Below are 60,948 nucleotides of genomic sequence, written 5' to 3'. Positions count from 1 at the left end.
GCTTGGCATTTTGCAGGATGTACTCTGCATGTAATATAGATAAGCATGGTGACAACATACAGCCTTGATGTGCCTCTTTCCCAATTTTGAACCACTTTGTCATTCCATATCCAATTCTAACTGTTGCTTCTTGGCCTGCATACAGGTTTCTCAGGAGGCAGGTAAGGTGGTCTGGTATTGCCAACTCTTTAAGATGTACCACAGTTTGTTGTGATCAGTACTGTCAAAGGCATAAGCCTAGTCAATAAAGCAGAAGTAGACATTTTTCAGGAATTCTTTTGTGTTTTCTGTGATCCAGTGGATGTTGGCAATTTGATCTCTGGTTCCTCTGCCTTTTCCAAATCCAGCTTGTATATCTGGCAGTTCTCAGTTCACATGCTATTAAAGCTTAACTTGAAGGATTTTGACCATTACTTTGCTAGCATATGAGATGGGCACAATTATGTGGTAGTTTGAACATTATTTGGCACTGCTCTTCTTTGGGATTGGAGAGAAAACTGACTTTTTCCACTGCTGAGTTTCCCAAATTAGCTGCCATGTTGAGTGCAACACTTTAACAACATCATCCTTTAGGATTTGAAATAGCTTAGCTAGAAATCCTTCATCTCCAATAGCTTTGTTCATAGTAATGCTTCCTAAGGCCCACTTGACCCCACACTCCAAGATGTCTGGCTCTAGGTGAATGAACATACCACCCTGGTTATCCAGGTCATTAAAACCTTGTTTGCACAGTTTTTCTGTGTATTCTTGCCACTTTTTCTTAATCTTTTCTGCTTATGTTAGAGCCTTACAGTTTCTGTCCTTTCTGTGGTCATTTTCACATGAAATGTTCCCTTGGTGTCTCTAATTTTCTTGAAGAGATCTCTGGTCTTTCTCATTCTATAGTTTTAATCTTTCTCTTTGCATTGTTCACTTGTGAAGGTGTTCTTAATCTCTCTTTGTTCTTCTTCAGAGCTCTGCATTCAGTTGCCTATATATTTCCCTTTCTCTTTTGCCTTTCACTTCTCTTCTTTCCTCAGGTATTTGTAAGGCCTCCTCAGACAACCATTTTGTCTTCTTGCATTTCTTTTTCTTGGGGATGGTTTCAGTCACTGCCTACTGAACAATGTTATGAATCTCCATCCACAGTTCTTAAGGCACTGTGGATCAGATCTAATCTCTTGACTCTATTTGTCACTTTCATTGTATAATCATAAGGGATTTGATTTAGGTCATGCCTTAATGGCCTAGTAATTTTCCATACTACAGGGAGGAACCACAGTCCCATCCATTAACAGAAAATTGGGTAAAAGATTTACTGAACATGGCCCTGCCCAACAGAGCAAGACTCAGTTTCTCCCACAGCCAGTCCCGCCCATCAGGTAGCTTCAACAAGCCTCTTATCCTCATCCATCACTAGACAGACAGAAGGAGCAAGAATTTCAATCCCATGGCCTCCAAAATGAAAACCACAATCACAGAAAAGTAACCAAAATGATCACATGGGTCACAACCTTGTGTAACTCATGAAACTATGAGTCATGCCATAGATGGCCCCCAAGATGGATGAGTCATGGTGGAGAGTTCCAACAAAACGTGGCTCACTAGAGAAGGGAATAGCAAACCACTTAGAATTCTTGCCTTGAGAACCCCATGAACTGTAGGAAAAAGCAAAAAAAGATACAACCCTGAGAGATGACTCCGCCAAGACAGTAGGTGTCCAATATGTTATATGCTAGAGAAAAGTGGAGAAATACAACCTGAAAGAATGATGAGGCTGATCCAAAGCAGAAATGACACCCAGCTCTGGATGTGTCTGGTGGTAAAAGTAAAGTCTGATGCTTTAAAGAACAGTATTGCATAGGAACCTGGAACATTAGGTCCAAGAATCTAGGGAAGTTGGATTTGGTCAAACAGAAGATAGCAAGAGTGAATATGGATTTTTTGGGAATCAGTGAACTAAAATAGATGGGAATGGGTGAATTTAATTCAGATGATGATTATATCAACTACTCTAGGGAAGCATCCCATAGAAGAAATGGAGTAACCCTCATAGTCAACAAGAGTCCAAAATGCAGTACTTAGGTGCAACCTCAAAATGACAGAAGGTACCCGGTCCATTTCCAAGGTAAACCATTCAATATCACAGTAATCTAAGTCTATGCCCCAACCACAAATGCAGGAGAAGCTGAAGTTGAACGTTCTATGAGGACTTACAAGACCTTCTAGATCTACCACCAAAAAAAAGATGTCCTTTTCATCACAGGGGACCAGAATGCACATGTAGGAAGTCAAGAGATACCTGGAGTAACAGGCAAGTTTGGCCTTGGGGTACAAATGTAGCAGGGCAAAGGATAACAGAGTATTACCAATACAACACTGTGGTCTTAGCAAACACACTCTTCCAACAACCCAAGACCTGTTCTCTAGGAGTTGGATAAAGCAACAAAATGGATTTCCCCTACAAACTCCAGAAAAGACCACAAGCCTGCTGGCACTTTGCTTTCAGACCTCAGAACTGTATTTTGAATTTCTGACCTCCAGATATGTAAACGAATACCTTGGTGTTGTTTCAAAGCACAAAGTTTTTGGTCATTTGTTATAAGAGCAGCGTTAACTAAGACAGATGGGATTCAATTTAGCCCCACCTCCATCTGCAGCATCATGAGTTTTACTCTTTACTGGAATGTTCCTCTGACCTCAGAGACTGGTGGTCATCTCCCCAAACACAGGAACCTTGTCTCTTGATTCCACTTTCTTCCTTAGTGACTGACTAATTCCGTGGTCCTCATTACAACAAAGTCTTTGAAAACTGTGTATACTCAGTTCCACATTGGTCTCTTCACATCATTTCTTGAGCCAACTTTACTTAGGGTTTGCCTTCACTACTCTATCAAAGCTGCACTTGATCCTGCCAAGGTTAACTGCTGAGTCCAGTGGTCCATTTTCAGTCTTCTCTTACTTGACCCATTGAAAGCACCAGACTCTTTTCTCCTGCAAACACTTACTTCACATACCTTCTAAAACAGTCCCTCCTACCTCACTCCCTGATCCTTTTCTACCTCTTTTGATGGTTCCTTCAGGTTTTTTTTTTTTCCTTAAAGCAATTTCTTAATGCTTATTGCTCATGAAGCTTGACTTCCCTGTCCACACCACTCACTGCATAATGTAATATCTCTGACTGGTTAGTTTCATGGTTTTAAGAGACTATATGTTAAAAATTTCAGATATGAATATTTTGTCTAAACCTTTCCTCTAATTGACTTGCATGTCTAGCTCTATGTACGCATCTTCACTTGGATACCTAAAGGCATTTGAAAGATGCGTATCTATAACTGAACTCATGATCTTCCCACAAAAATGAGATTCCCCGAATTGTCTCCATCTGAGAAAATGGCATCTGCATTTCCTGTTACTTAAACACAAACACCTGGAGTCAACTTTGATTCCCCTTTACCTTTCACCATATGTCCAACATGTTAGCAGCCTAGTTAATGCTGACCCTAAAATAAGTTCCTATTCCAATACCTCTGGCCATCTTTACTGCTCCTTCTGTGGTTTCAGCCAACATTACCTCTCACCTAAATTCCTGTAGAGTCCTAAAAAGGGGCTCTTTCTCCTTTTTCTTCTAAACATAACAACCAGAGTGATTTTTTTGAAAACATGTCAGCTCATGTAACTACTGTGCTCAAAACCAAAATATCATTCTCTACTTCCCTCAGAGTAAAGACCTCTCATAAACCTACATGACACAGACCCCATGGCCCCACTGGCTCTCTGGCTTGTCTTTAACTCCTGTTTTCTTCCCTCACTAAACTCCACCCACATCAGCAGACTTACTGGCCCTCAAATGTTACATGAACACTCTTCCTTCCTGGACTTAACATTTTCTGTTCCAGAGAAATGCAAGGAGCCATTGTCTCTATGTTTCAAGGCTGTTTCTTGTACAAATGAAAAGTTATGTGGGATTAAGGGTAGTTGGTGTCTCTACTTAACAGATGGACAGAAATGTGAGAGATTGTGCAGGATTTTCTCAACGGACACCTACCCATTTCTAACAGCTAAATTCTCCTGATGACATTCGCTGTCCCATCCTCCACTAGACAATAAACTCAAGGATTTCTCATTTAGTTAATATTTATTGATAAAACAATGTCTTAAAAAAGAATGTTAAATAAAGTTTTGCTAAATGAATGAATGAATGACAACCAATGAAGGGATGGTAAAATATGTACATATTTATCAAAATGCTAAGCATGGGCAGACAATTAAGAATTTAAATAAATGAATAAGATGTGCTGCTTTACAGAAAGCAAAATATAATACTGGATTTTTTAAATCATATTTTAGCTTACCAAGATGATTATGCTAAGTTGAAAAGTATACAATCTGATTGAAGATTATTTGTCTTTGTAAATAATCATGCACGCAAATTTGTATAGGATTCTATAAGGAAAATATACCAAAGTATTATTTAATGGTGAATTACAGCTTATCTTTATTTTCTATCATTTCTCTTTTACTTTCCAAACTTCCTATAATTTTTTTTTAATTATCAGGGGAAAAAAGAGCATTCTTACTTTGAAGTTTTAATTGTTTCATAAACTGTTTATTTTTCCACACGGAAAGGCATTTTCAAAAGTTGAGACACTTCATTCAAGCACCTTCACCACTTACAAAAATCCTCTTCACAGCCCCAGAAGCAAGAAATTCTTAAAGAACCACAGTGAGACCCGAGAATCAATATTCTTCAAGAAATGGATATTCAGGGTGACTGACACCACTGAAAGAGAAGTAGGAGGATTCATTTACTAATTCTTTCATGTTGTCATAGAGAGCATTACTCTGTGAGTGCAGTCAGGATGAGCTAAAATTCAAAATCTACAAACACATCCCTCCTTCTCCCCCAGCAAACACACATCAGCTGTCTGCTACATGTGCACATGGCACCTGCACATCCAGTCCCAACATTGATGTGTAACCGTCACTCCACAGTGACAGGTAGTTGTCCCCAGGTTACAATTTTAAGAGGGCCCAAGACCTGGGGCTAACTCTGGAGATCATTTCAGCCCCTTCATGGAACTTCTGTCCCTAGACTATGAGAAGGATCATAGCGAACAAAGTAGCTACTCTTTTTTCACACATCCATCGGTAAGCAAATACTGAGCACTCCCCAAAATACAGACTGTCTCCATTAAGGAAATTCTACTCTATTGAAGAGATACCACACTCACCTGAATAATCATACAGCACAAAGTGGCAATGATATTTTCTTAATTTATGATGTATTAAAACATTGGTCTATGTTTCTGTCTTTGTGCCAGTACCATTCTGTCTTGATGACTGTGGCTTTGTAGTAGAGACTGAAGTCATGCAGGTTGATTCCTCCAGTTCCATTCTTCTTTCTCAAGATTGCTTTGGCTATTTGAGATTTTTTGATTTCCATACAAATTGTGAAATTATTTGTTCTAGCTCTGTCAAAAATACCGTTGGTAGCTCAATAGGGATTGCATTGAATCTATAGATTGCTTTGGGTAGTATACTCATGTTCACTATAGTGATTCTTCCGATTCGTGAAATTGGTATATTTCTCTATCTATTAATGTCCTCTTTGATTTCTTTCATCAGTGTTTTATAGTTTGCTATATATAGGTCTTTAGTTTCTTTAGGCAGATACATTCCTAAGTATTTTATTCATTTTGTTCCAATGGTGAATGGAATTGTTTCCTTAATTTTTCTTTCTGTTTTCTCATTATTAGTGTATAGGAATGCAAGGGATTTCTGTGTGTTGATGTTATATCCTGCAACTTTACTATATTCATTGATTAGTTCTAATAATTTTCTGGTGGAGTCTTTAGCGTTTTCTATGTAGAGGATCGTGTCATCTGCAAATAGTGAGAGTTTTATTTCTTCTTTTCCAATCTGGATTCATTTATTTCTTCTTCTACTCTGTTTGCTGTGGCCAACACTTCCAAAACTATGTTGAATAGTAGTGATGAGAGTGGGCAGCCTTGTCTTGTTCCTGACTTTAGGGGAAATGCTTTCAATTTTTCACCATTGAGGATAATGTTTGCTGTGGGTTTGTCATATGTAGCTTTTATTATGTTGAGGTATGTTCCTTCTATTCCTGCTCTCTGGAGAGTTTTTCTTTTTCTTTATCATAAATGGATGTTGAATTTTGTCCAAGGCTTTCTCTGCATCTACTGAGATAATCATACGGCTTTTATTTTTCAATTTGTTAATGTGGTGTATTGCTGCTGCTAAGTCACTTCAGTCATGTCCGACTCTGTGTGACCCCAGAGATGGCAGCCCACCAGGCTCCACTGTCCCTGGGATTCTCCAGGCGAGAACACTGGAGTAGGTATTACATTGATTGATTTGCAGATATTAAAGTATCCTTGCATCCCTGGGATAAAGCCCACTTGGTCATGGTGAATGATCTTTTTAATGTGTTGTTGGATTCTGATTGCTAGAATTTTGTTAAGGATTTTTGCATCTATGTTCACCAGTGATATTGGCCTGTAGTTTTCTTTTTTGTGGCATCTTTGTCAGGTTTTGATATTAGGGTGATGGTGGCCTCATAGAATGAGTTTGGAAGTTTACCTTCCTCTGCAATTTTCTGTAAGAGTTTGAGTAAGATAGATGTTAGCTCTTCTCTAAATTTTTGGTAGAATTCAATGGAACAAAATAGAAAGCCCAGAGATAAATCCACGCACCTATGGACACCTTATCTTTGACAAAGGCAGCAAGAATATACAATGGAGAAAAGACAATCTCTTTAACAACTGGTGCTGGGAAAACTAGTCAACCACTTGTAAAAGAATGAAACTAGTAACACTTTCTAACACCATACACGAAAATAAACTCAAAATGGATTAAAGATCTAAACGTAAGACCAGAAACTGTAAAACTCCTAGAGGAGAACATAGGCAAAATCCTCTCTTACATAAATCACAGCAGGATACTCTATGACCCACCTCCCAGAAATAAAAGCAAAAATAAATAAATGGGACCTAATTAAAGTTAAAAGCTTCTGCATAACAAAGGAAACTATAAGCAAGGTGAAAAGACAGCCTTCAGAATCCGAGAAAATAATAGCAATGAAGCAACTGGCAAATGCCTAATCTCAAAAATATACAAGCAACCCCTGCAGCTCAATTCCAGAAAAATAAACGACCCAATCAAAAAATGTGCCAAAGAACTAAATAGACATTTCTCCAAGAAGACATACAGATGGCTAACAAACACATGAAAAGATGCTCAACATCACTCATTATCAGAGAAATGCAAATCAAAACCACAATGAGGTACCATTTCACACCAGTCAGAATGGCTGCGATCCAAAAATCTGCAAGCAATAAATGCTGGAGAGGGTGTGGAGAAAAGGGAACCCTCTTACACTGTTGGTGGGAATGCAAACTAGTATAGCCACTGTGGAGAACAGTGTGGAGATTCCTTAAAAAACTGGAAATAGAACTGCCTTATGACCCAGCAATCCCACTGCTGGGCATACACACCAAGGAAACCAGAATTGAAAGAGACACGTGTACCCCAATGTTCATCACAGCACTGTTTATAATAGCCAGGGCATGGAAACAACCTAGATGTCCAACAGCAGATGAATGGATAAGAAAGCTGTGGTATATACACACAATGGAGTATTACTCAGCCATTAAAAAGAATACCTTTAAATCAATTCTAATGAGGTGGATGACCTGGAGCCTATTATACAGAGTGAAGTAAGGCAGAAAAAAAAAAAAAACACCAATACAGTATACTAACGCATATATATGGAATTTAGAAAGTAACGATGACCCTGTATGCGAGACAGCAAAAGAGACACAGATGTATACAACAGTTTTCTGGACTCTGTGTGAGAGGGAGAGGGTGGGATGATTTGGGAGAGTGGCATTGAAACATGTATAATATCATATATGAAACGAATCACCAGTCCAGGTTCGATGTATGATACTGAATGCTTGGGGTTGGTGCACTGAGACAACCCAGAGGGATGGTACGGGGAGGGAAGAGGGAGGGGGTTCAGGATGGGGAACACGTGTATACCTATGGCGGATTCATGTTGATATATGGCAAAACCAATACAATATTGTAAAGCAATTAACCTCCAATTTAAATAAATAAATTTATATTAAAAAAACATTGGTTACTCAGTAGTTAGTATAACTATTTTTTTTCTTTTTTCCATGTTTCTACTTTTCTTTCTAAACCTGTCCTTTTTAATTCAATTCATTAAAGAGTGCATTCTGAGCAATTCCAAGGGCCAGGAGCTGTGCTGTTGACCTGAGCCCACAAAGAGGAATAAGTCTAGCCATTCACAGCCTAATGAAGGAGAAGATAGAATTATACTTAAAAGTCTTTAAGGACAGAAAATTGAGTCTCCACCATTTTTTCATTTATCATGTATTTTATCAGAATTGTGATATAGTTTTACAAACAATAGGGAGAGTTTTGAGATCTTTCCCTTCAAACAAAATCTTCGCTGTACCAATAATTTGCGTTCCCTCCTCTCTAAACTCCCTTCCAAATTTCTCTTCTGTCTCTTCAATCATGACATTCTCCTGCAGTAATAAGGAGTCTGGAATCCTATGTTAGTGACTAAGTCAAAGGCAAGCAGGTGGGGGCTCCCCAGGGGATGGACTTCTGCTGGATAAAGGCTAAACTGCAGTGAGTCTTCACTCAAGAAACTAGAGAGACCCAGATGATCTTACCTGAGTGTGTCCTGTTAAGGACACAGCAGTCTCTCACTAGAGGGTCAGTTAAGCTCATGATCTACTGGTAATTCAGCTTGGTGAGATAACAAGGATGACGACATGGGAATTGTAATAGGGAAAAAAGATCAATGAAGGAAAAGATTAATTTGAAATAAATGGATTGTGTCTTGGAGAAGAAATGCCCATAAGGGAGAAAATCCACCAGACCTTTAGGAGATTGGGTGGAAGCAGGCCCATGTAACTTCTCAAAACTATTGCAGGTTGGCCTTTATGGGACCTTCCTCCATAAAAAAGTGTCAACAAGATGTTTTATCATTGTGTTAGGAATAACAAGAATGGGGGCTTCCCAGGTGGTCAGTGATAAAGGATCCACCTGCCAAGTAGGAGACATGTGTTCAGTGATTAACAAGACAACTTGGAGGAGAAAATGTCAACCCACTCTGGTATTCTTGCCTGGGAAATCCCATGGACCCTGGAGCCTAGCAGGCTACAGTCCGTGGGTCCAAAGTGTTGGACACAACTAAGCAACTCGCGCATGGATGTGAGAGTTGGACTGTGACGAAAGCTGAGCACTGAAGAATTGATGCTCTTGAACTGTGGTGTTGGAGAAGACTCTTGACAGTCCCTTGGACTGCAAGGAAATCCAACCAGTCCATTCTGAAGGAGAACAGCCCTGGGATTTCTTTGGAAAGAATGATGCTAAAACTGAAACTCCAGTACTTTGGCCACCTCATGTGAAGAATTGACTCTTTGGAAGAGACTCTGATGCTGGGAGGGATTGGGGGCAGGAGGAGAAGTGGACAACAGAGGATGAGATGGCTGGATGGCATCACTGACTCAATGGACATGAGTCTGAGTGAACTCCGGGAGTCGGTGATGGACAGGGAGGCCTGGTGTGCTGCGATTCACAGGGTCGCAAAGAGTCAGACACCACTGAGAGACTGAACTGACTGACTGAAGCACTAAAAAACAACAAAACACGAATGTAATCCAGAAAGGATTCATTATTATACAGTTTTTATTAATATAACCATTTTATCCTGATGTAAAAACAATAGTGGGCTGCTGGCACTGTGCCCTCTGTGTTTACTGGGTCCCTCGGCCCCGAGAGGAGGTGCACCAGGCACAGGGATTAGGGGCACAAAGTAGTGAAGTCATCATGATGTCAACTCTGAGGATTTTACTGATGGGCTGTCCTAGGTCCCAATCATTTCTGTTGGTCAGACACAGAGCCCAAGAGGAAACCTCTGCCTTGAGGCCTGCAGGAAGACTCTGGTTGGTTCCTATGCTGGAATCAGGACTGTCTTCCTAGAATCAAGTTTTTAAAAGCTTAGTTGCCCTACTGATCTGCCTGCTACAGAAAAAAAAAAATGTGTGTGAAACATCTGTAAGTCAATTATGGTAGAAATTCGTAATATCTTATGTTTCTATTGATGCCATTGGTTGCTTTCATGTCTTCTGGAGTCAGTTCAAAGTCAAGCACCTGGAAGGAAAGAAGAATCACATTACCTCTCCCCCAAGAAAACGACCTCCTCCTGGGGACTGGAGGACTTTCCAGCTGGATGGGGACAAGAAAAGGGGACAGGGAAGCCGTGTCTGTCCTCAGCTTCCAAGTGAACAAGCCTGGGACCCTCTGCTGAGTTCTCACCTCTCCTTCCCACACCTCCTTCTCTGTCCACCTCACAAACATTACAGTGCCTCAGTCCCTTATCTTTCTAAGTGAATCACTTCAGACAGAAAAGAAATGTACTAAAATACCCTTTTGTCTTTGGACACTCCTGCCTCAACACCTGAGCAAACATTAGACTGCTTCATGCTCCCCAACATACCCTAAGTGTGACAGCATTGCACTGATGGGCTGAGGACTGATGTGGGGAGGAGTCTTCCTTGCAAAAGCCTATCCAAGAATCTGATAGCAAACTTACTCTTTATGAATAAATCTAAAAGAAACTTTGTGTAAATGCCTTTGTAGATAAAGTTATGAAAAGTTTAAATATTAAAGAACACCTAAAATATTAAAAGTTCACATCATAATCATGAAATGGATAGCTCAGTTTTGTAAAGAAATTTGTTTTCTCTGAAATCATCTAGTGTTTCAATGCAACATGAACCAAAGACTGACATACACATTCTCTTGTGGAAGTCAGTAAGGTGATACCAAATTTTAAATAAAAGAACTAATAAAAAGCAGCCAAGACATTCTTCAGTTCAGTTTAGTTCTGTCACTCAGTCGTGTCCGACTCTTTGAGACCCCATGAACTGCAGCACACCAGGCCTCCCCGTCCATCACCAACTTCCAGAGTCCACCCAAACCCATGTCCACTGAGTCAGTGATGCCATCCAACCATCTCATCCTCTGTCGTCCCCTTCCCTCCTGTCCTCAATCTGTCCCAGCATCAGGGTCTTTTCAAACGAGTCAGCTCTTCGCCTCAGGTGGCCAAAGTATTGGAGTTTCAGCTTCAGCATCACTCCTTCCATTGAATATTCAGGACTGGTTGAAGAACTTACCATTCTGGAAATAAGACTTATTCTACAATTTAATAACACTGTACATAAAAATAAATAGTTAAATAGAAGAAAGAGGCCAGAAATGTACTTAAAGTCTCTCTCTATATATGACAGAGTTGACAATGAAAATCTGTGGAAAATATGGACACGTTGTTTTTATTCAGTTGCTAAGTCATATCCAATTGTTTGTGACACACTGGACTGTGGCAAGGTAGGCTTCCATGTTCATTATCAACTCAGAATTGCTCAAACTCATGTCAATTGAGTTGGTGATACCATCCAACCACCTCATCCTCTGTCTCCCCCTTCTCCTTCTGCCCTCAGTCTTTTCCAGCTTCAGGGGCTTTTCCAGTGAGTCAGCTCTTCGCATCAGGTGGCCAAAGTATGAGAGCTTCGGCTTCAACATCAGTCCTTCCAATGAATATTCAAGGTTGATTTCCTTTAGGCTAGATTGATTTGGTATCCTTGCTGTCTTAGATTTCCACTTAAAAAACAAACATATATGCAACCATTTTCATATTATATTGGAAAACCAATTCTAGGTGTATTGCAGGGCCAAATTAGAATGGAAACACAGAAGCAATTTTTTAGGGGACCATACACTTGACCTTGACTTAAATGGACCCTGTAACATTGGGCAGTGAACTTTGCCAGAATTGATGACTCAGTTCTGAGTCTAGAAATGAAGAGTTGTTTGTTTGTTTGTTTGTTTTCCCATTCACTGACTATGGATCATAGTACTGTGCTGATGTGATAACCAGGTTAATTGACCACAGTCTAGCCAAATATACATGTAAAACTACATGGAGAAGTGTGCAGGCTCCTCTGACAAGAGTCATATCCACCTGCTAAAGCAAAACTGCTGAGCTTCTCTGCACTGACCTGCAAATGCATGAGCGGGAGCAGTTAAGAGGACAGCAGCTGAGCTGAGTTCAGGCTGATTGTCAAAACACAGAATCAAGAGACACAGAAATGATCTCTGCATTAAATCCTGAAAATGGGGAGAGTTTCCTGTATAGCTGTGACTAAGGGTACAATAATGGTCTCCTACAAATAAATCAAAACAGAAACAACCTAGCTAAAGTGGACAAAGTCTTGAAAAGGAGCTTCACAAAGAGAAACTCAAGATCAAATGTATAAACATGAAAACCTATAATATTAAGGGAAAAGCAAAATAAAACCATGATGGTTTGGGGGTTAAAGATTGCTGCTATAATTTTTGTGCCCCCAAACTTCCAAATAGGAAAAGGAGTACATCAAGGCTGTATATTATCACCCTGCTTGTTTAACTTATATGCAGAGTACATCATGAGAAATGTCGGGCTGGAAGAAGCACAAGCTGGAATCAAGACTGCTGGGAGAAATATCAATAACCTCAGATATGCAGATGACATCACCCTTATGGCAGAAAGTTAAAAAGAATTAAAGAGCCTCTTTATGAAAGAGGAGAGTGAAAAAGTTGACTTACAGCTCAACATTCAGAAAACTAAGATTATGGCATCTGGTCCTATCATTTCATGGCAAATAGATGGGGAAACAGTGGAAACAGTGGCTGACTTTATTTCTTGGGCCCCAAAATCACTGCAGATGGTGACTGCAGCCATGAAATTAAAAGACACTTACTCCTTGAAAGGAAAGTTATAACCAACCTAGACAGCATATTAAAAAGCAGAGACATTACTTTGTCAACAAAGGTCTGTCTAGTCAAGGCTATGGTTTATCCAGTAGTTATGTATGGACGTGAGTTGCACTATAAAGAAAGCTGAGTGCCGATGAATTAATGCTTTTGAACTGTAGTGTTGGAGAAGACTCTTGAGACTCCCTTCGACTGCAAGGAGATTCAACCAGTCCATCCTAAAGGAGATCAGTCCTGGGTGTTCATTGGAAGGACTGATGTTGAAGCTGAAACTCCAATATTTTGGCCACCTGATGCAAAGAGCTGACTCATTTGAAAAGACCGTGATGCTGGGAAGGATTGAGGGCAGGAAGAGAAGGGGACGACAGAGGATAAGATGGCTGGATGGCATCACCTACTCAACGGACATCAATTTGGGTAAACTCTGGGAGTTGGTGATGGACAGGGAGGTATGGCATGCTGTGGTCCATGGGGTCACAAAGAGTCAGACACAACTAAGCGATTGAACTGAACTGAACTGAAATTTACGTTTTGATGTTGTTAGAAATGGAGTCATTGAAAGGTCATGATAGTGGAGCTCTCACGAATGAGATTTTAAAATAGCATATTCATATAAGAGACTTGGGAGAGTTCTGTTGCCCCCTCCATGATATTAAGATGCAAAGAGAAACCTGTGACCTGGATGAGGGCCTTCACCTGACCACACAGGAACCCTGACTCAGATCTCCAGCTTCAAAACTGTGAGAAATAAATTTCAATTTTTCTCAGCCACTCAATCTGTGATATTTTATTAGAGCAGTTCAAATAGTCTAAAAAAAATCACATACTGCAATTTCATCAACTGAGAACAAAGAAAATAAGATGTCATTTGGACAAGATGACAGAATAAATGCTGACATAACTCCGAAACCAAAATCTCTGTTTTCTGTCCAACCTGAACCCTCTCCAGCCATACTGCCTCTCCTGTTGCCATATCAGGAGGAGAAAATCACCAGGAACACACACAACACATTCATGCATGGGGAAGAACTGGTAACTTGTCTTGATTCAAGGAAAGTCTTGAGAGACAAAGAATGACCCTCGTGAAGGATGTTCCTTAGGACCCCTCTGGCTACAGCCCAACTCATCACCTGTATGTTCTCTTTGATCCGCTTCTTGTTGTAACTTTTGGCCAGAACCACAACCCCACGTTGTGTCTGGTAAAGAAGGGCAACCAGAGCTGGGGTCTGCTTGTGCTTTTTGGCAACGGGGCAAAGAACTGGGTCCTCCAAGAGAACGGGCAGGCCCAGGTTCACCCTGGAAGGAAATTCAAAAATGCTGAGGAGCTGAGACGAAGTACTCAGTTTGTGAGTAGTTTCACCAAATAAACCAAGTATGTCCACTCTATACCAGTGCTTCTCAAACTGTGATCCATGTAGTAAGAGCATCAGCATTACTGGGGATCTTGTTAGAAATACAAATTCCCAGCTTAAATGCAGACACACTGAATCAGAACCTCAATGGAGGCACCTCCTAATCTGTGTTTACAAAGTTCTCCAAGTCATTTGGATGCATGTTTGAGTGAGACCAGAGCTACCAAACTCGTGGATTTTTTTTCTTTTTTAATTCTCATTTGTTGTTTTTCTCCATTCATAGCTCTAAAGTTTGTTCAATGGCATGAAAAGAAACAGTGATGGAAAAAGACTGCGAATTTTTTTTTAAAATTATAACTTTTCACAGGTATTGACACAAGTTGAATAGTGCAAAATATAGAACTATTCATTTCATCATTATTTATATTATGCAATTTTCTATAGATGTTTACAAAAATGGTTCATATTGAAATTTGTTATCATGATAGACCTGGAAGTTGCATATTGTCATCCCAATTTTAGATAAAAGATATGTGAAGTTTAGACATGTATTATTAGAAATATGTTCATTGTTGAATAAATAAATAAATCATGATATGAGCTTGTGTCTCTGGTATCAACTGGGGGATTATATATAGACTTTAATGCAGACATTTGTTATTTATGGCTCAACAATCTAATACAATGTAGAAAAATTGGCTGGGTGATGGGAAGATAAAAGAGGATTCATTCCATCCCTCCTTGCTTATCCCTTGTGCCTAGGAGTTATCTGAGTAATATATGATTTACACTATTTTATCAAAAATTTAATTTTACATAAACTCCTTGTTGTCTTCATGAGGGTTCAATACCATTCTTTTAGTCGTTGGGATCCCAGAGCAGCATAGGCAACAAGAACGATATCATGTGACTTGCAGAAATCCAACAGTTTCCTCTGGCTGAGATAAGGGTGACATTCCACCTGTAGAATGTCAACAGAGAAGAGTGTCAGATCATATGGAAAGGTATTAATGTGACAGAAAAAGATGTAAGCTGGGAATATCAACACCAAGAGAGAAATAGACAAAAGTGTGTGTGTACAGTTAATTTATGATAGACATGGATGGGAAAACCAGTCTAAGACTGAATAATCAAAACGTGGGCTCTACATTCCAGTAAATGCTTCTGAGTAAATATTTCATGTAATGTTAGCATCACCATGAGCCTTTAAATTAACCCTGTAACCTGGATGATTTCCATCATCTCCAGCACAGTTTCCTGTTCTGTGCTCCCTGTTGAGACTCATAAATGCTGAGCCACCAAGATTTTGGATACAGCCAACAGAACCACACACGAACGCTTAACACCCAGCTCAGCTGATTTGTCTCTTTATTACTTCCCATTCCAGTTTTTTAAAATTATTTTTTACTGAAGAATGATTGCTTTACAGAATTTTGCTGCTGCTAATTTGCTTCAGTCTTGTCCGACTCTGTGAGACTCCATGGATAGCAGCCCACCAGGCTCCCCCATCCCTGGGATTCTCCAGGCAAGAGTACTGGAGTGGGGTGCCATTGCCTTATCCACAGAATTTTGCTGGTTTCTGTCAAACCTCAACATGAATCCATTCCAGGTTTTAATGGTCTTCCTTCTTGTTGCAGTTCGCTCCAAGCCACAAAAGCTGGTCATCCCTCCATCTCAGGGAAATGCCTCCTTCCTCTAGCTCTGGATTCTACCCACAATTTACCAGGAAGCCTTCCACACCTATCAACCCAGACTTAATCAGAGATATTGTTATGGATTTCATTCAGAAAGTCCAGACAGAGGCTCTGCTGTCTAGAACCCTCTGACCCACAAAGGTCAGATGAACAGAAGGAGAGGACAGACAGACATCAGGCTCCAGGGCAAGAAGGAGGTTGTGAAGAGCAGGAGGGAGAGGAGCCAAGCTGCTCACCTGGTTGCAGATGGGCTTGTACTTGAGCCCTGGCTTGTTCAGGATCTTCTTCAGCTGCTTGTGGTTGAAGTTGGACACCCCGATGGACTTGGTCAGCCCTGCATCTTCTCCAGGGTCTGGGGACAGATGGGTGCTGAAAAACCACTTGGAATGGGCAATAGGACAAGAATAAAAGCTGAAAAAATACCTGTAAAAAGTGTCATCCAGAAAGAATTAGCATTGATTATCAAGAAGGAAAGAGGGGAAGAATGACATGACACAAAAAGGAGAATTGCCATCTCCTCCTTGGAAAACCCTGGAGAGCACATGTCACATGGAAGGAAATAGATATCTGTCTCACTGTCCCAGATTCTCCTCCTCTGTTCCTCTCTGTGACCATTTCAGCAATGGTTTCCTCCCCACAACCCCAGCATCACATCCCTTAGAGTTCATGACCTGCTGAGTCTGATGGCCCACAGCCCATCTCACAGGCAGAAGAACTGATGGAGGTTTCCCCTCTCCAGGCTCCTCCTTTAACTCTATACTCTTGGAACTCACCTCCCATGTGTGACAGAGATCCACTGAGTCAGCTATCAGTTTTCCATTTTCATCTATTGGGTATAATTCCTCCCCTGGCTGGAATAGAAGCAGTCATTTTAGACACGTCACAAAACAATTTCTCCACATTTAGCAAAGCTTCCAGGCACCTGGGATTAAACCTACATGAGGTAGGTTTGTAACTTTCTAGATACTATTTGCAAAGTGATTGCATATGGAGATGTAAGCAAGGTCTTTAGGAGGGAGGCTTATTCTACTGTTTTACACTCAAAATATGTTGTAATAAGTACAATTTTTCTAGGTTCTAAAAAGGACTTCAAGTGACTTCTGTGAATTTTGTCTGTTCTTGTACTGCCCTCTTTTGAAATATCTCTAATCTGAGAATGGCAGTAAGTTACATGGTTTTATTTCCAGAATAAAAATTGCAACCTTGACCTGGGCTAGATAATCAGATTTCCTTTTCCCTCTGAGCATCAGATGCCCTAGGGCAGGCACATGAACCAGCAAGACTCTCCTTAAGTTGGTATGGATTGTGGAAGATCAGGATCTCAAAGATCAATGGTCTTTGAGACCATTGTGGAAGATCAAGGGTCTCAAATATTCATGGCCATGAACCTTGAGCTGCCCCAAGGTCATATTTTCCATCAGTGGAAAATTTTCAGTAAAAAATAAGCAAACCATGAGTAACATCCTGATAAGGCATAGAAATTAGTAGAAATTAGGAGACATTTCTGAAGAGTACTGAGAATCCCCAGTCTATCTGTGGCTATGACTTGTCATCTACATAGTCCACTAAGCTATTGTGCATCAGATGGTTTGAGCTGCTTTTTGTGACTTGAAATCAAGAGTTCTCAGTAAACCATTCTTAACAGCTAAGTGCAGTCTACAAACCTCATCATAAAGTCAGGCAAGAGAGGAGGCAATCTCTCCTATGTCCTTATAAAGGAACAAAGTTTAGATGCACCCAGAGTTTAAGGACCAGTCCCTTGTGACAGTTACATGGTCTAAAGACAAGACAGACAGCCAACTTTCTGCCTTTCAGTCTAAAGACTTGTCCACTAGCCCCACTTATGCCCAGGCACTTCAGACTATACTTTAATAAAAACACACACTGAAACCCAAGAATACATTGCAAAACTTGGCTTGTAAGACTGTAGCATCCCCTCAGTGATATCCCCTCAATTATATCCTCCTGCCCACTCAAATGATACTATAGTTCTCATCAGAAGAAGTTTTCAAGCAGAAAGAGGAGTACAGGGAAAAACATAGCTGGAGTGTTTCTGCCCTGGCACTGAGCAGGTATCCCACAGGAGAAAAGCAATTCTCTCCCATTATTTTTCAGTCACCTCATCTTCAGGACCTTCCACCTCAAATGCTTCTCTGGATCATGTCTTTTTGAAAGAAGGAAAGTGTTTTGTAATGAAATAAAGAGAAACCCTAACTTGCTGTCCCTTAAATGTTACATAACACTCGGCCTTCTTGAACTTAGTATTTTCTGTTCTGGAGTAATGAATGGAGCCACTGTCTCTATGTTGCAAGGCTGTTTCTTGTACAAATGAAAAGTTGTGTGGGATGAAGGGTAGCTGGTGTCTCTGCCTAACAGATGTACAGAAATGAGAGAGATTGTGCAGAATTATCTCCTACAGGCACTTACTCATTTCTAACAGCTAAGTCCTCCTGATTTCATTCATAGTCTTATCCTCCAGTAGGCTATCGACTCAAGAATTTCTCATTTTAATTGATATTTACTGATAATAAATGTGTTACTAAAGAATATTCAATAAAGTTTTGCTGAATTAATGAGGGAATGACAACCAATGAATCAATGGCAAAATATATAAAAATTCATCAAAATGCTAAGCACGGGCAAAAATTAAGAAATTAAATAAAAGAATACAATATGCTGCTTTGTAGTAAGCAAAATATAATACTGAATTTTTAAGTCATATTTTTATTTTACCAAGATAATTATGCTAAGTTAAAAATAAGTAGAAAACCTGTAATTGAAGATCCTTTCCCTTTGTAAATGAAAACACACACGCATTTCTACAGGAAAATCATAAGGGAAAGGCACCAAATTTAAGTATTATTAAATGGGTTAATCACAGCTTATCTTTATTCTCTATCATTTCCTTTCAACTTTCCAAATTTTCTGTAATTTGCATTTTTTAACTATCATAAAAAAGTATTTTTTACTTTGAAGTCTTTATTGTTTCATAAACTGTTTATTTTTTAAAAGGAAAGACAGACTTTCAAACATTCAGACACTTCATTTAAGCACCTCCACCAAGTACAAAAATTCTCTTCATAGTCCTAGAAGCAAGTAATTCTCAAAGAACCACAGTGAGAGCTGAGAGTCAATATTCTTCAGAAAATGGATAGCCGGGCTGACCAACACCACTGAAACAGAGGAGAAGGATTAACTTATTAAATCTGCCATGTTGTCAAAAACTGCTGCTCGGTAGATGCAGTCAGGATATATTTGTCTAAATATGCAAACACGTCCCTCGTCTCCCCCGACAAGCACACCTGCAGGTGCCTGCTCCATGTGCACACAGCACCTGCACGTCCAGTCCCAACATTCACGTGTGATCTCCACTCCACAGTGACAGGTAGCTGGACTCAGGTTACAGTTTATATGAGAGCACAAGACCTAGGGCTCACTGTGGAGCCATTTCACACACAGGGAGAACTTCTTCGGTCCCTAGTTGATGAAAAGATGCGCAGATTAGCTGCCCTTTTCCACACATCCACGGATAAGCAAATACTGAGCACTCCAAAAATACAGAGCACCTCCATTAAGGAACTTGTCGTCTATAGGAGAGCTAACATGCACACCTGAATATTCATACAGTTCAAAGCAGGATTATTACCTCTTTAACGTAGTCAAACATTGGTTATGCAGTAATACTGCTTTTTTCATTTTTCCCATGTTTTTGCTTTTCTTTCAGAATTTGCCTTTTTCAATTTGATTCATTAAAGAATGCATTCGCAGCGATCCCAAGGACCAGGAGCCTGGCTAATGACCCGAGCCCACAAAGATAAATAAGTCTAGGCATTCACAGCCTAATGAAGGAAAACATACAATTATACTTAAAAACCTGTAAGTACAAAAAAGTAACTATCCACCTTTTTTACAATTCTCATGTCTTTTATCAGAAGCATTATAGCTATAAAAACAATAGGGAGAGTTTTGAAATCTGTCATTGGAAACAAAATTTCATTTCTCCAATAATTGTTATTCCCTTCTCTCTAAACTCCCTTCCAAATTCTCCCTGTTTGATTAGCCCTCTGTCCCATCAATTCTGACATCATCCTGCAGTAATTAGGCAGCTGGAATTTAATGTTAGTGACTAAATCAAAGCCAAGAAGGTAGGGGCTCCCCAGGGGATGGACCTCTGATGGACAAATACAACAGTGGTGTGAGTCTTGACTCAAGGAACCAGAGAGACCCAGACGATCTTACCTGAGCGTGTCCTGCTAGGCAGTCACTCACCGGAGGGTCAGTTAAGCTCAAGATCTACTTGTAATTCAGTTTTGTGAGATAACAAGGATGAGGACATGGGAGTTGTAATAGGGAAGAAAGGGCAGTGAAGAGATTGATTTGTAGGAAGTAGATGGTGTCTTGGTGAAGAAATGTCCATAAGGGAGAATGTCCACCAGACCCTTACGGGACAGGGTGGAGGCAGGCCCATGTGACATCGTAGCACTGATGGATGTTGGCCTTTCTAGGACCCTCCTCCATAAAAAAACATTTACAATACATTTTATAGTTGTGTTGAGGTTAACATGATTGCAGGCTTCCTAGGTGGCTCAGTGGTAAAGGGTCCACCTGCAAAGGAGGAGACATGGTTTGACCCCTGAGTCAGCAAGATCCCCTGGAGAAGGAAATGGCAACTCACTTCAGTATTCTTACCTGGGAAATCCCAGGGGCAGAGGAGCCTGGCGGCTACAGTCCATGTGATACCAAGAGTTGGAAATGACTGAGTGACTAAATAACAACTAAACCTGAATGCAATTCATGATGGATTCATTATTATACAGTTATTATTAATATAATAATTTTTCACTGATGTAGAAAGAAATAGAGATTAAACATGTTCACAGGGCCCTGAAAGAATACAGGGCTGCAGGCACTGTGCCTTCTGTGTTTCCTGGGTCCCTCAGTCTTGAGAGGAGGCACACCAGGCACAGGGATTAGGGGCACAAAGTAGTGAATTCACCAGGATGTCAACTCAGTGATTTTATTGATGGGCTGGCCTGGGGCCCATCACATTTCTCTTGGTCAGAGACAGAGCCCTGGAGGAAACCTCTGGTCTGAGGTCTGCAGGAAGCCCCTGGTTTACTCCTACTCTGGGAATCAGCACTGTTTTCCTAGATTTAAGCTTTTAAAAAGCTAAGTTCTCCTACTGACCTGCCTGCCCCAGAAAACAGTATTTGTGGGAAACATAGGCAAGTCACTTACGGTTGAAATTCATAATATCTTATATTTCTGTTGAGGCCATCAATTGCTTTCACGTCTTCTGGAGTCAGTTCAAACTCAAACACCTGGAAGGAAAGAAGAATCACATTGACCTATCCCGCAAGAAGCCAGCCTTCCCCTGGGGACTGGAGGACTTTCCAACTGGATGGAGACAAGAAGAGGAGACAGGGAAGCCATGTCTGTCCTCAGCTTCCAGATGAACAAGCCTGGGACCTTCTGCTGAGTTCCCACCTCTCCCTTCCCACACCTTCTCCTTCTCTGTTCACCTCACAAACATTACAGTGCATCAGTCACTTATCTTTCTAAGTGAATTACTTCAGACAAAAAAATATCTAAAACCATTTTTTTTTCCAAACACACTGCTTTTAGACACTCCTGACTTGATACCTGAACTTGAGCTGACATTAGACTGATTGCCTCTCCCCAACACACCCTAAGGGTTACAGCATTCAGCTGAAGCAATGTGGGAAGGAGGCTCCCCTGAGAAAGCCTGTTCAGGAATCTGATATCAAACTACTCATTATCTATGATTGGATCTAAAAAAAGACTATGTATATACCTTCCTGGGGAGAGTTATGAAAAGTGTTTAAACATTAAGGAACAACAAATTATTAAAAATTCACTTTATAACAATGAAATGGAAAGCTCAATTTTGTAAAAAAATTCATTTTCTCCAGAGTTCTCTTGTTTCAATGCAACATGAACCAAAGACTTAAATGCATATTCTGTTGTGGAAGTTGGTATAGTGATACTGAATTTTAAATAAGAGAAGAGCTAGTCAAAAGCAGTCAAGACATCCTTAAAATAGAAGAATGTACCATACTGAAAAGCAAAACTTATTTTTTACTTCAGTAGCACAGTACAGAAATCATTAAATAGAAATGAGTGGGCAGAAATGTACTTATGGACACGTGATATGTGGCAGAGTTGACAAGGAAAATCTGTGGAAAATATGGACAGTTGTTTTTGTTATTCAGTCACTTAGTATGTCCGACTCTTTGTGACCCAAAAGGAAGAGGTTTTTCTCCCCACTCACTGACTGAGAATCATATCACTGTGCTGAAAAGAAGACTAGGTTAGTTGCCTTATTCTAGGCAATAAAAACTATACAGAGGAGTCTTCAGGCTCCTCTGACAAGAGCCACATCCACCTGCTAAAGCAGAACTCCCGAGCTGCTCAGCACTGAACTGCAAATGCACAAAAGAGCCCAGCCTAGAGGACAATAGCAGAGCTGAGTGCAGGCTCATTTTCAAACCACAGATTCAGATACACAAATGAACTCTGCATTAAATCCTGAAACTGGGGAGAGTTTCCTGTACAGCTAAGGGCAGAATAATGGTCCCCTACAAATAAATCAAAAGAGAAACAACCTAGCTAAAGTGGACAAAGTCACTAAGAGGAACTTCACAAAGACAGAAACTCAAAAAGATTAAATGTATGAAGATGAAAGCCTATTAGTATTCAGGGAAATAGTAATAAAACCACAAGGCTTTGGAAGTTAAAGAAAATTTTTGTGCCCCCAAATTCACATGTTATGGTATTAAAAATGGAGCCTTTGTGGGAGGAGTAGGTCATGATGGCAGAGCCCTCACAAATGAGATTTCAAGAATATCATATTCATATAAGAGACTTGGGAGAGCTGTTTCCCCTCCAACATGTAAAGATACAAGGAGAAGCCTGTGACCTGGAGGAGAGCCCTCACCCAACCACACAGGTACCCTGATCTCAGATCTACAGCTTCACAACAGTGAGAAACAAATTTAATTTTTTTCACAGCCACTTAGCCTGTGGTATTTTGATAGAGCAGTTCAAACAGTCTAGGAAAAATCACATAATGCAATTTTATCAATTGATAACAGAGAAACTAAGATATTTTCCTTAGGAACCCTCTGCCCACAGCCCTGCTCATCACCTGCATGTTCTCTTTGATCCACTTCTTGTTGTTACCTTTGGCCAGAACCACAACCCCACGTTGTATCTGGTAGCGAAGGGCAACCAGAGCTGCCGTTTTCTTGTGCTTTTGGGCAATGGCAGAGAGAACCGGGTCCTCCAGGAGAACAGGGTGGTTTGGGTTCACCCTGGAAGGAATTTCAGAAATGCTGAGGAGCTGAGACTACGCAGTTTCTAAGGAGGCTTTTCACAAAGAACAAGTAGGTCCACTCTAGGCCAGTGCTTCCCAAAGTCTGGTCCAGGGACAGGCAGCATCAGTATCACTTGGGATCTTACTAGAAATACAAATTCCATGGCTGAGCTGAAGACAAACTGAATCAGAACCTCAACTGAGTCACTTCCCATTCTGTGTTTACAGAGCTCTGCAGGTGATTCGGATGCATTATTGAGTTGAGACCAGAATGCCAAATTGTGGATTATTTTCTTTAATTCTCAGGGGTTGTTTTTCTTCTGCAATCAAGGGCATGAATAGAGAAACAGTAGGGAAAGCCCAAGAATTCTTTTTAAATTTCACTTTTTAAGGTGCTGAGAGTAGTCTCAAAAATAAGAGACATTTATTTTATCATTATTTTTCTATAGATGTTTATAGAAATGCTTCAAACTGAAATTTTTTCTATCATGATATACTGAGCATATTATTATCCCCAATTTAGATTTTAGGTAAGTGAGGTTTGCAACATCTGTTTTTACAAATGTGTTTATTAGTTTAAAAGTAAATGATGACATCCGCCTGTGTCTCTGGTCTCAAATGGGGGATTCTACATAGATTTCAATGCAGATATTTGTTATTGATGAGTCTACAAGCTAATACAATGTAGAAAAATTGTCTGGGTGATGGGAAGATAAAAGAGAAGGATTCATTTCATTCCACCCCTCTCTCCCCTCTGCCTATGAGAGTTATCTGAGTGCTGTGTTATTTAAATTATTTCATCAAAAATTGAATTTCAGGGAAACTCCCAGTTGTCTTCATTAGGATTCAATACCATTCTTTTACTCGTTGGGATCCCAGAGCAGCATAGGCAACAAGAACAATTTCATGTGACTTGCAGAAATCCAACAGTTTCCTCTGGTTGAGATAAGGGTGACATTCCACCTGTAGAATGCCCAAAGAGAAGAGTGTCAGATTATATGCACAGGCAATATTAATATGACAGAGAAAGACTAAAAGTTTTCAAAGGCTAAAGGAAAGACTAAAACATTAAATGAAAACTGGAAATGTCAACATCAACAGAAAAACAGAAAAAAAGTGTATTTATACAGTTAATTTTATAATAGACATGGCTAGGAGAACCAGTCCAAGACTGAGTAATCAAAAGCTATGCTATACATTTGATTAGATCAGTTCAGTTCAGTTCAGTCACTCAGTCGTGTTGAATTCTTTGTGACCCCATGAATGGCAGCATGCCAGGCCTCCCTGTCCATCACCAACTCCCAGAGTTCACTCAGACTCGCGTCCATCGAGTCAGTGATGCCATCCAGCCATCTCATCCTCGGTTGTCCCCTTCTCCTCCTGCCCCTAATCCCTCCCAGCATCAAAGTCTTTTCCAATGAGTCTCTTCGCATGAGGTAGCCAAAGTACTCGAGCTTCAGCTTCAGCATCATTCCCTCCAAAGAAATCCCAGAGTTGATCTCCTTCAGAATGGACTGGTTGGATTTCCTTGCAGTCCAACAGACTCTCAAGAGTCTTCTCCAACACCACAGTTCAAAGGCATCAATTCCTCAGCACTCAGCCTTCTTCACAGTCCAACTCTCACATCCATACATGACTACTGGAAAAACCATAGCCTTGACTAGATATGCAGATGACACCACCCTTATGGCAGAAAGTGAAGAGGAGCTAAAAAGCCTCTTGATGAAAGTGAAAGAGGAGAGTGAAAAAGCTGGCTTAAAGCTCAACATTCAGAAAACGAAGATCATGGCATCTGGTCCCATCACTTCATGGGAAATAGATGGGGAAACAATGGAAACAGTGTCAGACTTTATTTTGGGGGGCTCCAAAATCACTGCAGATGGTGACTGCAGCCATGAAATTAAAAGACGCTTACTCCTTGGAAGAAAAGTTATGATCAACCTAGATAGTATATTCAAAAATAGAGACATTACCTTGCCAACTAAGGTCCATCTAGTCAAGGCTATGGTTTTTCCTGTGGTCATGTGAGAGTTGGACTGTGAGAGTTGGACTGTGAAGAAGGCTGAGCACAGAAGAATTGATGAGTTTTAACTGTGGTATTGGAGAAGACTCTTGAGAGTCCCTTGGACTGCAAGGAGATCCAACCAATCCAATCTGAAGGAGATCAATCCTGGGATTTCTTTGGAAGGAATGATGTTGAAGCTGAAGCTCCAGTACTTCGGACACCTCATGCGAAGAGTTGACTCATTGGAAAAGACTCTGATGCTGGGAGGGATTGGGGGCAGGAGGAGAAGGGGACGACCCAGAATGAGATGGCTGGATGGCATCACGGACTCGATGGCCGTGAGTCTGAGTGAACTCTGGGAGTTGGTGATGGACAAGGAGGCCTGGCGTGCTGCCATTCATGGGGTCGCAAAGAGCTGGACTTGACTGAGTGACTGAAATGAACTGAACTGACTAGACAGACCTTAGTCGACAAAGTAATGTCTCTGCTTTTGCATATACTATCTAGGTTGGTCATAACTTCTTTCGAGGAGTAGGCGTCTTTTAATTTCATGGCTGCAATCACCATCTGCAGTGATTTTGGAGCCCAGAAAAATAAAGTCTGACACTGTTTCCACTGTTTCTCCACCCTATTTCCCATGGAGTGAAGGGACCGGATGCCACGATCTTCATTTTCTCAATGTTGAGCTTTAAGCCAACTTTTTCACTCTCCTCTTTCACTTTCAGCAAGAGGCTTTTTAGTTCCTCTTCACTTTCTGCCATAAGGGTGGTGTCATCTGCATATCTGAGGTTATTGATATTTCTCCCGGCAATCTTGATTCCAGCTTGTGTTTCTTCCAGTCCAGCGTTTCTCATGATGTACTCTGCATATAAGTTAAATAAGCATGGTGACAATATACAGCCTTGACGTACTCCTTTTCCTATTTGGAACCAGTCTGTTGTTCCATGTCCAGTTCTAACTGCTGCTTCCTGACCTGCATACAGATTTCTCAAGAGGCAGGTCAGGTTGTGTGGTATTCCTATCTCTTTCAGAATTTTCCACAGTTTATTGTGATCCACACAGTCAAAGACTTTGGCATAGTCCATAAAGCAGAAATAGATGTTTTTCTGGAACTCTCTTGCTTTTTTAAATGTTTCATAAATTACTAGTATCACCTTGAGCCTTTAACTTCATCCTCTAACCTGGATGATTTTCATCACCCCCAACACATTTTTTTTGAACTGTACTCCCTGTTTAAGACTCAGAAATGCTGAGATAACTAGACCAAGAATTCAGACATCAGAACCCCACACAAACCCTTAAAATCCATCTCAGCTGTTGTGACTCTTTATTAATTTACCTCTGATTCCATGTCTTCCTTCCTGTATGCAGTTCTCTTCAGGGCACTTTTCCCTCCATCTGCTTATTCTTTCATCTCAGGGAAATGCCTCCTTCTTCTAGTTCTGAGTTCTACCCACAGTTTAGAAGGAAGGCTTCCCACCTTTTCCACCCAGACTGTCAAGCAGAGATACTGCTACAGTTTCTATTCACACCATCTAGAGCGGCTCTGCTCTCTAGAATCCTCTGAGCTACAAAGGTCAGATGAACAGGAGGGGAGGACAGACAGACATCTGGCTCCAGGGCAAGAAGGAGGTTCTGAAGAGCAGGAGGGAGAGGAGCCGAGCTGCTCACCTGGTTGCAGACAGGCTTGCACTTGAGCCCCGGCTTGTTCAGGATCTTCTCCAGCTGCTTGTGGTTGAAGTTGGACACCCCGATGGACTTGGTCAGCCCTGCATCCTTACATTTCTCCAGGGCCTGGGAGGGAGGGGTGGTGAACAATTACACAGAATGTTAGAGCAAGAATAAATGCGTCAAATCATCATTAATCACACTCATCCATCAAAAATTACTCTTGACTATCAAGAAGAAAAATCAGGAAGAAGATCATGATATAAAAGGAATTATGGCCCCCTCCTTAGAAAAAAAACCCCCAAAGACATATCACATGAAAGGAAAGAGATGCCTGCCTGCTGCTAAGTCACGTCAGTCGTGTCCGACTCTGTGTGACCCCATAGACGGCAGCCCACCAGGCTCCCCCGTCCCTGGGATTCTCCAGGCAAGAGCACTGGAGTGGGTTGCCATTTCCTTCTCCAGTGCAGGAAAGTGAAAAGTGCAAGTGAAGTAGCTCAGTCGTGTCTGACTCTTTGCAACCCCATGGACTATAGCCTACCAGGCTCCTCCATCCATGGGATTTTCCAGGCAAGAGTACTGGAGTGGGTTGCCATAACTGCCCCCATATTCTCCTCCTTTTTTCCTCTTTGTGAACATTTCAGCAATGGTTTCCTCCCCACAACACCAGCATCACAACCCTTAGATTCATGAACTGCTGGGTCTGATGGTCCACAGCCCATTCTCACAGGTGGAAGAAATGAAAGAGGTTCCTCCTCTGCTGACTCCTCCCTTTGTTCTCTCCTCCCTGGACTCACCTCCCACGTGTGACAGAGATCCACTGAGTCAAATATCAGTTTTCCATTTTCATCTTTTGGAAGTAATTCCTTCCCTGGCTGGAATGGAAGCAGTCATTTTAGAGATGTCACAGAATAATTTTCCTGCATTTAGCCAGGCTGCCATACACCAGGGATTAAACCTCCAATAGGTAGGTTTACAACTTTCTAGATGCTAATATTTGCAATGTGATTTGCATATATAGAGTTGTCAGCAATGTCTTTAATAGGGAGACTTATTCTAATGTCTTATATTCAATTTATGTTGTAATAAATACAATCTTTCTAGGTCCTAAAAGGGACACACAGTGACTTCTCTGAATTTTCTCTGTTCCTTGTACTTACCTATTTTGAAATACCTTTCTGCGCTGGGACTGGCAGTAAGTTACATGACATAATTTCCAGAATAAAAATTTCGATCTTGACCTGGGCTAGATTTCAGATTTCCTTTTTCCTCTGAGCATCAGATGCCCTAGGGCAGGCATGTGAACCAGCAAGGTTCTTTTTCGGTTGCTATGGAATGTGGACCATCCAGACATGCTCTCAAATGTTCAGGGCCATGATGAACCTTAGGCGGCCCCAAGGCCATATTTGTCACTAATGAAAAATGTTCAATAAAAATAAAACAAACCATGAGTAAAGCCATGATAAAGGATAGAAAAAAGAAGACATTTCTGAAGAGTACTGTAACCCTCAATTGTACCTGTGGCTGGGATTTGTCATCCACATAGTCCATGAAACTATTTTGCATTGTATGGCTTGAGTTTATTTCTGTGACTTGAAATCAAGAGTTTGAAGTAGTAATATTCTTAATGGCTAAGTGCAGTCCACAAGCATAAACCTGAAGACCAAGGAGAGTGTAGGCAAGGTCTCCCAAGTCCCTATAAAGGTATGAGGTTTAGACGCACCCAGAGGGAGCGCCGCCAAATCTGCTCACCTAGAAAGAGTGAAAGACAAGATAAACTCATCATATTCAATGTAAGGCAGTGTCGTTCTCATCACAGCTGCACCAAACTCTTGGTTCATGAAATCTCCAGACACTTAGGAGTCATAACCAGGACTGTGTGCAGAACTGACTTATTTTATTTCCTTTAATTTTTCAAGCAGAGCCTCAGATTATTAACTCCTTTCTCTGGGAGACATGTAAGGGAGTCAAAGAAACTCAGTAAAAAAAATTATCACAAATGATTACTTGGGGGATTCTACTCTAGTGTAATCATCACTACAACCTATTAAGACAAATCTTAATTCTACCATCTGTGCAAGTTGATGAACATTCTAACACAAGACATGACATTGGTGTGATCACACAAATTTCCAACCTTCAGAGCCAGTGGAAAATGAATAATATAGAGATCAACATAGTCCAGTTGAAGATTTTTCAGTGACCTTTCCAAGGCTGGTCGGACCAACTCTGGTCGAAAGGATGTGCACCAAAGCTGTAGAGGTTAAAGAATAAAAATTGTATTAATAATACTTTAGGTAATTATTTTTGGCAGTACCATGTGGCTTGTGGGATATTACTTCCCCAACCAAGGTTCAATCCTGGCTTATGGAAGAAAGCACCAAGTTGTAACCACCAAATCATCAGGAAACTCTAATACTTTAGTAATGTACCAATAAACATAATTCACTAAACAATTCTTCACCAAAAGATCCTGTTTTATAATTGTCACCTGGGCACAATCACTTGCACACATGTGCACACACTCACAACACACACAGTACCTTTGAAGTGCAGAATATGTCTTCTCTCTTCACAGTACCATCTGCAATCTTCCTTTGAATGGCCTGTCCAACCTGCTCTTCATTTTGGTAAAAATGAGCACAGTCAATACGGCGGAACCCAACCTCTATAGCGAATGGGGTGAATTCCAGAGCTTCCTTCTCAGCAACCTGCATAAGCAACAAAGGTTTAAGTTGAATATCCACATAAGAAATTGCTAGGCACAAGCTTTGATCTTCCCAAGAATCAACTTTTTTCTGTCTTTGGTTAGTTCTTTATGTTTAGTGACGAACACATGACAGCTTCCCATAACATTCCTAATGAGTAATTAAATGGTCACCACCCAGAAACCCATCAACTTCAGGTGATCAGTGGTTGATTGTTGTCATCAGAGGATGGCAAGACCACCTCTAGGTTCAATGATTTGCTGGAAGAACCCAAGGGACTCAACAAAATGTTGTAGCCATGAATATGATTTATAATGTGGGGTGTTTGAAGCAAAATGAACAAAGTTACAATGTTCCTGGTGAAAGTATCAGAACCAAGGTGAAAGCTTCTGAGACTTCTGTCCACCAGTGAAGCCACACAGACAGGATACAATGAAAAAAATTGTCTCTCTCCAAGGTGTACAATGTGATGTTCTCATAAATGTTGCTCCTGTTATTCACTCACTCAGTCTGTCAGATTCTTTGCAACTCCATGAACAACAGCATGCCAGATTTCCCTGTTCTTCACTAACTCCCAGAGTTTGCTCAAACTCGTGTCCACTGGGCCAGTGATGCCATCAAACCATCTCATCCTCTGTCACCTCCTTCTCCTCCTGCCCTCAATCTTTCCCGGAATCAGGGTCTTTTCCAATGAGTCAGCATTAGCATCAGGTATCCAAGTACTGGAGCTTCAGCTGTAGCATCAGTCATTCCAAGGAATATTCAGGTTTGATTTCCTTTTGGATTGATTTGTTTGATCTGCTTGCTGTCCAAGGTACTCTCAAGAGTCTTCTCCAGCATCACATTTCGAATGCATCTTCTTCAGCAGTTATGGTCCAACTCTCACATCCATACATGACTACTGGAAAAACCATATCTTTGACCATATGGACATTTGTTGGCAAAGTAATATCTCTGATTTTTAATGTCCAGGTTTGTCACAGCTTTTCTTCCAAGGAGCAACCTTCACAGTGATTTTGAAGCCCAAAAAAATAAAGTCTGTTCCAATTAAAATAAATAAATTTATATTTTTTAAAAAAAAAGAAAAAAATGATAAAATTTTTTAAAAATAAAAATAAATAAATAAAGTCTGTCAGTGTTACCATTTTCCCCATCTATTTGCCAAAAAGTTATGGAAATAGATGCCATGAGCTCAGGTTTTTTTATTGTGGCATTTTAAGCCAACTTTTTCACTCTCCATTTTTACCTTCATCAAGAGGCTGTTTAACTCCTCTTCACTTTATGCCATTATTGTGGTGTCATCTACATATCTAACATTATTGATATTTCTCCCAGCAATCTTGATTCCAGCTTGAGCTTCATCCATTTATTTATTTATTATTTTACATAATAAAATGCACAGAGAAATTTTGCAATTGCAGTCACTCTCAAAGGAAAGCAGCTGACAGTCAGTGTTCTTGACAGCCGAGTCTCACCACTTCTGCCAAGCTGGGAAAGAGATGGAAACTGGAGTGGAACCCAGAGTAATTTGCAGGTGAGCACAGCCTCAGACCCTGATGCAGAGTGAACTGAATGCTTTCTTCCCTTTCATAGGCATTGGTTCTAGCCTGGTTGGTGGAACAATGTGATGCTCCCAGAGTCACACTGGACTCAATGACTTGATAATCCATGTCCCCTTACTCTCATGTTGCATCTGTCTACTATTTATGTCTCAACCACTAACCCCTACTGTTACCTCTTCAGGTGCATAGGTTCCAAATCCCAGGACAGGAATGAAGTGGCCATCATTAAGTTTCACCTTCTGTCGTGTGGGATCCATTGTTGTTTCTTCTCTGAGTAAGTAGACTCTGATTTTTTTCTTCTTCACAGGTTAGGAAAAACAGGAAGGTAACACCCCAGCTGCACCATCCAATGTTAGCAGATATATTGTAGGAGGAGCATGATTAAACCAGTTTCCATTGTGTAACAACAGGATTGAAATCAGTTAACTTATTTGTTTTTTCTTATCAGTAAAACATTATTGCCTAATGACGATATGTGCTGAAAAATTACTGACCGTATGTTAGACTAGAAATTTCCACAAGAGCAATATTTTTCACTTTTCTATTTCAAAGCCAGTTTTGATCAAATATCAATTGAAACAACTTCTTACAATGAAAACATACACACATACACAAACCACACAATGACCGAGAGGGATGGTACGGGGAGGGAGGTGAGAGGGGGGTTCAGGATGGGGAACACATGTACACCCGTGGTGGATTCATGTGGATGTATGGCAAAACCAATACAATATTGTAAAGTAATTAGCCTCCAATTAAAATAAATAAATTTAAATTTTTAAAAAAGTCCTGAATGTATAAAAAATAATAATAAAATAATTTAAATTTTTTTTTCAAAATGTTACCCCTTAATAAAGAATCAAAACTTCAAATGAAAATAGATTTGCCCTTTTACATTTCCCACCAGCAAAATTATTTTGCTTGCAGATCTGACTGGTGAAATCCTGAACAGGATACATAACCAGACATTTTGGCAAAGTACTTATTGGAGGTTAATTATTAACAGCTTTAGGATACCATGTGCACTGTGAAAAGAGACTATGAATGTTTATACCTTGTACCTAGTTATATAACTTTTAGGTACTCTCATGATGGAAACAGTGTCAGACTTTATTTTTTGGGGCTCCAAAGTCAGTGCAGATGGTGATTGCAGCCATGAAATTAAAAGAGGCTTACTCCTTGGAAGGAAAGTTATGACCAACCTAGACAGTATATTCAAAAGCAGAGACATGACTTTGCCAACAAAGGTCCATCTAGTCAAGGCTATGGTTTTTCCAGTGGTCACATAGGGTTGTGAGAGTTGGGCTGTGAAGAAAGCCAAGTGCTGAAGAATTGATACTTTTGAACTGTGGTGTTGGAAAAGACTCTTGAGAATCCCCTGGACTACAAAGAGATCCAACCAGTCAGTTCTAAAGGAGATCAGTCCTGGGTGTTCATTGGAAGGACTGATGCTAAAGCTGAAACTCCAATACTTTGGCCACCTGATGCAAAGAGTTGACTCATTGGAAAAGACTCTGATGCTGGGAGGGATTGCCGGCAGGAGAAGGATACGACAGAGGATGAGATGGCTGGATGGCATCACCGACTCGATGGACATGAGTTTGAGTGAACTCTGGGAGTTGGTGATGGACAGGCAGGCCTGGCGTGCTGCATTTCATGGGGTCACAAAGAGTTAGACACAACTGAGCGACTGAACTGAACATAATGTAACTGATACATATTTTACATTATCTACTAAATGTTGCACATTATTCATAAAAGAAACATCTATTTTAAAAATTTTAAATACAACAAATTTGCAAAGAGTAATGGAAATTGTGATACACTGATGCACGGGAATGTTGTGAAGACAAATAAAATTTAATATATGCTGTGATGTCAGCAAAATGACATCATGTGAGCTAGGAGGACTGAATTCTTCCATGGAAAGACAAGAAAAGAAAGAGAAGGCAGCTGAAAAACCTCATAGGAGTTCTGGGAAACAGTCACATATCTATAGCAACAAAGTGAACATGCAACTAGGTAAAATCCAGAACAGACTGATAGGGAACTTCATTATGTATTTACTCACCTGTCTCTTCCTCCATAGTCAGTCTCTCCCATCAGAAAGCTTCCATAAGCCTCTTAGCCTTATCTGTCAGAGGGCAGACAGAATGAAAACCACAATAACAGAAACCTAATCAAACTGATCACATGGAACATAGACTTGCCTAATTCAAGAACTATGAGCCATGTCATCTAGGGCCACCCAAGATGGATGGGTCATGGTGGAGCATTCTGACAAAACGTGATCCACTGGAGAAGGGAATGGCAAACCACTTCAGTATTCTTACCTTGAGAACCCCATGAACAGTATGAAAAGGTAAGAAGATATGACATTGAAAGATGCACTCCCCAGGTCAGAGGTGCCCAATATGTTGTTGAAGAAGAGTGGAGAAATAATTTCAGAAAGAATGAAGAGATGGAGCCAAAGCGAAAATTACGCCTAGTTGTGGATGTGACTGGTGATGGAAGTAAAGTCCAATGCTGTAAAGAGCAATATTGCATAGGAACCTGGAATGTTATGTCCATGAATCAAGGTAAATTAGAAGTGGTCACACAGGAAATGGCAATAGTGAACATAGACATTTTAGGAATCAGTGAACTAAAATGAACTGGAAAGGGTAAATCTAACTCAGATGACCATTATATCTACTACTGTGGCCAAGAATCCCTTCAAAGAAATGGAGTAACCATCATAGCCAACAAGAGTCTGAAATGCAGCACTTGGTCCCAATCTCATAAACGACAGAATGATCTCTGTTCATTTCCAAGGCAAACCATTCATTATCACAGTAACCCAATCTATGCCCCAACCAGTAATGCTAAAGAAGCTGAAGCAGAGTGGTTCTATGAAGACATACAAGACCTTCTAGAACTAACACCAAAAAAAAGAAAAAAAAAAAAACAGATGTCCTTTTCATCATAGGGGACTGGAATGCAAAAGTATGAAGTCAAGAGATACCTGGAGTAACAGGCAAATTTGGCCTTGGAGTACAGAATGAAACAGGGCAAAGGCTAACAGAGTTTTCTCAAGAGAATGCACCAGTCATAGCAAACACTCTCTTCCAACAACACAAAAGAAGACTCTACACATGGACATCACCAATGGTCAATACCGAAATCAGATTGATTATAGTCTTTGCAGCCAAAGATGGAGAAGCTCTATACAGTCAACACAAAAAAGACTGGGAGCTGACTATGGCTCAGATCATGAACTCCTCATTGCCAAATTCAGACTTATATTGAAGAAAGTAGGGTAAACCACTAGACCATTCAGATCTGACCTTAATCAAATCCCTTACAATTATATAGTGGAAGGGACAAATAGATTTAAGGGATAATATCTGACAGACAGAGTGCCTGAAGAACTGTGGACAGAGGTTTGTGATATCATACAGGAGGCAGTGATCAACCATCTCCAAGAAAAAGAAATGCAAAGAGGCAAAATGGTTGTCTGTTAGTTCAGTCACTCAGTTGTGTCCAACTCTTTGCAATGCCATGGACAGCAGCACGACAGCCATCCCTGTCCATCACCAACTCTTGGAGCTTTATCAAAGTCACATTCATTGAGTCGGTGATGTCATCCAACCATCACATCCTCTGTCATCCCCTTCTCCTCCTGCCTTCAATCTTTCCCAGAATCAGGGTCTTTTCAAATGAGTCAGTACTTCACATCAGGTGGCCAAAGCATAGGAGTTTCAGCTTCAGAATCAGTCTTTCCAATGAATATTCAGGATTGATCTTTAGGATGGACTGGTTGGATCTCCTTGCTGTCCAAGGGACTCTCAAGGGTCTTCTCCAACACCACAGTTCAAAAACATCAATTCGTCAGTGCTCAGCTTTCTTTATACTCCAACTCTCACATGCATACATGACTACTGGAAAAATCATAGCCTTGATGAGACGGAATTTTGTTGGCAAAGTAATGTCTTTTCTTTTTAATATGCTGTCTAGGTTGGTCATAATTTTCCTTCCAAGGAGTAAGCATCTTTTAATTTCATGGCTGCAGTCACCATCTGCAGTGATTTTGGAGCCCAAAAATATAAAGTTTGTCACTGTTTCCACTCTTTCCCCATCTATTTCCCATGAAGTGATGGGACCAGATGCCATGATCTTAGTTTTCTGAATGTTGAGTTTTAAGCCAACTTTTTCACTCTCCTCTTTCACTTTCATCAAGAGGCTCTTTAGTTTTTCTTCCCTTTCTGTCATAAGGGTGGTGTCATCCATCTGCATATCTGAGGTTATTGATATTTCTCCCAGCAGCCTTGATTGATGCTTGTGCTTCAACCAGACCAGCATTTCTCATGATGTACTCTGAATATAAGTTAAATAAGCAGGGTGACAATATACAGCCTTGATGTACTCCTTTCCCTATTTGGAATGAGTTTATTGGTTGTCTGAGGAGGCCTTAACAATAGCTGAGAAAATAAGAGAAGCTAAAGGCAAAAGAGAAGAGGAAAGATATACCCATTTGAATTGAGTTTCAAAGAATAGCAAGGAAAGATAAGAAAGCCTTCCTCCATGATCAATGCAAAGAAATAGATTAAAATAATAGAACAGGAAAGACTAGAGATCTCTTCAAAACATTAGAGAAATCAAGGGAACATTTCATGCAAAGATGGGCACAATAAAAGACAGAAATGGTATGAACCTAACAGAAGCAGAGGATACTAAGAAGAGGTGGCAAGAATACACAGAAGAACTATACAAAAAAGATCCTCACAAACCAGATAATCATGAAGGTGTGATCATTCACCTAGAGCCAGATATCCTGGAATGGGAAGTCAAGTGGGCCTTAAGAAGCATCACTACAAACAAAGCTAGTGGAGGTGATGGAGTTCAGGTTGAGCTATTTCAAACCTTAAAAGATGATGCTGTGAAAGTGCTGCACTCAATATGCCAGCAAATTTGGAAAACTCAGCAGTGGCCACAAGACTGGAAAGGTCAGTTTTCATTCCAATCCCAACGAAAGACAATGCCAAAGAATGTTCAACCTACCGCACAATTGCACTCATCTCACATGCTATCATAGTGGTACTCAAAATTCTCCAAGCCAGGCTTCAACAGTACATGAACCATGAACTTCCAGATGTTCAGACTGGATTTAGAAAAGGCACAGGAACCAGAGAACAAATTGCCAACATCCACTGGATCATAGAAAAAGCAGGAGAGTTCCAGAAAAACATCTGCTTCATTGACTATGCCAAAGCCTTTGACTGTGTAGATCACAACAAAGTGTGGAAAATCCTAAAGAGATGGGAATGCAAGATCACCTTACCTGCCTCCTGAGAAATCTGTATGCAGGTCAAGAAGCAACAGTTAGAACTGGACAGGGAACAACAGACTACTTCCAAGTCGGGAAAACAATACATCAAGGCTGTATATTGTCGCCCTATTTATTTAACTTCTATGCAGAGTACCTCATGCGAAATGTCAGGCTGGATGAAGCACAAGCAGGAACCAAGATTGCTGGGAGAAATATCAATAACCTCAGATACACAGATGAGACTACCCTTATGGCAGAAAGGGAAGAAAAACTAAAGAGCCTCTTGATGAGAGTGAAAGAGAAGACTGAAAATGTTGACTTAAAACTCAGCATTCAGAAAACTAAGATCATGGAATCTGGTCCCATCCCTTCATGGCAAATAGATGGGGAAACAATGGAAACAGTAAAAGACTTCATTCTGGGGGGCTCCAAAGTCACTGCAGATGGTGACTGCAGCCAGAAATTAAAAGACGCGTACTCCTTGGAAGAAAAGTTATGACCAACCTAGATAGCATATTCAAAAGCAGAGACATTACTTTGCCGACTAAGGTCCATCTAGTCAAGGCTATGGTTTTTCCTGTGGTCATGTATGGATGTGAGAGTTGGACTGTGAAGAAGGCTGAGCGCCGAAGAATTGATGTTTTTGAACTGTGGTATTGGAGAAGACTCTTGAGAGTCCCTTGGACCGCAAGGAGATACAACCTGTCCATTCTGAAGGAGATCAGCCCTGGGATTTCTTTGGAAGGAATGATGCTAAAGCTGAAGCTCCAGTACTTTGGCCACCTCATGCGAAGAGTTGACTCATTGGAAAAGACTGATGCTGGGAGGAATTGGGGGCAGGAGGAGAAGGGGACGACCGAGGATGAGATGGCTGGATGGCATCACTGACTCGATGGATGTGAGTCTGAGTGAACTCCGGGAGTTGGTGATGGACAAGGAGGCCTGGCATGCTGTGATTCATGGGGTTGCAAAGAGTTGGACTCGACTGAGCAACTGAACTGAACTGAACATTCACGGTGTAGGGATTCCAGAAGCAAAAGGGAGGGTGAAAGGGGCAGAAAATATATCTAATGAAATTATGGCTACAATTTTCTGAACCTGGGACTTCCCTGGTGGTCCAGTGCTTCCACTGCAGGGGGCACAGATTTCAAAACTGGCTGGGGAACTATTTACCAAAGGTGATTAAAGTCATGAGATGGGGGATGTTCCTGGATTACCTGGATCACTCTGGTGTAATCAGAGTCCTTATACATGGGAGTTGGGAGGGTTGTAGTCCCAGAGAAGGTGGGAAGATAGGAGCATTAGATAAGAGAATCCAAGACACTATTCACTGTCTCTGAAGACGGCAGAAGAGTCTCCAAGACAAAAAATGAAGTGTTTTCTTGTTGTACAGTGACATAGTCGTATATGACTCTGCACCCCATGGACTACAGCACACAAAGACCCCTGTCCTTCACTATCTCCCCGGGTTTGCTCAAACTCATGTCCATTGAATCAGTGATGCCATCAAACCAGCTCATCCTCTGTCATGGCCTTCTCCTCCTGCCCTCAGTCTTCCCCAGCATCAGGATCTTTTCCCAATGAGTCAGCTCTTTGCATCAGGGGGCAAAATATTGGAGCTTCAGCATCAGTCCTTCCAATGAATAATCAGGGTTGTTTTCTTTTAGGATTGACTGGTTTGTTCTCCTTGCTGTTGAAGGGACTAAGAGTCTTCTCCAGAACCACAGTTCAAAAGCATCAATTCTGCGGCACTCAGCCTTCTTTATGGTTCCACTCTCACATTCATACATGACTACTGTAAAAAACATAACTTTGACTATATGGACCTTGGTAGGAAAAGTGATGTCTCTGCTTTTGATACATTTTAATACAATTTTAATACATTGTCTAGGTTTGTCAGATTTTTTTTTTTTCAAGGAACAAGTGTCTTAATTTCCTAGCTGCAGTCATGGTTCACAGTGACTTTTGAGCCCAGGAAAATAAAGTCTGTCACTGTTTCCATTTTTCCCCTATCTATTTGCCATAAAGCAATGGGACTGGATAGGCTTCCTGGTGGCACTAGTGGTAAAGAACCTGCCTGCCAATGCAGGAGACATAAGTGGCATGGACTCTACACCTGGGTCAGGAAGATTCCCTGAAGGAAGGCATGGCAATCCACTCCAGTATCCTTGCTCAGAGAATCCCATGGACAATGGAGCCTGGCTGGCTACAGTCCATAGGGTTGCAAGAGTCAGACATGACTGAAGTGACTTAGCCATGCTTAAGCCAGGCTTTTCACTGTCCTCTGCCACCTTCCTCAGGAGGCTCTTAAGTCCTCTTTGCTTTCTGCCAGAAAGGTGGAGTCATCTGCATAACTGAGATTATTGATATTTCTCCCAGCAGTCTTGATTCCAGCTTGTGATTCATCCAACCCTGTACTTAGCTTGATGTACTCCACATATAAGTCAAATATGCAGGGTGACGATAAACAGCCTTGACACACTCCTTTTACAATCGAACCAGTTCATTGTTCCATGTCTGGTTCTAACTGTTGCTTCCTGACCTGAATACAGGTTTCTCAGGAGGCAGGTAAGGTTTTCTGTTATTCTCATCTCTTTAAGAATTTTCCACAGTTTGTTGTGATCCACACAAAGACTTTAAAGTAGTCATGGAAGCAGAAGTAGATGTTTTTATGGAATTCCCTTGCTTTCTCTATGACCCAAGAGATATTGGCAATTTGATCATTGCTTCCTCCACATTTTCCAAATCCAGCTTGAAAAAGTTATTGGTTCACATACTGCTAAAGTCTAGCTTAAAGGATTTTGAGCATTACATTGCTAGCATTTGAAATGAGTGAAATTTTCAGTAATATGCACATACTTTGGCATTGCCCTTTTTGTGTGACTGGAATAAAAACTGACTTTTTCCAGTCTTGTGGCCACTGCTTTGCTTTCCAAATTTGCTGGCATATTAAGTGCATCACTTTAACAGCATCATCTTTTAGGATTTGAAATAGCTCAGCTAGAATTCCATCATGTCCACTAACTTTGTTCATAGTGATGCTTCCTAAGGCTGACTAGACTTCACACTCCAGGATTCTGGCTAGAGGTAAGTGACCACACTATTGTGGTTATCCATGTCATAAAGACCTTTTTTGTACAGTTCTTTGGTGTATTCTTGCACCTCTTTTTAATCTCCTCTGCTTTTATTAGGTCCTTATCATTTTTTTCCTTTATTTTCCTCATCTTTACATGAAAAATTTCCTTGGTATCTCTAATTTTCTTGAAGAAACATTTAATCTTTCCCATTCTATTGCTATAGTCTATTTCTTTGCATTGTTCACTTAAGAAGTCTTTCTTATCACTCCTCGCTATTCCTCGGAACTCTTCACTCCGTTGAGTGTATCTTTCCCTTACTCCTTTGCCTTTCCCTTCTCCTTTTTCTTCAGCTATTTTCAAGGTCTCCTCAGACAACCATTTTGCCTTCTTGCATTTCTTCTTCCTGGGGATGGTTTGGTCACCACCTCCTGTACAGTGTTACAAGCCTCATCTATAGTGTTCAGGCACTCTATCAATGTAATCCCTTGAATCTATGAAACACTTCCATTATATCATCATAAGGGATTTTATTTAGGTCATATGTGAATGGCCTAGCGACTTTCCTACTACAGGGAAGGAATACAGACCCACCTATCAGCAGAAAATTGGATAAAAGATTTACTGAGCATGACACTGCCTACCAGAGTAAGACTCAGTTTTCCCCACAATCAGTCCCTCCCATCAGGAAACTTGCAAAGCCTCTTATCTTCATCCATCACATGGCAGAGGGGGAGCAAGAATTTAAGTCTTATGGCCCTCAGAATGAAAACCACAATCACAGAAAACTAACCAAAATGATCACATGGGATCACAGTTTTCTGCAATTAATGAAACTATGAGTCATGCCATACAGGGCCACCCAAGATGGACGAGTCATTGTGGAGAGTTTTGACAAAATGTGGTTCACTAGAGAAGGCAATGGAAAACTACTTAACATTCTTGCTGTGAGAACACCATGAACAGAATGAAAAGGCCCAAAAGATATGACACTAAAGGATGAACTCCCCAGGTCAGTAGATGCCTAATGCGCTACTAGGGAAGAGGGAGAAATAGCACCAGAAAAAATGAAGAGGCTGTGCCAAAGCAGAATTAATGCCCAGGTGTAGAAGTATCTGTTGGTGAAAGTAAAGTCTGATGCTCTAAAGAATAATATTGCATAGGAACCTGGAGCATTAGGTCTCTAATCCAGATAAACTGGATGTGGACAAACAGGAGATTGCAAGAGGAAACACAGACATTGTAGGAATCAGTGAACTAAAATGGACAGAAATGGGCAAATTTAATTCAGATGACCATTATATCTACTACTGTGGGCAAGAATCCCTTAGAATAAAAGAAGCCCTCATAGTCAATTAAAGATTCCAAAATGCAGTACTTGGGTACAGTCTCAAAAATGATAGAATGATCTTGGTTCACTTTCAAGGGAAATCATTCAACATCACAGTAATGGAATTCTATGCCCCAACCACAAATTCTGAAGAAGCTAAAGTTGAAAGGTTCTATGAAGACCTACAAGACCTTCTAGAACTAACCAAAAAAAGAGGTGTCCTTTTCATCATAGGGAGCTGGAATCCAAAAGTAGGAAGTCAAGAGATACCTGGAGTAACAGGCAAGGTTGGCCTTGGAGCACAAACAACGCAGGGCCAAGGCTAACCGAGTTCTGTCACGAGAACACTCTAGTCATAGCACACACCCTCTTCCAACAACACAAGACCTGTTCTCTAGGGGCTGCAAAAGGTGACAAAATAGGTTTCTCCCTACAGGTTCCAGAAAAGAATGCAGGCCTGCTGGCCTTTGATTTCAGCCCATTGATTTCGAATTTCTGACCTCCACAATGTAAAATTACAAATTGGTGTGTCAATCCACAAAATTTTTGGCCATTTGTTGGAGCAGCAGAATTAAGTAATACAGATGTGGTTCAAGTCAACCTACCCCCGTCTGCTGCATCATAGGTTTTCGCCTCTGCTGGATTGTCCCTCTGACCTCAGAGCCAGGTGGTCATCTCCCCCAACTGGGAGCCTTGTCCAGTTTCTTCAGCAATTGCCCAATACCATGGTACTCATTACAGCAAAGTCTTTGAAAACTGTGCATACTCTGTCTATCATTGATCTCTTTCCACCATTTCTTGAGCCCACTCTACTCGGAGTTTGCCTTCACCACTCTATCAAAGTTTCCATTGACTTTGCCAAGGTTAACTGTGAAATCCAATGGTCAGTTTTCACCCTTTTCTTACTTGCCCCCTTTGAAGCATTAGACTCTTTTCTCCTCCAATCATTTACTTCATGTGCTGTCTAAGAACTGTCCCTCCCATCTCACTAGCCTCTTCTTCTCAGCCTCTTTTACTGGTTCTTCCGTTTAGAAACAAAAAAGAAAAAAAAATCTTCTTAATGCTGGATCTTCATGAAGCTTGACTTCCCTGTCTACACTCATTGTATAATATAATATCTCTGATTTTCTACTTTCATGGCTTTAGGTAGCAACTAAATTTGACAAATCATGAATATAAATATTTTATCTAAACCTTTTCTCTAGTAGACTTCTATGTCCAACTGTATTCATATACCTTCACTTTTGAGTACCTAAAGGCACCTCAAATATACATGCCTAAAATTGAACTCCTAATCTCCCCACAAAAATGTACTCCCCACATTGTCTCCATCTGAGAAAACTGCATCTCCATCTCCTGTCCCTTAACTACAAACACCTAGAGTCAACTTTTATTCCCTTTGACTTTCACCGTATGTCCAATATGTTAGAAAGTCTAGCGGATGCTGCCCTTAAAATACATCCTTCTTATAACAACTCTGATCACTTTTACTGTTCATTCTGTGGTCCAAACCAACATCACATCTCATCTAAATTCCTGTAGAGTCCTAAAAGAGGGCTCTTTTCCCTCTTTTTCTTCTCAACATAACAACCAAAGTGACTTTAAAAAAAAAAAAATGTCAGCTCATGTCTATTGTGCTCAAAACCCAAAATATCATTTTCCATTTCTCACAGAGTAAAGTCCTTTAAAAGCCTATGTGACAAGGACGCCCTGCCCCACCAGCTCTCTGACTTGTCTTCAGCTCCTGTCTCCCCACCTCACTAAACTCCACCCACATCAGCCAACTTGCTGGCCCTTAAATGTTACATGAACTCTGTTCCTTCCTGGACTTATCATTTACTGTTCCAGAGAAATGCATGGAGCACTATTACCATGTTGCAAAACTGTTTCTTGCACAAATGAAAAGTTGTGTGGGATGAAGGGTAGTTGGTGTCTCTGCCTAAGAGATGTGCAAAAATAGGAGAGACTGTGTAGAATTATCTCCAACAGGAATTTACCCATTTTTAACAGCTTAATAATCCTAATTTTGTTCACAGCCTCAGCCTCCACTAGAGTATTGGCTCATTTTAATTTATATTTATTGATAAAACAATTTCTAGGCAAATGAATAAGAAATTAAATAAATGAATAAGATTTTCTGCTTTACAGTAAGCTAATATAATGCTGGATTTTTAAAATCATATTCTTAACATACCAAGGTAATTATGCTCAGTTAAAAAATAAGTATACAACCTGTAGTTTGAAGATTCCTTCTCTTTGTAAATAAACATGCACACACATTTGTATAGGAAAGTGCACCAAAGTATTATTAAAATGATTAATCACAGCGTATTTTTATTTTCAATCCTTTGCCTCTATTTCCTAACTTTCTGTAAATTGTATGTTTATTTTAATTATCAGAAAAAGAAGTATTCTTACTTTGAAGTCTTTATTGTTTCAAAACATGTTAAATGTTTTAAAATGAAAAGCAAGCTTTCAAAATTTCAGAAACTTCATTTAAGCACCTACACCAAGTATAAAGTGGGCTGAACTCTAAATTTACAAACACGTTCCTCCTTCTCCCCTGACAAGCACACAACAGGAGTCTGCTCCATGTGCACATGGCACCTGCACATCCAATGCCAACATTTATATGTAATATTCATTCCACAGTGACAGGTAGTTTGGCTCAGGTTACAATTAATAAGAGGGCACATTCATAGGACTAAGTATGGAGGTCATTTCAGACACAGACGGAAATTCTGTCCCTAGATGATGAGAAGGGTCACAGTGAACAAATTAGCTGCTCTTTTTCACACATCCATGGATAAGCAGATACTGAGAACCCCAAAAAATACAGGGTGTCTCCATTAAAGAGTTTCTCATCTGTTGAAGAGATACCATGCACACCTCAATAATCATACAGCTCAAAGTGGGATCATTATTTTCTTACTTTATAATGTATTAAAACACTGGTTATTCAGCAATTAATTTTAATGCTGTTTTCCTTTTTTCCATGTTCGTACTTTTCATTCTAATGTGTTCTTTTCAATTCAATTCATTATAAAGTGCACTTTTTGTGATTCCATGTTCCAGGAGCTATGCTATTGAGTTGCACCCACAAAGATATGTAAGTCTAGGCATTAATAGCCTAATGAAGGAGAACATAGAATTAAAAAGCCTTTGAAAATTTAAAAGCCATTGAGTACAGAAGAGGAACTTTCCGCGTTTTTTTCATGTATCATATCTTTTCTTAGAATCAAGATACAGCTTTGCGACAACTGGGAGAGTTATGAGATTTTCCGCTGAAACTATATCTTCAGTATTACAAAAACTAAAAAAACTAATCTAAAAAACTAAATCTTTATTTTACAAATAATTTGTATTCTTTTCTCTCTAAACTCCCTTCTAAATTTCTATTTTGTCTCTTCAGTCCTGATCTTCGTCAGTAATTAGGCAGCTGGAGTCACATGTTAGTGACTAAGTCAAAGTCCAGGTGATAGGGGCTTCCAAAGGGATGTATTCCTGATTGACAGAAGCTACAGTGGGGTGAGTGTTGACTGAAGAAACCAGACACCCAGCCGATCTTACCTGGGCATGTCCTGCTAACAACACAGAAGTCACTCACTGGAGAGTCAGTTAAGTTAATGACCTACTTGTAATTCAGTTTTTTAAAATTATAAGGATGAGAAAATGGGAGTTGGAATAGGGAAAAAAGACCATAGAAAAGATCAATTGGAAATAAACGGGTAATGTCTTGGAGAAGAAATGCCCATTAGGGAGAAAACACACCAGACACTTCAGGAAAGGGGTGGAGGTAGGTCCCCTGTGACTTCTGAGCACTGATGCACATTGGCCTGCCTGGATCCCCTCCAGAAAAACATTAACATGACATTTTACAACTGTACGTGGGCAAACATCAACGTGGGCTTCCCAGGTTGTTCAGTGGTAAAGGATCACACTGCCCATGCAGGAGACATGGGTTCAACCCTTGGGGTGGGAAGATCCCTTAGAGAGGGAAATGCCTGGGAAATCCCATGGATAGAAGACCCTGGTAGGCTACCTCTTTTGGGGTTGAAAAAGAGTCAGACTTCACAACTGAACAACAACAAAACATGAATGTAATGCATGATGGATTCATTATTATATAGTTATTATTAACATAATCATTTTCCCTGATGCAAAAAGAATTAAAGATAAAACATCTTCACAGGTACCTGAAGGAATAGTGAGCTACAGGCACCGTGCCCTTTGTGTTTTCTGGGTCCCTCCACCCAAAGAGCAGGTACAGCAAGCCCAAGGATTAAGGGCACAAAGTAGTGAATTCACCACAATGTCCACTCTGGCCATCCTGGACAATGGCCACTCTTTCCTGGGCTTTCCTGGGACCCAGTCACATTTCTGTTGGTCAGAGATTGAGCCCTGGAGGAAGAGATCGAGACCAGAGATCAAGCCCCTGGTCTGAGGTCTACAGGAAGCCCCTGGTTTATTCCTACACTGGAAATCAGGACTGTCTTTCCAGAATTAAGCTTGTGAAAAGCATAACTCCCCTGTTGACCTGCCTGCTACAGAAAACAGTGTACATGTGAAATATCTGCAAGTCACTTACAATAGTATCTCATTATATCTTATATTTCTATTGAGGCCATTGATTGTTTTCATGTCTTCTGGAGTCAGCTCTAAATGAAACACCTGGAATGAAGGAAGAATTACATTAACCTCTCCCCCAAGAAACTGGCCTCCCCCTGGGGACTGGAGGATTTTCCAGCTGGATGGAGATAAGAGGAGGGGACAAGGAAGCTGTATCTGTCCTCAGCTTCCAGGTGAACAAGCCTGGGACCCTCTGCTGAGTTCTCACCTCTCCTTCCCACACCTTCTCCTTCTCTGTCAACCTCACAAACTTTACAGTGCATCAGTCCCTTATCTTTCTAAGTGAATCACATGTGACAAAAAACAAACTAAAATCTTCTTTTTCCAAACACATTGCCTTTGGACACTCCTGACTCCATATTGAACCTGAGCTAACATTAGACTGATTGCCTCTCCCCAACACACTCTAAGGGTGACAGCATTCAGCTGAAGCAGTGTGGGAAGGAAGCTCCTCCATGAAAACCTGTTCAGGAATCTGATATCAAACTACTCATTATCTATGATTGAACCTAACTAAAAATTTATGTAAATGCTTTTGTGCAGAAAGTAATTGAATTGTTAAAACATTAAAGAACAATTTAATAATTAAAAATTCACATCATAATCATGAAATTGCAAGCTCAGTTTTGTAAAGAAATTCATTTTCTCCAAAGTGTTCTAGTGTTTCATTGCAACATGAACCAAAGACTTGAGCATGTATTATTTCCTGGAAGTTGGTAAAGTGATACTAAATTTTAAATAAAAGAGAGCTAATCAAAAGCAGTCAGGACATTCTTAAAAAATAAAAAATTACCATTCTGAAAAGCAAGACTGATTTTTGACTTTAAGAACACAGTGCAGAAAACTGAATATTTAAGTAGAAGAGAGACACCAAAAATGTATTTATGAAAACTTGATATGTGACTGAGCTGACAATGAAAATCTGTGAGGAAATATGGAACCTTAGATTTACATTTAAATATACATAAATATATATGTATCCATTTTCATATTATCTTAGATAATCAGTTCCAGCTAGATTACAGAACCAAATTTAAATGGAAACATGGAAACAAGTGATCAGGGGACAATTTCCCTTCCCCTTGACTTGGCCTGACCTGTAACCTGCATTGAATAGTTATATTTCCCAGAAGTGGTAAGCCAGATCTGAGCCCAGACAGGAAGAGGACTTTTTCCCTAATCACTGACTTGGGGTCATAGCCCTGTGCTGAAATGAAGACTAGGTTAGTTGATACAGTCAAGCCAAATATTCATGAAAAACTATACAGAGAAACATGAAGGCCCATCTGACAAGAGCCATATCCACCTGCTAAAGCAGAACTACCAAGCTGCTCTGAGCCGAACTTCAAATTCATAAAAGAACCCAGCCAAGAGGACAACAGCTTAGCTGAGTGAAGGCTGACTGTCAAACCACAGAAGCAAGAGACACATAAATGATCTCTGAATTAAATCCTGAAACTGAGGAGTTTCCTGTACAGCTATGGCTAAAGGTACAATAATCGTCTTCTACATGAAAACAAAATACAACCTAGCAAAAATGGACAAACTATTGAAGAACTTTCACAAAGACAGAAACTCAAGAAGATTAAATATATGAAAATGAAACCTTATTAGAATTCAGTGAAATGCAAACTAAAAACACAATGGTTTGGAGGTTAAAGATCACTGCCATAATTTTTCTGCCCTCATATTCACATGTTGATGGTGTTAGAAATGAAATTTTTGAGAGGCGATTAGGTAATGATGATGGAGCCCTCATGAATGAGATTTAAACAATATATTCATAGAAGATATTTGGGAGAGCTCTATTGCCCCCTCCACCATGTTAAGATACAAAAAGAAGCCTGCGACTGGTAGCAGCACCCTCACCTGACCACATGGGCACCCTGAACTCAAATCTCCAGCTTCAGAATTGTGAGAAACAAATTTAAACTTTTTCTCAGGCACTCAATATGTGGTGTTTTGTTAGAGCAGTTCAAACGTTCTTTAAAAAAATCAAATAATTCAATTGCATCAATTGAGAACAAAGAAAACAAAACATCATTTGCATGAAGTGGCAGAATACATTGCAAATGTAATGCTCAAACTAAAACCTCCATTATCTGTCCAACTGTGACCCTCTCCAGACATGATGCCTCTCCTGTTGCCACAGCAGGAGGAGAAAACTACCAGGAATACACACAAGGCATTCATGCTCAGGGAAAGAACAGGTAACTCATCTTGGTCCAAAGACAGTCTGAGAGTCAGAAAAAGAATAACCTCATGAAGGATATTCCTTGGGAACCCTCTCCCCACAGTCTCACTCATCACCTGTATATTCTCCTTGATCCACTTCTTGTTACCTTTGGCCAGTACAACAATCCCATGCTGTATCTGGTAGTGAAGGGCAACCAGAGCTGGGGTTTTCTTATGCTTTGGGGCAATGGCAGAGAGAACTGGGTTCTCCAAGAGAATAGGGTGGTTCAGGTTCACCCTGGAAGGAAATTCAGAAATGCTGAGAAGCTGAGACTAGGTACTCAGTTTGTGAGTAGGTTTCCCAAACAGACCAAGAGGTTCACTCTAGACCACTGCTTCTCAAAGTGTGGTTCATGGACCAGCATCATCAGGATCACCTGGGATCTGGTTAGAAATACAAATTCCATGGCTGAGCTGAAGACAAACTGAATTAGAACTTCAACTGTGTCACTTCCCAATCTGTGTTTACAGAGCTCTACAGGTAATTCAGAGGCACTATTGAGTTGAGACCAAGACGGCCAAACTCATGGATTTTCCCCTTAATTTTCAGGGGGTGTTTTTTCTTCTACAATCAAAGACATGAAAAGAGAAACTGAAGGAAAAGACCAAAAATAGTTTGTAAATTTCACTTTTTCTAAGGTATTGGTAAAAATTGAGATGCCTCAAAATAAGAGACATTTATTTCATCATTATTCTACTATAGATGCTTACAAAAATGGTTCAAGTTGAATTTCTTTTCTATCATGATAGACCTAGGAGTTATATATTATTATCTCAACTTTAGACATAAGGTAAGTGAGTCTAGAAACACATATTTCCTTTTAAGATGCTTTGTGAATTTTTTAAATTAATTTATTTTATTCTATTTTTTAATATAAATTTATTTATTTTAATTGGTGGCTAATTACTTTACAATATTATATTGGTTTTGCCATACATCAACATGAATCCACCACGGGTGTACACGTGTTCCCCATCCTGAAACCCCCTCCCACCTTCCTCCTCATACCATCCCTCTAGGTCATCCCAGTGCACCAGCCCTGAGCATCCTGTATCATGCATTGAGCCTGGAATGGCAATTCGTTTCACATATGTTATTATACATGTTAAATGCTATTCTCCCAAACCATCCCACCCTCTCCCTCTCCCACAGAGTCCAAAAGCCTGTTCTATACATCTGTGTCTCTTTTGCTGTCTTTCATACAGGGTTATCATTACCATCTTTCTAAATTCCATATATATGCATTAGTATACTGTATTGGTGTTTTTCTCTCTGGCTTACTTCACTCTGTATAATAGGCTCCAGTTTCATCCATCTCATTAGAACTGATTCAAATGTATTCTTTTTAATAGCTAATACTCCATTGTGTATATGTACCACAGCTTTCTTATCCACTCATCTGCTGATGGACATCTAGGTTGCTTCCGTGTCCTGGCTATTATAGATAGTGCTGAGATGAAAATTGGGGTACATGTGTCTCTTTCGATTCTGATTTCCTCAGTGTGTATGCCCAGCAGTGGGATTGCTGGGTCGTATGGCAGTTCTATTTCCAGTTTTTTAAGGAATCACCACACTGTTCTCTATAGTGGCTGTACTAGTTTGCATTCCCACCAACAGTGTAAGAGGGTTCCCTTTTCTCCACACCCTCTCCAGCATTTATTGCTTGTAGAGGATTTTGGATTGCAGCCATTCTGACTGGTGTGAAATGCCACCTCATTGTGGTTTTTTGATTTGCATTTCTCTCATAATGAGTGATGTTGAGCATCTTTTCATGTGTTTGTTAGCTATCTGTATGTCTTCTTTGGAGAAATGTATATTTAGTTCTTTGGCTCATTTTTTGATTGGGTTGTTTATTTTTCTGGAATTGAACTGCAGGAGTTGCTTGTATATTTTTGAGATTAATTCTTTGTCAGTTGTTTCAGTTGCTATTATTTTCTCCCATTCTGAAGGCTGTCTTTTCACCTTGCTTATAGTTTCCTTTGTTGTGCAGAAGCTTTTAAGTTTAATTAGGTCCCATTTGTTTATGTTTGCTTTTATTGCCAATATTCTGGGAGGTGGGTCATAGAGGATCCTGCTGTGAATTATGTCAGAGAGTGTTTTGCCTATATTCTCCTCTAGGAGTTTTATAGTTTCTGGTCTTACATTTGAATCTTTAATCCATTTTGAGTTTATTTTTGTGTATGGTGTTAGAAAGTGTTCTAGTTTCATTCTTTTACAAGTGGTTGACCAGTTTTCCCAGCACCACTTGTTAAAGTGATTGTCTTTTCTCCATTGTATATTCTTGCCTCCTTTAAAAAAAAAAAAAAGATGTCCATAGGTGCGTGGATTTATCTCTGGGCTTTCTATTTAGTTCCATTGATCTATATTTCTGTCTTTGTGCCAGTACCATACTGTCTTGATGACTGTGGCTTTGTAGTAGAGCCTGAAGTCAGGCAGGTTGATTCTTCCAGTTCCACTCTTCTTTCTCAAGATTGCTTTGGCTATTTGAGGTTTTTGTATTTCCACACAAATTGTGAAATTATTTGTTCTAGTTCTGTGAAAAATACCGTTGGTAGCTTGATAGGGATTATGGTGAATCTATAAATTGCTTTGGGTAGTATACTCATTCTCACTATATTGATTCTTCTGATCCATGAACGCGGTATATTTCTCCATCTATTAGTGTCCTCTTCGATTTCTTTCACCAGTGTTTTATAGTTTTTTTATATATAGGTCTTTTGTTTCTTTAGGTAAATATATTCCCAAGTATTTTATTCTTTTCATTGCAATGGTGAATGGATTTGTTTCCTTAATTTCTCTTTCTATTTTCTCATTATTCAGTTCAGTTCAGTTCAGTCACTCAGTCGTGTCTGATCCTTTGCGACCCCATGAATTGCGGCACGCCAGGCCTCCCTGTCCATCACCAACTCCCAGAGTTCACTCAGAGTCACATCCATCGAGTCCGTGATGCCATCCAGCCATCTCATCCTCAGTCGTCCCCTTCTCCTCCTGCCCCCAATCCCTCCCAGCATCACAGTCTTTTCCAATGAGTCAACTCTTTGCATGAGGTGGCCAAAGTACTGGAGTTTCAGCTTCAGCATCATTCCCTTCAAAGAAATCCCAGGGCTGATCTCCTTCAGAATGGACTGGTTGGATCTCCTTGCAGTCCAAGGGACTCTCAAGAGTCTTCTCCAACACCACAGTTCAAAGCATCAATTCTTTGGCGCTCAGCTTTCTTCACAGTCCAACTCTCACATCCATACATTACCACTGGAAAAACCATAGCCTTGACTAGTCGGACCTTTGTTGGCAAAGTAATGTCTCTGCTTTTGAATATGCTATCTAGTTTGGTCACAACTTTTCTTCCAAGGAGTAAGCGTCTTTTAATTTCATGGCTGCAATCACCATCTGCAGTGATTTTGGAGCCCAAAAATATATATTCTCATTATTAGTGTATAGGAAAAGTACAACTTTCCAAAACTGAACCAGGAAGAAATAGAAAATCTTAACAGACTCATCACAAGCATGGAAATTGAAACTGTAATCAGAAATATTCCAGCAAACAAAATCCCAGCACCAGACGGCTTCACAGCTGAATTCTACCAAAAATTTAGAGAAAAGCTAATACCTATCTTACTCAAACTCTTACAGAAAATTCCAGAGGAAGGTAAACTTCCAAACTCATTCTATGAGGCCACCATCACCCTAATACCAGAACCTGACAAAGATGCCACAAAAAAAAGAAAACTACAGGCCAATATCACTGATGAACATAGATGCAAAAGTCCTTAACAAAATTCTAGCAATCAGAATCCAACAACACATTAAAAAGATCATACATCATGACCAAGTGGGCTTTATCCCAGGGATGCAAGGATTCTTCAATATCTGCAAATCAATCAATGTAATTCACCTCATCAACAAATTGAAAAATAAAAGCCATATGATTATCTCAATAGATGCAGAGAAAGCCTTTGACAAAATTCAACATCCATTTATGATAATAAAAAAAAACTCTCCAGAAAGCAGGAATAGAATGAACATACCTCAACATAATAAAAGCTATATATGACAAACCCACAGCAAACATTATCCTCAATGGTGAAAAATTGAAAGCATTTCCCCTAAAGTCAGGATCAAGACAAGGGTGCCCACTTTCACCACTACTATTCAACATAGTTTTGGAAGTTTTGGTCACAGCAATCAGAGCATAAAAAGAAATAAAAGGAATCCAGATTTGAAAAGAAGAAGTAAAACTCTCACTGTTTGCAGATGACATGACCCTCTACATAGAAAACACTAAAGACTCCACCAGGAAATTACTAGAACTAATCAATGAATATAGCAAAGTTGCAGGATATAAAATCAACACAAAGAAATGAAACACATATTTTTCAAAATGTGTTCATTAGTTAATAGGTAAATCATGACCTATTAGGTAAAGCTTGTGTCTCTGGTCTCAACTGGGGGATCATATATAGATTTTAATGCAGACATTTGTTATTCATGAGTCGACAAGCTAATACAATCTAGAAAAATTGGCTCAGTGATGGGAAGATAAAAGAGAAGAATTCATTCCATTACTCTGCTCTCTTCCCTTTGCCTATGAGAGTTATCTGAGTATTGTATGATTTAAACTATCTCATCAAAAATTGAATTTTACATAAATTCCCTGTTTTTTTCATTATAGTTCAGTACCATCCTTTTACTCTTTGGGATCCCAGAGCACTATAGGCAGCAAGAACAATATCATGTGACTTGCAGAAATCCAACAGTTTCCTCTGATTGAGATAAGGGTGACATTCCACCTGTAGAAAACCAATAGAGAAGAGTGTCAGATATTATGGAAACATAATACTAATATGACAGAGGGAGACAAAAAGTTTAAAAAAATGATAAAGGAAAAACTATAACATTAAATGTAAACTGGAAATATTAACATCAACAGAGAAAGTGTTAACTTATGATGGACATAGATGGGAGAACCAGTCCAAGACTGACTAATCAAAAGATGGAAAGTACATTTGAGTAGACATTCATGAATAAATATTTCATAGACTGTTAGCATCACCATGAGCTTTTAACTTCACCCTCTAACCTGGATGATTTTCATAATGTCCAGTACAATTTTCTGAACTGTGTTCCCTGCTAATGACTTATAAACGCTGTGACACCAAGATTTAGGATTCAGCCATCAGAACCCCACACAAACCCTTAATACCCATCGCAACTGATTTAACTCTTTATTAATTTACCTCTGATTCCATGTTTTCATGGTTTTCCTTCCTGTACAAAGCTTGCTCCAGGACACTTTCAACCTCCGAACTGGTCATGCTATCATCTCAGGGAAATGCTTCCTCCCTCTACTTCTGGATTCTATTCACGATTTACCAGGAAGCCCTCTGCACTTTTTCCATCCAAATTTATCAGACAGAGATACCATTATGGTTTCTATTCACACCATCCAGACAGGGGCTCTACTCTCTAGAAACTTCTGTCCACAAATGTAGGATGAACAGGAGAGGAGGACAGACAGACATCTGGCTCCTGGGCAAGAAGGAGGTTCTGAAGAGCAGGAGGGAGATGAGCCGAGCTGCTCATCCTTACACTTCTCCAGTGCCTGGGAGGGAGGGGTGGTGAACAGTCACTTAGAATGGGCACTAGAACAAGAATAAAAGCTGAAAAAAAAATCTGTAAAAAGTGTCATCCATCAAGAATTAACATTGATTATCAAGAAGAAAACAGGGGAAGACATTATACAAAAAGAATTATCATCTCTTTGAACCCTGGAGAAGACATATCACATGGAAGGAAAGAGATGCCTGTCTGCACTTTCCCATACATCTCCTCCTCCTTTCCTCTCTGGAACATTTCAGCAATGGTTTCCTCCCGACAACCCAGCATCACAGCCCTTAGACTTTATGGACTGCTTGGTCTGATGGTCCACAGCCCATTTTCACAGGTGGGAGAAATGAAAGAGGTTCCCACAGTCCTGGCTCCTCCTCTGGTCTCTCTCCTCCCCATACCCACCTCCCATGTGTGACAGAAATCCTCTGAGTCAAATACTAGTTTTCCATTTTCATCTGTTGGCAAAATGTCCTCCCCTGGCTGGAATGGAAGCAGTCATTTTATAGATGTCACAAAATAATTTCTCCATAGTTAGCCAGGCTCCCAGGAATTAAACCTCCATGAGGTATCTTTACAACTTTCTAGATACTAATATTTGCAAACTGATTTTATCTATGTAAGCAATGTCTTCAGGAGGGAGGGTTACTCTACTCTTTTATACTAAATATATGTTGTAATAAGTACAAATTTTCTACTTCCTAAAACAGACTTCCAGTGACGTCTGTGAATCTTGTCTCTTCTTGTACTTGCCTCTTTAGAAGTGCTTCTGTGAGCTGGGAATGACAGTAAGTTACATGGTTTTATTTCTAGAATAAAAATTGAAATCTTGACCTGGGCTAGATAATCAGACTTCCTTTTATCTCTGAGCATCAGGGGCCCTAGGAAAGGCATATGAACCAGCAAGTCTCTCCTTAGGTTGATATGGAATGTGGAAGATCCAGCCATGCTCTCAAATATTCATGACCATGAGCCTTGAGCTGCCCCAAGGCAGCTAATGGAAAATGTTCAGTAAAAATAAAGCAAACCATGAGTAGTACCCTGATAAGGGATAGAAAAAAGGAGACATTTCTGAAGAGTACTGCAACCCTCTGTCTGTGACTGGAACTTGCCAGCTACATAGTCCATGAAGCTGTTTTGTGTCAGATGGCTTGAGTTCTGTGACATGAAATCAGTTGTCCTAAGTAAACCTTTCTTAAAGGCTAAGTGCAGACTACAGACCTCATCTGAAGACGGGAAAGAGTGTAGGCAAGGTCTCCCAAGTCCCTATAAAGGTATGAGGCTTAGACCCACACAGAGGGAGCACCACCAAATCTGCTCACCTAGAAAGGGTGAAAGGCAAGATAAACTCATCATGTTCAATGTAAGGCAGTGTCATGCTCACCACGGCTGCACCAAACTCTTGGTTTATGAAATTCCCAGAGACCCAGGAATCATAACCAGGACTGGGTGCAGAACTGGCTTATTTCTATTTCCAAAAGTTTTCAAGCAGAGACTCTCAGATTATTTAACTCCTTTTTCTGGGAGGCATGTAAGGAATTCAAAGAATCTCAGTAAAAAGATGATCATAAATGATTACTTGGGGGATTCTACTCTAGTGTAATCATTCCTTCAACCTACTAGACAAATCTTACTTCAACCATCCAGGAAGGTTGATGAACATTTTAACACAAGATATAGCATTGATGTGATCACACAAATTTTCAACATTCAGAGCCAATGGATAATGCATAATATAGAGATCAACATAGTCCAGTTGAAGATTTTTCAGTGACTTTTCCAAGGCTGGTCAGACCAACTCCGGTCGAAAGGACGTGCACCAAAGCTGCAGATGTTAAGAAATAAAATTTGTATTAATAAAACTGTAGTTAATTTTTTTGGGGGGGGGCAGGGGGTGGTGTGCACCATGTGGCTTGTGGGATATTACTTCCCCTACCAAGGATGGAATCCCAGCTCATGGCAGTAGTGCACCACGTCTTAAGCGCTGAACCACCAGGAAAAGCTAATACTTTAGGAATATACCAATAAGCATAGTTCACCAAACAACTCTTCACTGAACAAATGATCCTATTATATAATTTTCACCTGGGCAGAATCACTTGCACACATGTGCACACACACAACACACACAGTACCTTCGAAGTGCAGAATATGTCTTCTCTCTTCACAGTGCCATCTGCAACCTTACTTTAAATGGCCTGGCCTATCTGCTCTTCACTTTGGTACACATGAGCACAGTCAGTATGGTGGAACCCAACCTCTACAGCAAATGCTGTGAATTCCAGAGCTTCCCTCTTGGCAACCTACATAAGCAATAAAGATAGAAGCTGAATATCACATAAGAAATTGCTAGACACAAGCTTTCACATTCCCAATATAAACATTTCTTTGTGCCTTTGGTTAGTTCTGTATGTGTAGTGATGAATGCTTGATGATTTCCCTGAACATTCCTGGTCAGTGGTTAAGTGGACACCCAGGAACCCTTCAACCTGAGGCAATCAGTGGTTGATTGATGGCATCAGAGACCTCAAGACCACCTGCAGCTTCATTGATTTGCTGGAAGAACCCAAAGAATTCAGCATAAAGTTGTAGTCATGGATATTATTTATATAGTGATATGTTTGAAGATAAATCAACAAAGGTGTAAGGTGCCTAGTAAAAGCATCAAGAAACAAAGTAAAAGCTTCTAAGATCTCTGTCTACCAGTGAGGCCACAAAGAATACACCACATAAAAACTGTATGCAATCAAGGTGTACAAAGTAATGTTGTTTCTGTTCAGTCGCTCAGTCCTGTTCAATTCTGTCTGACCCCAAGGACTGCAGCACTCCAGGTTTCCCTGTCTTTCATTATCTCCTGCAGTTTGCTCAAACTCATGTCCATTGTGTCAATAATGCCATCCAACCATCTCATCCTCTATCGTCTCCTTCTCCTCCCGCCCTCAATCTTTCCCAGGATCAGGGTCTTTTCCAATGGGTTGGCTCTTTGCATCATGTGACCAAATTTGGAGCTTCAACTTCAGCATCAGTCCTTCCAAGGAATATTCAGGGTTGATTTCCTTTAGGATTGACAGGTTTTGTCTGTCTCCTTGCTGTCCAAGGTAACTCGCAACACCACAGTTCAAAAGCATCAATTCTTTGCACTCAGACTTCTTTATGGTCCAACTCTCACATCTGTTCATAACTACTGGAAAACCATAGCTTTGACTATATGGCCCTTTGTCAGCAAAGTAATGTCTCTGCTTTTTAATACACTGTCTAGGCTTCCCATAGCTTTTCTTCCAAGGAACAAGCGGGTTTTTTTGTTTGTTTTTTTTTTTTAATTCCTGGCTATAGTCACCATCCACAATGATTTTGGAGTCCAAGAAAATAAAGTGTGCCACTGTTTTCATTTTTCCCTCATGTATTTGCCATGATATGATGGGGCTGAATGCCATCATCTTAGTATTTTTAATGCTGAGTTTTAAGCCAGCTTCTTCACTCCCTGTTTTACCTTCATCAAGAGGCTTTCTAGTTCCTCTTCCCTTTCTGTCATTAGGGTGTTGTCATCTCCATTCTTGCCTGGAGAATCCCATGGACAGAGCAGCCTGGCAGGCTACAGTCCATGGGATCGCAAAAGTCAGGAAAGACTGAGTGACTAAACCACCACCATCACCAAGGAATGAGCCAGTGAGCTTCAGTAACATCCTGGCCCCTTCATTCCCCTCACCCCACTTTGCTCTACAAAGTATACAAGTCCTGTCTTCTATCTGCAAAATGTCTCTGAATATGCTTTTCCTTTTTATGAATTAGAATAGTGAGACTCAAATTTTAAGAACCAATCCCTCTACCCTAAAGACAAGATAGACAGCAAACTTTCTCACTTCCAGACTAGAGACTTACCAGCCCATCTTCTGCCCGAGCACTGCAAACCGTACTTTAATTAAAAAAAAAAAAAACAAAACAAAACACTGAAAGTGAAATTCACTCAATCATGTCCAACTCTTTGTGACTCCATGGACTTTAGCCCATCAGGCTCCTCCGTCCATGGGATTCTCCAAGCAAGAACATTGGGATGGGTTGCCATTTTCATCTCCAGGGGATCTTCCTGACCCAAGGATCAAACCCATATCTCCAGCATTGCAGGCAGATTCTTTACCATTTGAACTATCCAGCGAAGCCCAAGAAAACATTACAAAACCTAGCCTGTAAGATAGTACCTTTCCCCTTCAAATGAGATTATATTTTCCCCAAGAATAAGTTTCCAAGCAGAAACAGCAATATGAGGCAAAACACAGTTGGAGTGTTTCTTGCCTGCCATCTAGCAGGCACTCCACAGTAGAAAAACAATTCATTCCCATTATTTTTCATTCATCTCAGCTATAGGACCTCCCACCTCAAATACTTCTCTGTGTCACGGCTTTTTGGAAGGAGGAAAGAGTTCTGGAAATAATTAGATATACATACAAACCTCACCATTGCAATCACCTTCAAAGCAAAGCAGCTGACAATTTTCTTGACAGCTGAGTCTCCTCTTCTGCCAAGCTGGGAAAGAGATGGAAACTGGAGGGGAACCCAGAGTAATCTGCAGGTGAGCACAACCTCAGACCCTGATGCAGAGTGGAGACTGGATGCTATCTCCCATCTCACAGAGCATGGTTCTAGCCTGATTGGTGGAACCACATGACCCTCCCAGAGTCATCCAGGAACTCAGGGCTTGACAACCCAAGTCCCTTCTATTCATGTTACATTCACTTACTATTTATATCTCAACCCACAACCACTACTGTTACCTCTGGAGATGCATAGGTTCCAAATCCCAGGACAGGAATGAAGTGGCCATCATTAAGCTTCACCTTCTGGCCTTTGGGATCCATTGCCTGTTTCTCCTCTGAGTAAGCAGACTGATATTTTCTTCTTCCTTCACAGGTTATAAATAACAGGAAGTTCACACCCAGCTGCACTGTCCAACACTAGCATATATATTGTAGGAGAAGTATGATTAAACTAGTGTTCATGGAATAAGGAGAGGCTTGAAGACAGTCAACTTGTTTGATTTTTTTTATCAGCATAACCTCAAGTATTATATACTGATGAAATTGGGTGGGCAATTATTGACCATTAGTTAGACTAGAAAGTTCCAACAACAATCTTTTTTGTTTTCCTCTTATGACCATAATGTCAATCAAACATTGATTGAAAAAGCTATCTTACAGTACAAACACACACACATACATAAATCACACAGTCTGGAAGTGTTTAATAGCATTTTTTAAAATGTTACCCTTTAATAAAGAATCAAAACTTCAAATGAAAATAAATTTGTCTCTTTATATTTCCCACCAGGAGAATTAGTATGCTTTACAGACCTGACTGGTGAAATCCTGAACAGTATACAGAAACCAGACATTTTGGCAAAATACTTATTGGAGATTAATTATTAATAGCCTTAGGATACCATATGCACTGTGCAAAGAGACTCTGAGTGTTTATACATTGTACTTAGTTATATAACTTTAACAGTACACGTAGATTAGCACTGAAACATGCATAGTACCATACGTGTAATAGATGACCAGTCCAAGTTCGATATATGAAATGGGGCACTCAAAGCTGGTCCACTGGGACAACCCAGAGGGATGGGGTGGGGAAGGAGGTGGAATGGCAATTCAGGACAAGGGGACACATACAACCATGGTTGATTCATGTCAATGTATGACAAAAGCCACCACAATACTGTAAAGTGATTAACCTCCAATTAAAATAAGTAAATTAATTTTTTTAAAAAGAGTATTCTCATAATGTAACTGATACATATTTTACATAATTTACTGTTCCACATTATTCATAAAAGAAAAAACTATAAACAAAATATTACAAATTTGGAAAGAAAACAGAGTTGTGATGCACTGATACACGAAAATATAGTGAAGATAAATAAAATTTGACATGTACAGTGATGTCAGCAAACTGGTGAGATGGGAGGACTGAATTCTCCCAAGGAAAAACAAGAGAAGAAAGAGAAATTAGTTTTAAAACCTGATAGGAGTTCTGGAAAACAGTCAAACAAAGATTGGCAGCAACAAATGAATAGGCAGTTAGGAAAAATCCAGAACAGAGTAGAAGGAAATTTCATCATGTGTTACTCACCTGTACCCTCCTCCTGCCTGGAGCAGTGCAATCTTGATCAGCTCCCAGTTGCCTCCCTCAAACCAGAGTGATCAGAGGAAACCTTATTGCGAGGTTCCAACCAACTTGGGAGCTTCCTGGAGACTGGTATCTGTTCCACTTAACTCTAAGCTTGAACTGAAGAGTTCCTGGAATGTCTATTGCAGTTGCAGGGGAACAAATGTGCCAGTGTGGAGGAGAGGGGTGCACACTTACAAGGAGTGGAACCAATTTGGACCCAACTCTCAGAGTTCTGCTCCAGCATCTTGGGACTCACCTGGCCCAGTAGGGTGGGGACAGCCACTGAGCACAGGAGAAGCCTTTGCTCACACTAGGCTCTGGCTCTAGCCTGCCCCTCCCCCTCCCAACAACATGACAGTTGCCAGCACACCCTGGGAAGGGGTGGCCCTGCCCTCCTCAGCGCCAGCTCTGCCCCAAAGCCTCTGGGCACACAGACTGCACATGGATAGGTCCACACGAGGATACCTCTGCAAACCAGGACAGGTAAGTTTTATTACCAAATTTCATAGAGAAGGAGGAAGCTAAGCAAAATGAGAGAGGAATTTGTATCAGATGAAACAATAAGGAAAAAAAAAAAAACCCTGAAAAGATCAGATATTGAGACAAAGATTAATAATTTATCAAAATCATTTACCAGAATACAGAATCATAAGAAGAATGCTACATTAACTAGGAAATAGAACATACTAGCATTCACAGTGTAGGGGTTCCAGAAGCAGAAGAGATGTGCAAGGGGTCTGAAAATGTAGGTGTGATGAAATTATGACTAAAAATTTCCTTTAACCTGGGACTTTCCTGGTGACCCAGTGGTGAGGACTCGGTGCCTCCCACTGCAGGGGTTACAATTCTGAACCTGGTCTGGGAACAATCATGTAAAGGTGATTAAAATCTTGAGATGCAAGATATTCTTGGTTTCTCTGGTAACCCTAATATAATGACAAAGTCCTTACATGTGTGACATGGAAGGGTTGTTATCGAAGAGAATGTGGGAAGACAGGAGCATTAGATAAAAGATTCTAAGATGCTATAGTCTATCTCTGAAGATCTCGGTAGAGTCTATAAGATGAAGACGGAAGAGTTCTCTTGTTCAGTTTCTCAGTTGTGTCCAACTCTTTGCCACCCCATGGACTGCAACACAGCAGGTTTCTCTGTCCTTCACTATCTCCCAGAGTTTGCTCAGATTCATGTCCATTGAGTCAGTGATGCCATCCAACCATCTCATCCTCTGTACTCCCCTTCTCCTCTTGCCCTAGTCTTCCCCAGCATCAGGGTCTTTTCCAGTGGATTGGCACTTAGCATCAGGTGGCTAAATATTGAGCTTCAGCTTCAGCATCAATCCTTCCAATGAATATTCAGGATTGATTTCCTTCAGGATTGACCAGTTCAATCTCCTGGCTGTCCAGAGTCTTCTCTAGAACCAAG

The 60,948-nt window shown here is 40.3% G+C and overlaps 2 protein-coding genes and 1 pseudogene across 3 annotated transcripts; all 3 read right to left on the bottom strand.

Annotated features, from left to right (window-relative positions):
- Positions 1-9,711: 9,711 nt before the first annotated feature.
- On the bottom strand, positions 9,712-19,038 carry LOC138417521 (prostaglandin F synthase 1-like). 2 transcript variants are annotated; one of them, XM_069547887.1, is made up of 6 exons: positions 18,956-19,038; positions 16,675-16,752; positions 16,138-16,253; positions 15,059-15,168; positions 13,986-14,151; positions 9,712-10,194 (listed from the first exon to the last, which is right to left on the bottom strand). In XM_069547887.1, exons 2-6 carry the CDS (start codon positions 16,679-16,681, stop codon positions 10,108-10,110), a joined length of 486 nt encoding a protein of 161 aa, XP_069403988.1. In that variant the 5' UTR covers positions 16,682-16,752; positions 18,956-19,038; the 3' UTR covers positions 9,712-10,107. The 2 variants fall into 2 exon arrangements, with proteins under 2 accessions (XP_069403988.1, XP_069403987.1); XM_069547886.1 differs by lacking the exons at positions 9,712-10,194; positions 18,956-19,038 and having other exon boundaries at positions 13,614-14,151; positions 16,675-16,767.
- LOC138417522 (prostaglandin F synthase 1-like) lies at positions 18,880-31,516 on the bottom strand. Its single transcript, XM_069547889.1, has 9 exons — positions 31,354-31,516; positions 29,454-29,621; positions 29,048-29,164; positions 27,708-27,785; positions 26,914-27,036; positions 24,091-24,200; positions 23,070-23,235; positions 21,140-21,222; positions 18,880-20,506 (listed from the first exon to the last, which is right to left on the bottom strand). Exons 1-9 carry the CDS (start codon positions 31,435-31,437, stop codon positions 20,488-20,490), a joined length of 948 nt encoding a protein of 315 aa, XP_069403990.1. The 5' UTR covers positions 31,438-31,516; the 3' UTR covers positions 18,880-20,487.
- A 21,675-nt stretch (positions 31,517-53,191) lies between these two features.
- Positions 53,192-58,214, bottom strand: LOC138416855 (dihydrodiol dehydrogenase 3-like; annotated as a pseudogene).
- Between the last annotated feature and the right edge of the window lie 2,734 nt (positions 58,215-60,948).

This window comes from Ovis canadensis, chromosome 13 (assembly GCF_042477335.2).
Source record: "Ovis canadensis isolate MfBH-ARS-UI-01 breed Bighorn chromosome 13, ARS-UI_OviCan_v2, whole genome shotgun sequence".
Lineage (NCBI taxonomy): Eukaryota > Metazoa > Chordata > Mammalia > Artiodactyla > Bovidae > Ovis > Ovis canadensis.
The sequence above is the reverse complement of the archived record's forward strand: the minus strand, read 5'-3'. Positions and strand labels throughout refer to the sequence as shown.

Excerpts from the sequence above, each read along its gene's own strand:
- LOC138417522 (XM_069547889.1), bottom strand. The coding sequence starts at position 31,437 with ATGGATCCCACACGACAGAAGGTGAAACTTAATGATGGCCACTTCATT. Across the intron at positions 24,201-26,913 it reads GCAAGCCTGTCTGCAACCAG|GTGGAATGTCACCCTTATCT; the intron begins GTGAGCAGCTCG and ends GGCATTCTACAG. Across the intron at positions 21,223-23,069 it reads GGATCAAAGAGAACATGCAG|GTGTTTGAGTTTGAACTGAC; the intron begins GTGATGAGCAGG and ends CTTTCCTTCCAG.
- LOC138417521 (XM_069547886.1), bottom strand. Across the intron at positions 15,169-16,137 it reads ACAAGCCCATCTGCAACCAG|GTGGAATGTCACCCTTATCT; the intron begins GTGAGCAGCTTG and ends GACATTCTACAG. Across the intron at positions 14,152-15,058 it reads TCCCAACGACTAAAAGAATG|GGTGAACCTGGGCCTGCCCG; the intron begins GTATTGAACCCT and ends ATTTCCTTCCAG.